The following is a 72,089-nucleotide window of genomic DNA, read 5'->3' as shown; positions in this document are numbered from 1 at the left end:
GGGGAAATGGCCTGGAGCACAGTTCCGGCACTCTTCCAACTTAAGAGGCAGAGCAGCAGGATTCTTCTGCTCCAGCCCTTCCCCTTCGGGCAGCCGGCAGGGAACAGGAGAGGAGGGGGTGAGCTGGAGGGGACAGAACAGCCACTCTGCTCCCTAAATCAACCCCTCCCCCTCCTGTTCTACAGGGAACAGGAGGGGAAGGGGCGATACTGAAGCAGAACCTGCAGAGCAAGAACAGACACAAAAAGGATTTGAATCAGTGGATGTTTGAAACGTACGAGCAATTGTGCTGGTCGTCAAGGCTTCGACCCTCTTCTTGACGACTGACACTACGGCTCACAAATTTCAGACTTGTGCTCTTCAGTCCCTTTCTTGCCTGTTACCCAGAGCTTAATTTCTGGTGTAACACTCCTGTCACACTGGGACGCAAGGAAACGGAGTAGAACTGGCGGTGTGAATCAGTTCCAACACCACTGCAGAAACGGAGCCGGCGGTGGCATGAATCATTACTGGCCCTCCAGGCCCCAGAGGAAGCAAAATGGTGGAGATGCTTATTCTGAGATGGAGCAGCCACATAGCCTTGACTTTTGTGCAGCTTCCTGGCACAGTTGAGGAGACCCTGACGGATAATGGCCGCCAGGATCAGGGAGTCATGAGGTGAATTCCTGTCAGCTCCTCTGCTCCTGCCGCTCCTGGGTGTGTCGTCCTCTCAGGCCTTGCTGCCTCTGCTGTTTGTGACCAAACAAGGAGAGGGGGAAGGGGCAAGAGAGAGAATGAGGGGAGGGTGGGGGCGGGCGGGAGAGGGAATAAGGAAATTGGGGGGGGGGGGACAAGAGTGAGTGAAGATATTTGAGAGAGGGGAGGACAAATGAGTGAGGGAACTGGCGAGGCTGTGGGTTATGTGCAAGGAGAGAGAGAGTGAGAGAGGGGGAAAAAAGTTGTGGGGTGTGAGTGAGGGGATCAGAGGGACTGAGGTATGCTTGAGATAAGACTGAGGGTCTGTCTGTAAATGGGGCGATGGGAAGGGGGCAAGGAAACAGCCCCGCTCAGCCCGTTTCCAACCCAGTCAGTCACTCTGGGTTTCATACCAAGGGTGCTCTACTTATTTGTAAGTCTCATGTATGGAACTGTGTCAAAGTTGTTATGAAATCCAAGTACACCTCGTCCAGTGCTAACCCTTCATCCAACTCTCTTGTCACCCAATTAAAGAAATGTATCAGATTTGTCTGACAAGATTTACCTCTAGTAAGAGCATGCTGCCTCGGATCTGGCGATCCACTGGAGTCCAAAACTTGCACTGTCCTCTGTTTTAGCAGCGATTCCATTAGTTTGCTCATCACAAAGGACATAAATTAACTGGTTTGTAGTTCTCAGCCTCTTCCTTACTTCCACTTTTATGAATTGGAACCACATCGGCCCAACTCCGGAACTATTCCCCACTCTAAAGAAGCACTGAAACAGTTCAGCCAGTGGACCTGCCAGGACTTCTCGACGTTCCTTCGGAATATCCCATCCAGCCCCATTGCCTTATCTACTATAAGTTTCATTAGCTCCTCATGAAGCCATTATTCTGAAAATCAGTTGCGTTTTACCTCACTTCTAATCTTATTTGTTTTCATTGTATGCGGTCCTGATCCAGGCCCTTCTATAGTGAACACTGAATAGAAATAGTTGTTAAGCAGTTCTGCTATTTCCTCATCAGCCTCTATATATTATATTCCTCCCCTTCGCCTGAGCCTCACAAGGCCACTTTTTCACTTCCTTCTATCACTAACATATCTAACATAAAAGTTTGGTTCTCCCTCCACCCCATTTTTTTGTATTTGCTGTTTTTTCTTCCATTTTAAATTTTTGCATTCCTGACTACTTCCCCTGCTTCTCTTAGCTTTTCCAGATATTGTCGCCTGTCTTTCTCTTTCTGTGGTCTCTTGTCGTTTATCAATGCTATCCTTTCCTCCCTTACCTTTTCAGCTACTTCTTTAGAAAATCACAGTGGTCTCTTTTTCCTCTTACCTTTATTTGATCTACTAACAAAAAGGTTAGTTGCCCTTATGACATCTCCTTTTAGTTTTGTCACTGCTCTTCTACTTCCCCTAGATTTTCCCAACCAGCTAACGACTCCTTGAGGTACTCTTCCATTTTAAGATAAATCAGTTTTTCAAGGACCCTTGCTTTTGAATAAATCTTGATCTCTTGTGCTCTAATACTGAACCACTCTATCTGGTGATCACTGGATCCCAGATGATCATCAACTACAACAACGGAGATATTATCCCTGTTGGTAAGCACCAGGTCCAGTATCACCCCTTCCCGGGTGGATTCCATTACCAGTTGACAAAACAATTCTTGCAGAGAATCCAAGATCCCCTTTCCCTTGCTTCTAGAAGATTCTGCAGCTGGGATGTCCCAATCAATATCTGGCAGATTGAAATCCCTTAACAAGCACCTCCCCTTTCATAGCAATTTTGTCAATATCTTCCATTACATTTCTATCCATCTCCTCTGTCTGTGATGAAGATCTGTATATTACACCAGTATAAATAGATGTCCAATTCCCCTTTCCAAATTAACCCAAAGTGTTTCCTCCTTACTTCATAAGCCCTGTAATTCTGTTGCTTTAATATTATTTTTTATATATAATGCTGTACCTCCTTCCTTTCTTTCTACCCAATCCTTCCTAAATAGATTGTAACCCAGTATAACTACATGTTAGTCATGATTTTTTGTGTACCAAGACTCCGTGATAGCTGCTACATCTAAATCAGCTTATTTTAATGACTGCTTCTAGATCTGGGACTTTTTTCCCCATACCATGAGCATTAGTGTACAGAGGTTTCCAGATGTTGCTCTTTTTTCCCCACTTCTATCCAAGTATTTAATGCTTTACTTACCTCAGATGATTCTAGTTTAAAGCACTCCTTCCAATCTGTATTGAAAGACACTGTGCCCCTTTTTTTGACAGGTGAACCCCATCTGTACTCGGCAGTCCTTGAAACATCATCCCATGATCCAGGAAGCCAGAACGCTTCATTGCACCATCTACACAGCCAATCATTTATTTCTAAAATGCAAGCTTCCCCGCCTGGGCCTTTATCCTTGTTTGGAAAGATGGAGGAGAATCCCACCTGTCCACCTATCTGCTTTACCCTCTCTCCCAAAGCCATGAAGTCACTTTTGATACAATCTGTGTGGTAACTGGTGCTATCATTCATGCCAATATGATTGAGAACATCGGATAGTAATCAGTAGGCTTGAGAATTTTTGGCAATCTCTCCGTAACATCTTGGATTTTGGCACCAGCAGACAGCACACTTCCCGGGACGATGCTCCTTTCCTGCAGGTGGATGCCATCACCAAACTAAGATGAAGGAACAGGAAAAGAGCTCCGATGGTTCAAGCAGGCCCTTGGTAGTCTTGCTCTATTTACCTTGTTAGAGAAACTTACGTATAGATGAGGAACATTGGTGCTTACTTGGCAAATACTGGCACCATCATGTACACTAGAAAAAAAAAGCCCAAGAATAACCCCCCTTCCCCACCCTCAGTAATCTCAGGGTGAGCAAATCTCAAAGATTCCCAGACATATGTATGCCTGTTCTTATGGTCTAAGTGCATTGCCATTTATTTGTTCACATTATGGGCAGGTTAATTTTCCAAAGGTTTTTATGTTGGTAAACACATACTGTATGTATCCGCGTTCAAAGGACTTTTGAAAATTGCTCAGTTAAATTGCTCAGCGTACATACTTTTCACTGGGAGGGGGGAGTTAAAATACACATGGAAATCAGTTTTTCAAATCTCTATGCGTACTTTGTCCTCAGAGCTTACATATATAGAACCAGATGTAAAGTCCACAGAGCCTTTCGTATTCATGGGCATTGCAGATTTGATTTTTAAAGGGAAACTCTGTGGAGAGTTTCCCTTTGAAAATGAGCTTGCAACCTTGAAAGCTCCACAGTGATTGTGTAATTGTCCCCATAATGTGTGAAAAAGAGTTAACCTAGTAGTTCTGTAGAGGTGGTGATAGATGCATCAAGTTAATAAACATTTTAAAATGCAGACTTTTGGGACCACTAATGGTTTCTTCCTTGGGCAATGGAAGGATGCTAAATGAAGGTTTTTAGGTTTCTCCTCTACCAATCTCAGGCAACCTGACAACTCACTACTGGAAACAATGTAAAAGATGTTATCTGTATGTGAAAAGAAAAAAAATACTTTAGATAAGATTTCAAAAATTGATTTCTTAACCATAAAATAAGTACGTGCTTGCGAATCTTGAAGGTAGACTCCATTTTTAACACATTTATGTCAAATATTGTATGTTTGATGAGTCTTTTAACAAGTAGTAGAGACTATGCAGAAAGCACGACTGTCGAGGAGATATATTGCTGTGAATTGTTACCAATTGTTCCTGAAGAGACCGGATTCTTCTAATGTCAGCTAAAAGTCTCAGTCTCTGTATTCTTTACAAAACTACTGTGATAAGTATTGAAGAAGGATATTGATTGATGCAGACACTACTGCACAACTTGTTAGAGGTTTGCACAGGAAATATTGTATCCGTTTCATTTTCTTTTCTTTTTCTTGCTTTTTTTTTTTTTTTTTGTTGCATTTTTATACATTTCATTTTGTTTCCTTTTATTTAGTTACTTATTCATGCCAAATACGTTTTTATGTGCACACGCTTTATTCTTCACTCGTTTGCGTACGTGTGTAGAATCAATTTTAATGCTATTAAATACGATTTTACTCACATAGGAAATGAATGCACAGAAAGTACCAAAACTAATAAATGAATGCACATCCCTCCAATAAACAATAAATAACACGAGAGCTTTGGCATCCTAAAAATATCTATAGATTAAATTTGGGATCATGTGACCTTAGATGAACCTGCAAGCAGTCATGCTGTGAATGGACAGTTCTATAAATGGTGTGCACTTCTTCCTAATAGAAACAAGAATTTGGAAAGATAATTCTCTGTATATATGTCTGTAAGGGCTTGTTAGCTGGGGTGTGTTTTTAAGTGAGGGATTCTGGCTTTTATTTGGTACACATGCTAACACTAATCCTTTGCTCTGTCCTGTGGAAGAATAGAAATTGTCGCTTAAGAATCCAGACCTTCTCAGAATAGCAAACTGCTTTTGAATGGAAGATTGATTAAATGCGATTTTGTATCAGAAATCCATAGCCCACCCCATCAGTCCCCCAGCATTCTTTTGCTTGCGACAGCTGCAGAATTTGAACATGCCGCCAAAGCTATAAGATCGTCAGGTGGCATCCATGTGGCAATCAGTTACTGGAGTAACAGCTGGGAAACTTTTGCTTGGGGTTTTCTTGAGGTTCCAGGTACAAGTTCTGAACACAGTCTGACAGTTCCGTTGCATTTAATGCACTCCCAGAAACTCTGACAAACAGAAGGGGCGACATTCTGCCTAGCCTCAGTTCTAATGCCAAATGCATGTCTTATGGCAAACTTCCCGACTTTGCCCCTCCTGTACTCCCCCTCCCAAAAAAAAGCACTGAAAAGCTTTAATGTCCCTCCAAAGAACTAGCACCAAACCAAGGGGTGTATTTACTAAGTGATATTAGGTGTTTATTTTGTGGTAAACAGCATTTACCATGCGATAAACACCTTAATGCAGCAATAATGAACAGTATTTTCAATACTACATGCTACTCTACCCCAAGTATCACGAGCATGGTAAAAAGCTGCAATGCTATGCAAATGTATGCAAAGCAGCTCATTACTAGTAAGTTTTATGTAAATAAAATAATGCAGCTTGCCTGAAAAATCGCAAGCCACGTTATTTTCCGGAAAGTTAGCTACAACTCAGGACTCCTCTGAGTCTGGAGTTGTAGCTAACTTTCCCCAGAAGCAGTGGGGATGCTAACATGCATTTCAGTGCTCCAGGACAGTTTCCTAAAGGGCCATATTGACCTGATTGATGCTGCCCCCACCCTCCCAAGTGTGTAACCCACCCCTCCCCTGCGGATCTTCCATGAAGAATGGGGTTGGGTAGAGGAGAAGGGCATTCACCACAAGAACTTAATTTTTTAATATTAAGGCTGCTTCTAGAGGTGAGTGGGAGTTGGTGAGGGTCTCACATGACCCCCAGGGGAGGCTTACCCATGGGGGGGGGGTAATAGAAGCTGATTTGACCTTTTAACAAGATTGTGGCCGGCTTTTGAGGCCTTTACCCTGTAGTTTTTTCCCTCCTGTATTATACCTAGGAGGAAAAGACCGAGGTAGTTTACTAAGCTTTGGTACTCAGCACCACAGCTTAATAAACCCCCATGGTATTTTTCCCCTCTGGGGGAAAATACTATAGCTTAGTAAATGATCCTCCATGTTTGATTGAGCTAGGTACAGCCAGTCAAATTTATAAGGGAAGACACTCAAAGACGGAAACTGCAACACCCAGGGATATCGGTCCAGTCTGTCTTCATATTGAGCCAAGGCTAAAAACTTTCTGCATAGTGTTTTTTATCCTCTTCACCATAAGATTTCTAGGACCTGAGGCTCCTAGTCAAGGGAAAGGCATTATATTTTGGTTACCCAAGAAATAGCTGCAGTAATCTAAGGTGCACATATAACCATGCCAGAAAATCTTCTTGATTCACAAGATAGGAAGATGGCAAAAAAACTTTGATTTTATTTATTAAAGGTTTTTGCATCATCCTATCCTGTGCATCAAGAATTGTTTGCATGGTTAGATGTGTGCCTGATACAGCTATTTCTGGGGAGGTAACCAGGGGAATGCCCGTGCCTTGAGTCAGGGTACCTCCATTCACAAAGGACAATTTCATTTATTGCAAAAAGCAAAGTAAATGCAGCAGACCACGTGATGCAATGAGCAGGTAGGATGTGAGTCTATCTCACTCTGGGTGCCCCTCCTGCAAAGGACTATTTTTAGCCTTCAGCAAGTGGTGAGCAAAACCAGAGTTTCTTCCCTGCAAACAGCTAATTGTTTATGGATGACTTCGTGGTGAAGAGCGGCGGCAATATGTCCTCAAAAACACACACAAAAAAAGAGGAAACTGCGGGGAGGCAAGCCGAGCTCAGAATGGCAGATGGGCCTTCTGCCCCTTGAACTGTAGTGATGATGGAGTCCTTAGTGAGCGAGGTAACAGCGGCAGCCGTCACAGCTTTGAAAGAAAAACTGGAAGACATTTTAAAGCAAATTGCATCGGGAAATGAAATGCTGGTGGAAATTAAGAAGCAAGCAGAAGAGACGCCGAAGCGGGCGGCAGATTTTGAAGCCAAAACGCAAACACTGACAACAACATAAGGAAAATTAACTGCACAGATCGTACAGCTTGAAGATAAAATAGACGATCTGGAAAATAGATCATGTAGAAACAGCTTAAGGTTTGTGGGGTTCCCTGAGTCTCTAACTGATCGTGAGATACGTGCATTATTGGAGAGCTGGCTATTAAAAGAGTCGGGCATCGGCAATCTCGAGGGTAAAATCCACTTGCAATGTGTTCATAGACTGGGACCTCAGGCTGGTGCATCGATAAGGACAAGAATAGCAACTGCAAAACTATTTCATTTTACAAATAGATTGGAGATTTTGCAGGCCTACCGGAAGCACGGCGATTTGAAATATGAAGGAGCCCGCCTCCTTGTTTTTCAGGATTATTCCAACAATGTTTCGCAAAAAAGGAAAGGATTTGCCCCTATCTGTTCTGAATTGTTTAAAAAGCAGATAACATTTTCTCTGCAATACCCAGCTCGCATCTGAGTGGAGTCTAATGGAGCCTGGGGCACTTTTGATTCTGCTAAAAAAAAGTGCATTTTCTTTTATTACGTCATTCAAACCTAATTGATCATTATATGAATGGTAGTAAGATGGATAGTGCCAGCTCGCTTTTCTCCGTTAGCTAAAGAATGTTCCCTAAAGTCTGTCTTTATAAAACATGGGCTTATACTCTTTATTATATGTTTCATGGGATCTTTGATACTGCAGGAAGTTAAGTTATCTCCTGATTCCAATTTGAGGCTTAGATGCAGATCATTGTTTATGTGGGTTGGGGAGATAAAAGGGAGGGTTGGGGGGGGAAGGGAGTTAGGGGTATTTGAAACAGAGTTTATGTAATACTGTTGTGGCAACTACAGAACAGGAAGTCTTTGCAGTTCCCAAATGGGTGTTGCTGGGAGCCAAGGCTGGGGTGCCCTCCAGGAGAGCTCTGAATTCCGGGTTCCTCTACTGAGAAATGTACAATGTTCTTTACATATTGGATCAAATATGGCTGAGCAACTAAGATATGCCTTTTGGAATGTAGATGGACTGGATCACCTATTAAGTGGAAAAAAAATGTCACAATCTGTTACGAGTGTGGATGGATGGTGATTGACTGTGGGGAACCACAGTGGATGTCACCGCCGGGAGGCGGCGCTGAGGAGAAGGCCCTGGAAGACTTCACCCTTGGAAGCTCGCAGTCCCCCTGGGAGGAGCCCGTGAGAACCCGAGCTGCTGGGACTTAGGCGAGATCCACTGCGACCAAGGACCTGAGGAGTCAGGCCTGGGAAGCAGCCGGCACCAGGTCGATGAAAACTTCACCCTTGGAAGCCTGCAGTCCCCCCGGGAGGAGCCCATGAGGACCTGAGCTGCTGAGACTTAGGCGAGGCCTCCTGGTGGGTGAAGACCTGGATTCCTGAGGATGAAGAGAAGCCAGAAGCCGGAGTCCAGACAGGGGCAGAAGCTGGAGCCAGAAGTTGGTGGATGAGCCAAGGTCGGAAGCCAGGAGTCAGAAGCCGAAGACAACGCCAAGGACAGAAGCTGAAGTCGGAGTCGGTGGACAAGCCAAGGTCGGAAGCCAGTAGTCAGAAGTCGAAGACAAAGCCAGGGATGAAAACTGAAGCCGGAGTCAATGGACGGAGCTGGAATCAAAAACCAGAAGACTGAGACCGAAGAGAAGATCAGGGATCCAGATGCAGCAACTACTAACTCTGAGGAAGAGTGAACCTTATTGCAAGGTGAGGTTTAGGCCAAGCTGCAGGGTTTAAATACCCTGCAGCGTCTGACGTCAACCAAGGGCTGTCCTCCCTTTTCCCGCGCTGGCCTCTTTAAATGTTCGAGCCCCTGCTCGTGCGCCTAGGGGGTGGGGCCAAGTGTGTCGGATCGGCAGCGTCTCCCTCGCGAAGGGAGAGCCGTGGCAGGAGCCAGGTCGGGCCTAGGTGTCTGAAGAGGAGTTCCTGCGGCCCGGGCCAGCCCCAAGGTAGTTGGAGGGACCGCGGAACTATAACACAATCTTTATGAAGGCATAAAACACAAATAGCTTTCATACAAGAAGCACATTTGACAGTGGAAGAAAGGAAAAAAACTTGCTAGAGAGTGGGCAAGCCATTGTTTCTTTTCCTCAGCTTCTAACCGGAAGGGTAGAATAAGAATATTGGCTGATAAAAGAATTAACTTTGAACACATTCACACTCATAAAGATATGGAAGGTCGATTTAATGTAATCGTGGGAAACTTATATGGCAAAGAAATCTCTTTAGGGAACATATATGCACCAAACAACTACTCTCAAGTTTTCTTTGTTAACCTCATGACTGATCTTCTTACCCATAAGAAAGATTCCTCTCTCTCCCCCCCCCCCCCCCCCCCCCCTCATTTGGGCTGGTGATTTCAACTGTGTAAGTGGTCCCATATAGATAGGACATCCCAGGCACAATTTGACGGACTGAGTAGAAAAAAAAGGAATACCTTACTTATGTAAATCTCTGCAGCTTGTTGATCCTGGGCGGCATCTGCATGCAACAGAGAAAGACTACACACACATTTCTAGAGCTCACCACCAGTCACTGTCCAGGATAGATTATATATTGACTTCTGACCCGTTGCTTCAGTATGTAGTTAAAGCAGAAACTGGCCACCCAGAAATATCAGATCACTCTTTAATATGGATGGACTTAAAACTCCCTGAGATTCAGAAAGGAATGTGCATAAATGGTGTTTTCCAGGTCATCTTTTGGAAGATATTGAATTTCATAAATACCTGAAACAAAAGCGGGCAGAATATGAACCCTTAAATGAGCAGCGTAAAACAGATCCAACTGTATTCCAGGAAATAAGTAAGGCGGTTATGAGGGCTGAGATCACCACTTATGTAATTAGGAGAGTCAAAGAATTAAATAAAACCATTCTGCAGCTAGAGGGGAAATTAAAGATCACCAAAGCTAGATTAATATCCAATCCCAGATGAATATAGAGCTTTACTGTATATGTTTAATTCGTATATACATCAAAGAAATCAAAGGACGTTACTACCATCTTCCCATAAATTGTTCAGATATGGAAATAAGGCCAGGAAATTAATGGCAAATTTAGTATGAACTTAGAAAGGGAAAATGTACATTGAACGTTTGATGCACAAAAGGGGAAAAAGTAGCTCTGATGTCAAAGAAATGTATAATATTATTTAAAGAATTCTATAAATCATTATATACAGCTGAACTACTGGGAGATGAGAAATTGGAGAATGAGTTTTTTCAAGGCGTATTATTGCCCAAATTAAAGGAGAAACAGATAGGGGATCTTAATAAATTCATTCAGTTACAAGAAATCTTGGATTGTGTGAAGACAAGTTCTTTGCACAAGACCCCAGGTCCCGACGGCCTAAATGCAGATTATTATAAGATATTATTACAACAAATAATATCACCTTTGGAGAGTTTTTTTGAAGAAGCTTTACAAAGAGGGGAGTTTCCAGAGAATTCAGTGAAGGCCCATATCATTAAGTCAGGTGAAAATCCATGCCTCCCCGCCTCCAATAGACCAATATCACTTTTGTATTTTGACCTGAAAATCTTTGCAAAAATTAAAGCGAATAGAATTAACTTGGTACTACCAGACTTAATATTTCTTAACCAAGATGGTTTTGTGAAAGGTACATCGGTGGGTTGGCATATTGTGAGGCTTCTAACGATCATAACTCATTGTAATTTTTTGAACATTCCCTCTATAGTAGTAGGCTTCAATGCAGAAAAAGTGTTTGACTGTGTTTCTTGGTCTTATTTATTTTCAGTTCTCCCCAAATATGGATTTACAGGTAAAATATTGCAATTATATATATCCATCTTATATAAAACCCCTAGATTGGCTATAATGGTTAATGGTCACCTACCTGAGGAATTTCAGCTGCAGATAGGAATAAGGGAGTGTTGTCATCTGTCACCATTATTATATATTTTAAGTATGGATCCTTTGAAAAGAAAAGTGGAAACAAACTCTAACATAACAGGTTATGAAGTGCACAAGTGTAGTTTTAAAATTGCGGCCTTTGCTGATGATGTTTTAGTATTTTTGACACATCCCATATCCTCTCTCCATAATATTATGCAACTTCAACATATATTTGGAAATTTTTCAAATCTAAAGATAAATTTAGACAAATCCAAAGCTCTGGATGTATTAGGTAATCTTAAACTTAACTGCGGAAAAGATTTTTCATTAAAATGGGTCAGTAAAGAAATGAAGTATTTAGGGATATATACTACCCTAGAAATAAATTATATTTATATATATATATATATATATACAAAAAAAACCCCAACAAAGAAAATTTTGGGAGAAAAACAAGCACTCTTGTTGCTCAATAAACCATTTAAAAAATGTGATGTTTCTTAAAATTGTTACTCTTTTATTGAAAATTTAACAACATTAACTTATCAACACTTCATGAAATAAATGTTTAATATATCATTGATTACTTCAAAAATTAATATTATGTCCACGTAGTTATGGCCCTCAACCTTCTCCTATTTCTTATCTCAATCTTACCCTAACTGGACTTTATATTCCCTAACCACATTGATGTTGTAATAGGTCTTTCATGTTGAATACACCATTTGTACTTAGAAAATCTTATTTAAATTACTCAAATTACAATCCTATATTCATTTATTAATGATGTATTAATGGTGTATTCCATTCAGCTGCTTCTGTCTTCTATCCCGACAAGGACCTCGTTTCGCCATTCTGGCTTCTTCAGGGGAATACTCTTAATAAGACCAAACATCAACAGAAAGTAATCACTTCCACCTCTTGTATCTGAACATAAAGGAGTGGATCAGAAAAGGCACATTCAATTCACTCCGGCTCAATAGCTCCTATTGAGGAGGAATAGCCTAGTGGTTAGAGCAGTGGACTATGAACCAGGAGACCAAGGTTCAAGTCCTGCTGTTGCCCCTTGTGACCTTGGGCAAGTCACTTTACCCTACATTGCCTCAGGTACAAAAACTTAGATTGTAAGCCCTCTGGGGATAGAGAAATACCTGCATGTAAACTGGTGTGATATCTCAATTGAGATGAATGTTGGTATAAAAAATTTAACAAAAAACTCCCAAATATGAGCATGCACCTCTCTGCAAAGTCAGAAGCCCGCCTCCACATGCAGTAACCATAAATTTTTCTCCCGTAGTCTCCAAATTCCTTTCCACCGCACCTTGTTTCAAGTTGAAACTTCCACCCTTTAAAATGGAGTCATGTATCAAATGCTCCAACCACATTTCAGTATTGTACTTTAATGAACCGCACGGAGAAAACTTTGTAACATTTTAGATTTGTTCAGAATTGATCCCGATTATCCTCTGCCACTTTCAATTTGTACAAATGCTTGTCCGTCTTGTAGCCATGCATCTCCCTCAATGCTGCTTCTCCCAAAAATTTTTTTGTTGGGGGTTTTTTTGTATACACATTAGTCATAGCACTGGTGGAGATAATACTGCCAAAATCTTTTTTGATATATATATATATATATATAGTAATATTACACCTTTATTTTCTTAAGTGATAAAAAACTGAAAGAATGGAGTGTACTGCCCTTATCATTAAGTGGTAAAATACACCAGTTCAAAATGATGGAACTCCCTAAATGATTATATACACTTCAACTATTGCTGATATGGCTGAGAAAGTCAGATTTATCAGAATATCAGTGTATTCATAAGCTATTCTTTTGGGGAACAAAAGACCATGAGTTGCTCTTAAAACACTGAAGTTATCTAATGTTAATGGAGGACTGGGCTGTCTTGGCTTACAATTATATAATTTAGTATGTACCGTATGTTACGATATATTAAAGATTGTTTATATGAAACTTCAGATTGGGCTCCTACGTTTTTCCTATAAGAATGGGGAGCCTTCTTAAATCTCTGTAACATCCTTCATATGCCATTGAATGTATTACCGGAGTATGTGGAATCGAATATGGTGGTTTTAGCTTGTAGACAAGCATGGAAAGTTTTCTGTTCTAAGATGAGTATGGATTCTACAATATCTCTCCCTATCTGTCTGTTTGGAGTAACCCGTACTTTTCACTGGGAATTAATAACCCCTTATTCACAAGATGGAAGAGCAAGGTTTACACCACTTCCATCAGTTTTTGCAAGAAGATGTCTTGACAATCAAGCAGTTTCAAGCCTTAGTAAAGGAATTTGACTTGGACAACAAAGTGTTTAATGCATACTTACAAGATAATAGTAAGTCTTTCTTCACTCAGAGGCACGTAGGCTTACAGTCTACACAAAGATATTGCTCCCAGCTACAGTGAAAAAGAACTCATGTGCAACATTTATTAAAACACTTTCCTCAATAAAGACGCTAGACTCATTTAAGGATTTATTGAAAAAAATGGTAACAAGAAGCTACAGACGTAATAAACATGGAAGACCTAAAAAATTGCCTCATCCAAATTCCACAGACAACAGAAAACATGACTTTGAGAGAAACTCAATATAAGTTCATATGACACATGTACATGCCCCAAGCCTGAGCTCATAGAGTTAAGTTGATCCAGTCTGATTTGTTTATAAAATGCATCATGGAAAAGGGCACATTTTGGCACATTTTTGGAGCTGTCCTCATATAAACAATTTCTGTTTGAAGATAATAGATTATGTGGGCAGTTAATATCATACAAATTGCCTCTCTCATCCCGACTTTGCTTGATACATATGATGATCTTCAACCTGGAATACAAACTAGACAACAATTATTTTTGTGTAAAGTTTTCTTAATAGCAAAAAAGACAATATTATCCAATTGGTTGTCTAAGGAAAGTCCAACCGTATTGCAATGGAAGCTCAGATTCCATAAATTATGGTATTTAAGCACATGACAGCCAAGCACACTTCTAATAAAAAACTTGATCTATTTTTAGACATATGGTATGAGTACATAATGACGATGAGCACAACAGCCCACAGTTTACTTTTAAAACAACATAAATTCAAGACCACTATGCCAGACTGTAAGAGTTATTTGGATTATTGGGAAATGAGCATCTATCGCTGATCCGGGAAGCTTGCTATAACATAAGACTGAGATAATTGGGAGTAGGAGGATGGGATTGTGATGTGAAGAGGGGAGAGGGAAGTAACTCTGACATGTTGTTTCATTAATATATCTTGTTCATAATGTAAGCTGTTGGTTAAAAATATGAAAATAAAGGTGGAAAGTAAATGCAGTTACAGATTTCCTTACAGCTGACAAGCAAGGAGTCCTCCATGTGCTCTTTTGACCATTCCCAAGACAAGGAAACATTACATCTTCCAGAAGTGAAATCTATATCTTCTGAAGAGAAGAGCTTGGATTCCTGTATCTTCTGAATTTAGTACGGAACTCCAACATAACCTTCAAGCTTCCATTAAGGAGGAGTGTGCATATATAAACTGAGTCAGGCTCAGAACCTGCATATGTTTGGTTTTCCTTTTTTCCTTTACCGTAACCAGGCTGTTGTCACTGGGCCTGAAGTTCCCTGTATTTTAATATCATTCAGGCACTAAATTCCAGAGAACAGGGAGCGGTCATTCACCTGGGGGAAAGAATTGTGAGCAGGTGACACATTGCTGACTGATGGAATTACCTCACCCTCTTTATCAATCTTAGGCCTAGATTTTTCATTCCGCTATAAATGTAGCAGAATGAAGAACCGTGGCCAGAAAAAGGGGCAGGGAGAGTGATAGTGAGCACCCGGCCACATCACGGCAGGGCGTTTTTGCCCGTGTGTTACATTGACTTCCAGAAAGACAGAGAATGGTAAATATGTTTATAAGGATGACTCTTTCTTTTGCCCCGACAAGACCAACAAGTCCTACTTCTGCCCCGATGTGACCAACGAGTGATCACCATAGTTACTGAAACAGAACAAGCCAAGACTGAAACGTGTAACTATTCTCTGGGTGTCTGGCCCATGCCCTGGGATAGAACACTAGAACATTCTTTTGGCAACTGCACTGTTACAAACATTATCGCTCACAGTGTAACCGGGCCCAAAATTTTTTAAATCCTACCTAAGCCCTGCCCAAACCCCCACCCCCCCTTTCCCTCATTTAAATTTTATCACTGCGATGTGGTTGTTATCCCGTGCATTACAACATTATTGCACGCGATAAGGCCCTAACGCATGCGATAATGGCCCATCGCGTTTTGAAAAATGACCCTGTATGTTTCTAATGACTATTTAAAGCCATTTACATGGATAAATAGCAATTTGCCCCGGCAAGCTGACAATCTGAACATTGTCCTTCCTCAGTCCAGCTAAAAGGACATGTATACTTTTAGCTGCGTTTAGAGGAGGTGTCTTAGGGGTCATGTTTCGAGCAGGATCACACAGTAATACATGTAGATTGTTGGGTGATTTTCAAAAGCATTTTTATGTGCAGAAGTGGCCTTTGATAAAATTGCTTGCTCAATACGAGAATACATTTCCACGCATATGTCATGCTTGCATGGATGGCGTGGAGACGTTCCTGAGGGTGGAGTTAAGGAGGGATTCAGCAGTCCGCACGAAACATTTCAGAAAAAATTTGTGCACAGCATAGAAGGTGTAACTTGTGTGGAACAGTTTTGCTGGAATCATTTTCAAAGCGTAAGTCCACTTTGAAAATTAGTAAAACTCAAGCAAGTTATTGCCAGCTTTTTTATGCAGGCTGTGAAAATCACCCTTCCTCTTTTCAAATCTATATGTATTATTTGCCAGAAAAATTCTACCCACACAAAAAGCAGCTGCAGAAGACTGTAGGAAAGGGGAAGCATGCGCATACTTTGCTTTGGAAAAACTGGTGCAAAATTCTAAAGAACCTGCAGACTTTGCATCAAAGCAAACAGTTTGGAAATTGCCCAAGTGATAGTTGTCATTTGCATTTGAGTCTGACGGCCAAATATTTGCATGAAAGAAAAGGAAAAGGAAACCGATAGGTTTCTCCAAAGAGGTGGCAGAAACTACAGAGGCAAAAAGAGCAGAATTCAAAAAGCAGAAAGGATCTCAAAAAAGAGGCACCCAAGGAAGAACATCTGGGAAAGCTGAGAGAGATGAGGAAAGAAATAAGGATAGCAAAAGATCGAGTGAAAGAAAGGATCACCAAAGAGGTGAAACTCTGTGGCAAAACATTTTTCAGACATATCAGAGAAAGGAGGAAGGCACAGGTGGAGTTATAAGATTGAAAGGAGACAAGGAGCAATGTGAGGAGAACGATGAAAAAATAGCAGAGATTTTAAATACTTCAGTGTTCAATAAGGAAGATCTTGGAGGAGAACCTTTGCTGGTTGACAAGAGTATGGCTGGGAGTGGAGTAAATAACCACCCCAATTAAAGAACGGAGTGTTTGTGTGGAACTAGCAAACCTGAAAGTGGACAAGGCCACAGAGCCAAATGAGGTACATCCCAGGATGCTAAGGAAGGTCAGAGAGATCTTGAGGCGTCCACTGAAGGATCTGTTCAATACACCCTTGGAAATGGGCATGATGCCACATGGTTGAAGAAGGGCTATTATGGTCCTATTTCACAAAAGCGGAAGCAGAGAGGAGGTTGGCAACTCTAGGCCAGTTAGCCTTACCTTAGTGGTGGGAAAAATAATGAAGGAAAGGATAATAAACTATCTTCATCCAGTGGGTTGCAGGATCCAAGGCAACATGGTTTTACCAAAGGAAAGTCATGTCAAACAAATCTGATTGATTTTTTTTTTTTGATTGGATGTCGAGAGAAATAGATCAAGGAAGAGCACTTGATGTGGTGTACTTGGATTTCAGCAAAACAATTGATACGATCCTGCATAGGCAGCTCATGAATAAAATGAGAAACCTGGGAATGGATCCCTAAGTGGTGAATGGATTACAGATTGGCTGACTGACAGTTGACAGTAAGCAGTGGTAAACGGAACCTACTCTGAGGAAAGAACAGTGATAAGTGGAGTGGCTCAGGATCAGTTCTGGGACCAATTCTTTTCAATATCTTTGTCAGCAATATTGTAGAGGGCTTTTCATATAAAGTTTGTCTTTTTGCGGATGACACTAAGATCTATAGCAGAGAAGAGACACTGAAGGAGTGGAAAGAATAAGAGGCAATCTAGGAAAGTTTGAGAAATGGTTAAAGGCTTGGCAGCTAAGATTCAATGCCAAGAAGGGTAGAGTCATGCATTTGGAGTGCAGTATAATCAAAGGATCTAATTTCCGACGAGGGGGGCGAAAGACTGATGTGCACAGACCAGGAGAGGGACCTCGGGGTGATAATGTCTGATGATCTGAAGGTATTGAAGCAATATGACAAGGCAATGGCTAAGGCCAAAGGCTGCTGGGCTGTATAGAGAGAGGCATAACCAGCAGAAAAAAAGGAAGTGATAATGCCCTGTACAGGTCTTTGGTGAGGCCTCGCCTGGAGTACTGTGTTCCATTCTGGAGACCGTATCTCAATAAGGATAGAGGCAGGATGAAAGGAGTTCAGAGAAAGACAACCACAATGATGTGGGATCTTCATCCAAAAAATTATGAAATGAGACTGTAGAACCTAAATATTATACCCTGGAACAGTGGTTCTCAACCTTTTTTTGGCCGGGACACACCTGACAGATGGTTCTCACATACGTGACACACTGAACATGTGACCATCATGGGGCTAAATGTAAACATGCACTCTGCATCCACAGGAATCCCCTCAACCCCCAGCAATGAGTACAGAGCAGATCTAGGGCATTACTCTGTACAACTCGCCATACAAAAAGGATATTCTGGTTCTGATGACATCCCACTAAAAGCAAAACAAACTCCCTTTACTACCAGGCACAATAGCCTTCCTTATGAAAAGACAGTAATTTACCACTAATGCATATCCTATTGAGAAAACACAACAAAAAAGATTGATACAAATGCCTACATGCTAGTTAAATACCTCACCTCGGTCACACATCCTTCACTAAGTACAGAAAAATCACAAATTATAAATATGGAGACAGAAACTGGAATGGAAAACCAAAAAAGCCACTCTGCATGCAGTGCGAACCTGGAGAAATGGATAGAGAAATATAGCACCTAACAGACTCTCAGGATTTGCAATAATGCACACAAACTAACCCGTACAAAGTTACACCTGTATTATGGAACACACTCAAACAGTAACAACCCTATCTACGAAATACAACTATTAAACCAGGCCCTAAACACTAATACATTTCCTGTTGGGAAAACAGAATAAGCCAAGCTGCTATAGATCCCCACACAGAAATAACTGTAAAGCTATACTAAAAATGTTACAAAACAGCTGCTGAACAGAATAATATCCAACAATTTAAAAACTCATAAAAATTATTAAAACATGTCCAAATATCAATAAAATATTTCAAAACAGCAGACATCACATAATACCCAATAATTAAAATGGCAGTCAATCAAGAAAAATAAATTTAAAAAGTCACCTTTACTTACCCTCTCCAGCAACTCTCCTACTCCTTTCCCTTCCAGGCCAATAGCATACACCAGAAGCAGCAAGAGCTGCTGAAGCTCTGTTCTCACAGTCCTCTTCCTCAGCGCCCACAACCAGTCACTCACACACACACACACACCCAATTAGAATCTATGACCAGTCTCGGTCTCTCTCACACCAGTCATCTTCCTGACCAGTCTCTCTCTCACATACGCACACTAGTCATCTTCCTGACCAGTCTCTCTCTCTCACACAGAAACACATCACCTTCCTGACCAGTCTCTCTCTCTCAATCACACTCATGGTCTCTTATATACAAGCTCTCAATCACACACAAATGCTCTCGCATCCATTCACACCAGCTCTCACCCAGGCACCAATTCACACCCACAAGCTCTCACCCAGGCTTCCATTCACACACACACACACACACACACAAGCTCTCACCCAAGCACCCATTCACACCCACAAGCTCTCACCCAGGCACACACACACACACACAAGCTCTCACCCATTCACACCCATGCATCCATTCACACCCACACACAGAAGCTCTCACCCATACATGCATTCCCACCCTCAGATACAAGCTCTCACCCAGGCACTCATTCACACCCATACACACAAACTCTCAATAAAAACCTCTTCTTCCTTCACTGTAGGGATGGGCTCCAGTTTCACCACAGCTTTTCTCCAGTGGGCCTTCTTTTTTCGCTGCCACGGGGATGGGCTCCCATGGCGGCCTTGCTTGGTTGGGATCGGGTTTTCCTCTTCACCTCCGTGGCCTTGGTTCGTCGGAGTTCGACACTACCATTCCTCCCACCCCACCCCTGGGCTATGCGATGCCTGCTTCACCGGCCATTCAAAGGCTTCATCCTTTCTTCCTACTCCCATTGGCAGGTAGAAGGGAAGAGGCTTCCGATTGGCCTGCACAGGGGCAGGCAGAATGAAGGAGGCTTTCCATTGGGCAGTGGGGGTAGGAAGCAAGGAGGCTTCCAATTGGCCCATGGGGGCTGGAAAAAGGGAGAAGGAAAGTACAATGGGGCAGTGGGACACCGAGAGACCTGACACACCTGCCGGTATATGGCGACACACTGGTGTGTTGCGACACACGGTTGAGAATCGCTGCCCTTGAGGATAGAAGAGATGGGAAATATGATATGGACTTTTAAATACCTGAAAGGTATTAATTATGCATAAAAATCAAACCTTTTTTGATGGAAAGCAAGTTGTAGAACTAGGGATTATGATATGATCAAGAGAGTTGATTTAGGAATAATGTCAGACAATATTTCTTCATGAAAAGGAAGTGCCCGACCGGAAGAGGTAGTGAAGATAAGAACAGTAATGGGATTCAAAGGGCATGGGATAAACACAGAGGATCCTTACAGGCTAGAAGATGGAAATGAAGAAATGGGATAAACTATGTTAACTTTAGTGTAACGCTACTACATGGGGGTAACCTGCAGGGAGCAGCAGTTACTACCCTAAACAACTTGCTAGGCAGACTGCATGGACCAGTTCAGTCTTTAGCTGCTGTAATTTACTATGTTATTATATTTCCAGTTATTTTACCCATTTTTGACACCTCCAACCCTGAAGATGCTTTAACCGCGGCTAGGGGCACATAGAAGAGTCCTGATGCTGAGGGTTTCTGATCTGGCACCCAGTCTGTGGGTTCAAAAAGCAGTTGGGTAAGTTGTTGGATTCAACCAGGCTCAGATGGTAATGGGGCGCATGTTTTCAGCAGGACAGGGAAAAGGAAACCTTTCACCCTTTCACACTCTGTGACCATCTAACTTACCATTATTATTCAGTTGCTTCTTGTTTATTGAACCCATAGTCTTGGGATTCACAAAAGAAGTCTCACATCATATTGTTAAGGCTCCAACTTGTAGACTTTAGTTTATCTTCTGGGGTACCAGCAGCAAAACCGGGACCGACCGGAGGGCTGTATCAACCCTGCACCAGGCCAAGAGTCCACGACGTGTGCAACAATCCACTTAAAGAAACAGTCAAATAAGTGCTACCATCCAGCTAATATAAATAATGGTAGAGGTCAAGCAATAAAAGCTAACTACAAAAAAATTTAGATCAGGGCTTCAATGGTAATATAGAAACAAGAATCGGAATGGTATCTGTGGTTGATTTGGATTACAGCAGGAGTGGCCAACTCCAGTCCTCAAAAGCCAAAAACTGGTCAAGTTTTCAGGATATCCACAATGAATGTGCACGAGATAGATTTGCATGCACAATCTCCATTGATGCAAATGTATCTCATGCATATTTATTGTGGAAAATTTGTGCAGAATTCAACCTCACTTTCATGGACTCTTTCATCTATTTCCAGTGACAAGACAAAGGTGAGATGAATCAGGCCATACTCGAATGACTTGCCTTTACAGATGACCTAAATATTACTTATTACTACCATATAATATATATCACCACAACCCATACATTTGGAAGCAACAGAGTTGAACTTAATCCTCTATTTGACAGTATTGCAAAACATGCAATAAATAATTTTAACAAACATGTATTTGTAATTGAAGACAATCCACATGAACTTTAGAACATGATTACAGTGGTAACCATAATGTTCTAGCTTCACAGAACTTTGTGTTGCCAGGAACTCAAAGTCTATGATAGCGTGTAGCAGAAACTAAAGGGAGCACCAAAATACTGGTTCTGCAGATCAACATATCAGTACTACTTTCTGGAAAAGCACTCCAGAGGCACAGAAGCAAACATGAGCCTACACTGCTACAGTGTACCAGTAATGTTAAAACCAGGCATGACTACAGCACCAGCCATGACAGCAGGAAGAAATGCTACTGTGCTGACAAACCAGACAGGCTGGCAAAAACCAGGAACTGTCAAGCGTGTTTCTACACAGTCCTGAACAGCACGAAATGCAGTGCTGCTGAGTTGAAGCACAGCCACAGCCTGCCAGCACGATCAAGCAAGGGGGAGTTGCAGAAACAGCACAATATTCAGCCTGCTCAAACAACCCGCCTCTGATGGCGAGGCACTCCAGCTGACTGTGCCACTAGCCCCAACACTGTGGCACTTTGCTGAACTGTTTTCCCAATCAGAGCACAAATGCAAGGAAGCAATGCTTGCACCATGCTCCAGCCTGCTGCAGGGCTCAACAAGTACAGCTGAATAACTACTCCTTCTGGCTTCAGGCAACCCGCAAGCACAAGAAGAGAGGCAGAGGTTGTAGACAAGCAGATATATATATATATATATATATATATATATATATATATATATACACATAGAGAAGAGAGCGGGTCCTACTCCTGCCTCTGCCCAGTTTTTGTTCTGACTCCATCTGCCGATGCGGTACAAACCCCAGTGTCAGGTCTACTGGAAGTAGAAAGCGGTTTGCGCTGTTACAGTTAAGACCCTCAGCTGGAGCAAAGAGGACTGGAAAAAAAGAGATTGAAAACAGAGAAGCTAAGGGAGGATTCTCATGGCATAAACAGAAGAGGCTGAGCTCAATTTTACACCTCCTATTTACAAAAGAAGGTTCAGTTGTTCAGCACTTAGAAACTCTTCTGTCTACAGCAAAAAAAAAAAAAAAAGTTCCTGGAAGTGTAAGAATAATGTACCAGGGAGGTGGAGCCACGTCTCAGGATGCCCATGATAATGCGGGCACCGGGCCTGGCTCCCCCTGTGCGGGACAGCTGAGTGTTTCAGGGTCGGTTAGAGCCGTTGGGCATGGGGCCCTTGTTGCACTGGGGATTCAAACTATGCAGTGGCTGCTTTGTTGCCCTGGTTGGTTGTTTACCCCCAGTGCATCAAGGGAAATGAGGTGGTCCCTTGGGGCTGGCTAAGGGGGGCAGGGTACAGGAGTGTAACCCACCTTGTGCCTAACAGCATTGGCTCTGCGTGTATCTCCCGCCCGCCCTTTAGGGAGTTCTTTGTTACTGTTTGTCACAGCTTGGGAGGGGGGTGTGCAGATTTACCCCTAGCCTTGTTGGGTTATGGATACGGTTGAAGGATCTGCCTGGTGGCCCAACTCATCGACATTGAGTACTCTGAGTGATCTGGATGTGATCGGTTCAGTCACGTCGGGTGGGACTCCTCGCTGGGCCTGTGGTGCTGGTCTCGTTGGGAGCGGCTGTGGGGCCGCTGGTGCCTGCAGGCCGAGTGGCCCGGGAGTGGCGGATCTTGCTGGGGTGAGGCAGATGACCACCGGAGCAGATGTAATGTGTTAGGTTCAGCTGGGGTGTAATTGCCGTTGGGCTAATGAAGTTGCGGCCTTTGATAATTCCGATGTGTTGTCTTGTGTTGTTGTTGTTATTATTATTGCCTGTGAGCAACTTGTAAAGGGGGCCTGGACGGGGGAGGCCTAGAGTCCTGGTTGCCCATATTATAAAAAAAAAAAAAAAGAAAGAAAGAAACAATTTGATCTTTAAACATAATTACATTGCTTCTACATTCAGCTTATACTTTGTTAAGGTAACATTGATGTGCCTTGAGAGAAAAAGCTTTGGCCTCTGTTCTCTAACAAAAGTTCTGCCTGGGTTCTGTTCTTGACTCGTGTGCATTTGGTGCAGGAAGCAGAAAAGGCAGCAGAAAAAGACGACTTGGTTCATCCAGTCTGCCCATTCGTGCTGGCCGACTCTGCTAGCACAGGTCTTACTTGGCCTGTGCTCCTCCGTCTCTCTCCGCCATTAAGGTCCCCCTTTGTATTTATCCTAGACTTGCCTGAATCCTGCCACTGTTTTGGCTCCTGCTGGAAGTCTCTTCCCAAGGAAGATATATTTTCTCATATTCTTTTTTTTTTTTTTAGTTTCCCTCCCTTCAGTTTCATATAATAGCCCCCTTTGTCCTGGAACTTTTTATTCTATGGGAAATGCTTCCTTCTCTGTACCTTATTCAGACCTGCAAGATATTTGACTGACTGTATGCTTATCTGTCTCTTCCCTTCTTTCTTACGGACAGTACATCTTTATCTCCTTCATTGTCTTTCTGTACGGCCGTGCTCCATATTTGGTGGCCCTCCCTTAAATTGCCTCTACCTTCTCCATGACCTGTTGAAGAAGTGGCTTCCAGAGCCGAAATCAGCTCTCAAGATGCGGCCTCGCCAGAGGCAATGTGTTTTCCAGAAACTCATTTTCAGAAACGCGCATTTTCTTTTTTAAGCCATGAGTTTGTTCAGCAGAGTGCCCAGGAGGTTTGGGAGAGGGATGGATATCAGCAGCACATCATCTCAAACTTGGAAAGGGACTAACCAGCTGCTAACATTTTAGCAGTAGCTGCTCACTGCGAATATTGTTCACAAGTGTGTGCAAGACATAGTTATGGCTACAGCGCTAAGTCAATTAAAAAGGCCACTGGACAAGCTTTTAGTGGAAAAATATAGTAGTAGCTATGATGTTATAGCTGCACACTAAGGAAAAGTGCTACCCCAGCTCGGCTGAGCTGATCGTCATTTTTAGGGTCAGGAAGTCATTTGTTTTCACTGTCTTGGAAGCTGCTTACAGATAACAGTGTTCTTTCCACCTTGACCTGTATTATCATGGTGGGAGGCTGACCCAGTCCCTGCTTTACCCCACTGCATGCAGGGACTTGTAGTTCTGATGGATTTAGGGAAATAGGAATTACAAGTTCATGCATTCAGTGGGGTAAAGCCAGGAATGAATAGGCCTGTCTGGAAAAACTGGAGCTAGGTGCTCACCCTGATCTTACTGATCCAATAAAAGTGTCCCTAAATATTTTCCAAAAATCGGATTTCCTCCAGAATCAGTATGGCGACCAAAACTTTGTGCTAGTCACACATAGAAAAATAAAAATAAACGTTAATACTCAACAATCACATCTTTTGTAGCTTAACTGGGATTGAATTAGTCTGGGTTCAAAGATTGTTTACTCTCTACCTAGGGAAAAATAAAAGCTAACTTTTTCAGCATAATTTGTGAGACAGAAGCCTATGAAAAGAAGAAAACTCTATGAATGTAAATCCTTCAGTTCAAGCCTTCTGCTGTCTGCTTCAGCTGTAGAGAGTTTCAAGAAAATTAACTTTCCCTTTATATCCTCATGGGATGCAGCAATTTCTTTTCTGTAAGAGATTTCCACTGCAGACACATAGTCCTCCTTTAATTTAAAGCAGATGTAGGAGTTCAGAATTGGTATATCCTCCTGTCAGTATGATTATATTTTTCTTATGGAATTTTGTATCAATTATCTAGCACGCCCAGAAGCCAAATTCTAAGAATCTAGGATGCCAAAGCTGTATTAGCCCTTTAGCCAGTTTTGTTAGCATTGCTGCATCAGTCTGCTTATATTTATCACATGCCTAAGGCATTAAACACAAGAGGAGCAGTACATCTAAGGCAAGCTGGGTGTGGGAAATGGATGAGCATCTTTCCTTATCTAACGGCTAAGCACTGGCTAACGTGTCTCTTGTATTCCAAACATCTGATGTTTTCTTCTCAGTCCTATCAGCAGCTAATAGCGTGCCACCTACTACTTCTTAAAAGCATCCCTCTGGCTATATACTTCACTCTGTAAAGAACAGAAGTCTTAGACTGCCTGTCTGTGACTGCTAATCTGTAGTCTACTCTTCTTGCTGACTAAAGCATCTTCTGTGAGCAGATGAAAAATTGTACACAATTGGTATGTTGGAAACACTAGCATCCAATCTAGCAGGTAGGGATGTGCATTCACTTAAAATGAATAAGGAATCTAAACCAAATCAGGTGGGTTCATTTCAGTTTGTACAAAATGAATATGCATAGACAGTGCCCCAAAGGTTAATGAAAAGTTTAATTTACATTTGTTTTCATTTCCCATTAAAGTCTATGGGGTAGATTTTTTTAAAAAGCGCGATCGCGTACTTTTGTTTGCGCAGCAGGCGCAAACAAAAGTACGCTGGATTTTATAAGATACGTGCATAGCCACGCGTATCCTCTAAAATCCTGGATCGGCGCGCGCAAGGCTGCCAATTTTGGGCAGCCTGCGCGCGCCGAGCCGTGCAGCCTGCCTCCGTTCCCTCCGAGGCCGCTCCGAAATCGGAGCGGCCTCGGAGGGAACTTTCTTTCGCCCTCCCCTCACCTTCCCCTCCCTTCCCCTACCTAACCCACCCCCTGGCCCTATCTAAACCCCCCCCCTTACCTTTGTCCCTAGATTTACGCCTGCGAGAAGCAGATGTAAATCTATGCGCGCCAGTGGACTGCTGGCGCGCCGTCTTCCGACCCGGGGGCTGGTCCGAAGGCCTGGACCATGCCCCCGGGCCGGCGCCACGCCCCCGGTCCCGCCCCCGAAACGCAGCGTCATCCGGTCCCGCCCCCAACACGCCCCCTTCAAAAAACCCCGGGACCTACGTGCGTCCTGGGGCTCTGCGCGCGCCGGCAGCCTATGCAAAATGGGGTAGTTTTTTTAAAAAGCGCGATCGCGTACTTTTGTTTGCGCAGCAGGCGCAAACAAAAGTATGCTGGATTTTATAAGATACGCGCATAGCCGCGCGTATCCTCTAAAATCCTGGATCGGCGCGCGCAAGGCTGCCGATTTTGGGCAGCCTGCGCGCACCGTTCCCTCCGAGGCCGCTCCGCATAGCCGCGCGTATCTTATAAAATCCAGGGTCAGCGCACGCAAGGGGGTGCACATTTGTGCAACCTGCGCGCGCCGAGCCCAGCGCGGCCTGCCTGTTCCCTCCGAGGCCGCTCCGATTTCGGAGCGGCCTCGGAGGGAACTTTTCTTCGCCCTCCCCCCACCTTCCCCTACCTAACCCACCCCCCCTACCTTTGTCAGCAAAGTTATGCCTGTCGGCCGGCAGCCCCGCTCCGTCCTCCGGTCTCGGGGGCTGGTCCGGAGGCCTCGACCACGCCCCCGGGCCGGCACGCCCCCGAAATGCCGCGTCATTTCGGGAACGCCCCGGACACGCCCCCTCCCTCCCCTTTTCGAAAGGCCCCGGGACTTACACGCGTCCCGGGGCTTTACGCGCGCCGGCGGCCTATGCAAAATAGGCGCGCCGGCGCGTGCGGGCCTTTTAAAATCCGCCCCATAGTGTTTAGTAAACTCTGATGTCATACTTGATCCTAGATTGACCAGAGCCAGGGCAGGAAGGAAGAGGGAATAAGCCAGAAAGTAGGACCAGTCAAGGTGAAACATTTTTATTATCAGCCTATCCTAGCTAGCAACTGTATAGATTAACAGCGACTTCCTCTTTTTTTGTATACTGAAAGTTAGATCAGGCAGGCAGCACCATTTTGAGCTCATTTGTCTCTGGGTGGGCAGAGAGAGGTAGTTGGATTTTCAGCACTTAAGAGCCAACGACAAACTGAGAAAAGACTTGTACAAAGAGAAGTGAAAAGTGAGATGGTCTCTAACTCTGCTGTGTCTTCTTGTCTGACAAATACTTTGTTGTATGTCTAATCTTTTATCTGTTTTACAGTAACTGTAACACTGCAAAAGGAAAAGGAAAACACAATGTGAGCTCTCTGAAGTAGGTGCAAGTCAGTGTATATCATACAGATTTTCAGGCCTAAGGTCAAGGTAACCTGCTTTCAAGATGTGGAAAGAAGTCTCTTGGAGTTTTGAGAGATTCCTGAGAGTTTGTGAAGATAAAAGTTAGTCTCAAGGAAGAAAGATGTTAGTCCCTGCTCCTTATCTATACAGGGAAAGTGCTTCAGAGATTTGGAGAAAAGAGGATTGTGGGAGTTAAGAGAGAAAACTGACCATCTGAGGAAAGTCCTGAAGAGTCGCTGCCTAAAAAGGAATCAGCCAGAGATTCATCCGATCATGAGAGGTGAGAGAAATTAAGAGAAAAAGAAAGAAAGCTGAATCCAAAAAACAGGTACCAGGGGAGATCACAGAAAAGATGATTCCTGCCCCAGAGAGCTTACCTGACAAGGGTGTGCAGCCTGTGATAATGTTAGAGACTGAGTTATTTTTCTTGTTATTGGTCCTTATTTCCTAAACCTTGGTGTGTTGCTGTGGATTTTATTTTCCTAACAACAAAATAATGTGCGGCAAATAATTGTACTGGGCAATAACAGTTAGACGAACAAAATAGTTTTTTTTATTATTCTGTTTGTACACACATCAATTGTGCACAAGTATTCAATACCAAAATTGTGCACAAGTATTCAATAGCACAATAAACCAATGCATAATAACCAATGAATAATAAAAAAAACTATTTTGTTCGTCTAATGTTATTGCCCAGTATAATTATTTGCGGCACATTCTTTTGTTGTTAATTACCTAAATGTGTGTGCTTTCTACTCCGCTCTTTCTTTGTGATTTTATTTCTCTGCCATCAGAAACCGGTAAAGAAGTTTGGAATCAATTTTCATCTGCTATCTGGCCAGCAAAGTTAGACAGATAAGCTTTGTCAGGATATTCAGCAGCGTGCCTGCAGTGCTAAATATACCTGGCTATCTTAAAGATATCTGGATACATTTATCTGGCTAACTTTAGAAGTGCTATTTGGCAGTCCTAAAATTATCTGGCTATCAGGGTCATTTATCAAAATGTTTTGTTGCTATAATGCACCTGATAGTTATCACAAGACATGGTGCAAATTGATGCTGGAAATAACGACACCTTTTTTCCTGGCATTAAGCTGTGCAATATGCCTGAAATGCAATTTGTGATATTTACCACAAATTCTGTTGAGAGAGAGAGAGAACCTCTTTATAAAAGTTTCATAGTAGTCAACTATATAGCTATAGGAGGGCCAGCTAGTAACTCGAGGTGAGGTTTTGGTGGTGGTCTAGGATTTGGGGGCCAGTTTTACATGCAGAGTGAGACATATGAACAGCACAGTAGACTTTGGTTAAGATTTGACGTGATTTGGAGTGAGGAAAGTCACACAAAGATGAGATTTCTACAATGTTCTCTCACCCTAGCTTGATAGTCTCTCTACCAGGGTACTATCAAGCTAGGGTGAGAGAACATTGAAGTAATTTCATCTTAGTCTGACTTTCCTCACTCCAAATGTATTTATTTATTTATTTAAAGGCTTTTATATACCGAGAGCTGTTTACATATCGCATCAGTTTACATGGAACAGGGTGATTAAATAATATAGAATAACGTTTACAGAGAACAGTTGGTAACATAATATAAGTTAAATTAAAGTAAATGTAATTATAAACATAAGAATAAATATAAAATAGGTAACGTGAAAGATATCAGGATTTCAATTGAGGAACGTAACAATTAACATGTGGAAAACTCAATGAGGTTTACAGTTAAAGAGGTTTATGGTTGTGAATCATGTCAAATCTTCACCGAGGTCTACTGTGCTGTTCATACGTCTCACTCTGCAGGTAAAACTGGCCCCAAAACCCTAGACCACCATCAAAACCTCACCTCAAGTTACTAAGTTACTACCTGGCCCTCCTATAGTGGTATAAAGAGTTGACTACTATGAAAGTCTTATAAAGAGGTTCTCTCTCTCTCTCTCTCCTTGAATTATCATAGCCGTACCCCTTTTTTTTATTGCAGGCATTATCCATGCAATAATTATTGCTTTTTGATTAATCTAGGCCTATGTTAGCCGGATAATGCTGAAAATCGGCTCCACTCCAGAATGCCCCACCCCATTCCAAACTAACCAGATAATTTGATAAATGCATCACTGTGGGATTTTGAAATTCCACCATTTATTTATTTTTTTATTATTTTTATTTAACTCTTTTCTATACCGACATTCATGATACATATCATTTCGTATCGGTTCACATGGAACAGGGGTGTTATAACATTAACATTAGAGAAGGAGATAAGTGACAATAAACAAGGGGTTATAGGAACTTGGGTAACTGAGAGTGCAGATGACAGAGATTTTAACGCTGTGAGCTTAACAAGGAAAAACCGGTTGTGCCATGGATCACATATAGCACACTCTATAACGATAGAACGTATATACAAAACCATAAGTGTGGCTACAATGCAATGTAGAAGCAATACTTTCAACAAAATCCTAAGGCATGGGACCTATACTGGCTCCTGATCCTCCTAGGGTACCCCTGTGCCCAGCCAGGAGTCACTGCAGGTGCTGCAAGAGGGATCATTTAGTGTCAGAGATATTTGGAGGGTCTGTTATCCCTTGAGAAAAGATTATACTTTGTTTTCCCCATGGTATAACCCTATAATAGGATTATTTTTCTTTGTGCCCCTGCAATCATGGCCATCACAAAATCCTTTTATATTTTAGTAAATTATATTTCCGAGCATCATACAGTGTCTATTATACTTAAAATTTACAATGCTGGAGATCATAAAGGTCCTGATGGCTGAATATCTCTATCTGGGGAAAAACAGAGTTTTGCAATCCTATTGAGAACTCAATCAAGGAGTTTGATATACATCTTCTCCTATTCATCATCATCATCATCATCATCATTAATCCTCATCATTGATTATTTCTTACACGCTCTTCCTTCCAGCGAGTGAGTTCAGCATGAGTTACAAAGCAGCAAAGGCTAGCAAAGACCATCCTACAGAAAAACAAAGGAGGGAATGCATAACACAGGAAGTACAGGAATAAAAAAACAAACAGTACCCATGGTTAAGAGGGAGTGTATTAAGAGAAAACAATCAGAGATTACAAGTGTAGGATGAGTATGAAGCAGAACTGAACAGTAACAATGGGCCTGCTCAGATAATCGAAAAAATACCAAGAGTCGAGGAATTACAAAGCATAGGGAGTACAGGCGAGAAAGAGAGAATAATAGCATTGACCCATCAATATGAATGTAGCTCAGCCTTCAGACGGAAAGCTTTCAAAGTATTGATAGGTAATATATATCATATTTATCTCTTCTCCAAAGGTCTTGAAAGGCACAATATATTTAATTAATAGGGAAAATTCAAGCTTTGAAAGAACAATATGAAAAGGCTGAATTATTCTGCCTTTCTAAACATAAGTTTAGCACATGACAAACATCATAGTTTACAAGCTGCTCAAATATAGAAGTCTATGTTCTACAGATGACAGAAGTATTACCATCATGGGAATAAAACTGTGGCTCTTTTAGCATGACCTTTTTTTAAAGATTGGCCATCTTAATTATTTGTGGAATTAAGGGAATTTGACAATGCCTCTCACTGAATATACTGTAAATGAAGTGGGATTGTTGGCAATTAAAAATTGTATACTCTGATCTAATTAGTTCACAGTAATAAGATCCAGGCTTTTTTTTTTTTTTCTCTGTCAGTTGGTTCTTCCCAGAATTGCTTCGGATTTTACTTGTCCCATGTCTCCACCCATCATGCAACCTGAAGTTATTAGCGCTGTACAATCTCTTCCACCTCAGAAAAGGTCCAGGTCCCCAACAGGGGTTAGAAGTTGCTATTCAAAGCATTTGTCCAGCAGACCTTTGAAGTTAGCTAGACAAGACACGGCATTTAATCATTTTCCCCCATTCACCAGCTAAATATTAGCTGCATACCGGTAAGTCATTACCAGGCTCAGGTTTTGCAGGATAAAAGGAGGTGATGTGGAAGGAATTCCGGGGGGGCCTGGCTCAAACCTCTTCAGCTAGTGGTGTTATTCAGGGCTGGATAAAGGTATCCGGCTATCTTTGGCCACTCTGAAGTACGCCGGATAACTAATTAATTAAAACAGGCGTGCCGAGTGGGTGCCAATCTCCCATCCTCCCTGATTCCCTACCTTAAAAAAGGTGTTGACAAATCCCCAGCCACTACAACCCCCCAAAAACGGGGCCCCTGGGCTGAATACTAAATACCATAGAGCGGAAGGTTCCAGGCACACATTGGCATTCATTTGTTCATTTCACGCCAGGGGAGAAGATCAGCGATTGGCCCCCTTCGATGACAGCTGTGAGTGAAGGGACCAATCGCCATGCAGAACTGAATAACTTTAACTGGCTGAAGTGATCTTGCTGGTGCCAACGAGTTAGCTTTCTTTTTGTTGGCTTTATGAAATGAAAGTCTTGACTCCTACCCCCATTGTTTTCAGGGCGCGGGGAGTTTTGTTTTGTTTATAAATGAAACAAAATGAACCCCAGATGTTTTATCGCATTTTTTCATTTTCCTTAAAAACAAATGCACATCCCTATTAGTCGCTGCTCTTCGAGAGCTTTTGAATTACTTGGTGTAGACTCCACAGCCTCCTCTGGCCAAGGCAGTCATCACCTTAATTCATAAAAAAAAAAAAGGCAGGGATGAGCTGGATTCCAGCTTGTATTGGCCAGTTTCCCTGAGATTTTAGCTGATTTCTTTAGATTAGATTAGAAAAGGTGATACCTTTTTTGATAGATCTGGTCTAGTCTGGTTTTACATTTATTGGAATTTATGAATCATTTAACACTAAAAAAAAATCAGTCTAAGCAATGAACAAGAATACGGTCATAAAAAATACAAAAGCCATGCCTTGGAAGACTATTTAATAGGCATGTGCATTCATTTGAGATAACATGTTGAAATATGAATGGTATTTCTTGGGTCTTTTCGTTTCTAAAATGAAGAGAAACAAAAAAGACAGGAGTTTGATTTTGCTTTATGAAATAGCATGTGCTATTTACAGATAGCATGCACTAAATAGCACTGGGGTTATATATAGTTTTAGATAAATACATTTGAGCACACGCTATTTGCAAAGAAACAACATGAAAAAAAGAATCACCAAACGAAACTCAATGAAATTAAAAAAACGTAGCAGCACATCCCTACTGTTTCGCATCATGCACCTTGCCCAGATCCAGTCTGTCTTGGGGATTCGGACTTCACACTGTGCGGGAAAGGCTTTAAACCGTCCTTCTTCGCCTTGCTTGTTCGCTTTTCTGAGGAATTTGGTCTCCTGGAAGGCCTTTATTCCTTGAATCCAGTCTTTATGTTTGTAACCCCCGACCCCTTCACAAGGGACCATGCTTCAAAGACAACTGAGCTTTAACAGTTCCCTTGCAGTGTCTAGAAATTGGGTCTTGGCTATGGGGGACGGACGTAACTTGCAAGGCCCAGGGGACCATGTTTAATAAAAGATATAAACAGTCCATGCCAATGATTGTATTCCAGATAAAACTGGAATTAACATCTCAGGACAAAACAAATTAAATAAAAAAACACTTAGCTTAATAGTCCCACAGGGCTAAATGTTACTGAGAATTCTCAGCTAACTGGAGTGAAATTCCCCATTCCCCCTCCACGTCATAGGATGGCCTTCCTCTTGCTTCCCTTTGGTTTCTCCTTCTTTCAGTCCCAATTCGAAAACTAGAAAGTTTTCCTCTTGCTCCAAGAGTTACTTCGTATAGAGAAGCAAGAGAAACCATCATCCTCTCCCCTTGCTCTGGGGCATGAACTTTTTTTTTGTTTTGTTTAATATTCCGCCTTTCTGCCACTTCAGTGCAGATTACCTGCAGGTACTGTAGGTATCTGCGTCTCACCAAAGGCAGGGGTGAGAAAACCTCTCTCCTGATGAACCACGGAACCCATGGCACAGCACAGCAACTTAAGCTGTTCTCCTTGTTTCCTTCCAAGATGTTTCTCACAGGACTCCCCTTTGTGACTCATTGAATCATAAATACATAGACAGACAGACAGACAGATAGATAGGGCAGGGGTCCCTAAACTTGATCCCCGAGGGCTGCAATCCAGTCAGGTTTTTAGGATCTCCACAATGAATATGCATGAGATCTAGCTGCATGCAAAAAAAAAACCCTGAAGACAAGTGTCAGAAGGGATCCAGCTCTCTATCTGATGCCAATGCAAGTCTCGTAACATTGGTGTAATATAGCAGTGGACAGAAGATCTCCCAATCACTCACACAGCTGCTAAAAAAGTATTCTGCACTACCTGACAGACTTGGACCTCCATATTTAGCTGTGCATCAAACACCAACCCCTAGTTATTGTAAAATTCAGATTGAACCAAAATATGCTTTTCCGTTATGAAAACTGCACCCATTATAAACGAATGCATATCCCTCGTGTCTAGTTTCCATCAGGCTGATACAGTAAAGTGCGCTCCGGTAGAGCGCACTGATAGCCTGCGTTTGGCCGGCCAACCCCCTGAAACTAATAGCACCCACAGCATGCAAATGCACGTTGATGGGCCTATTAGTTATTCCCACGCAATACAGAAAGCAAAATGTGCAGCGAAGCCGCACATTTTAATTTCGGCCGGCACCGGGAAAGTGTACAGAAAAGAAGAAAAAAACTGCTTTTCTGTACACCCTCCGACTTAATATCATAGCGATATTAAGTTGGAGGCCCCAAAAAATTTAAAAAAATTAAAAATCTGCCCGCGGGTTGGAAGACGGACGCTCAATTTAGCCGGCGTCCGTTTTCCGAACCCGTGGCTGTCAGCGGGTTCGAGAACTGACGCCGGTAAAATTGAGCGTCGGCTGTCAAACCCACTGACAGCCGCCGCTTCTGTCAAAAAGGAGGCGCTAGGGATGTGCTAGTGTCCCTAGCGCCCCCTTTCACGCCGGCCCTCATCTGCATGCGGGCCGATACTCATTCGCGCGCCCAGGACACTGGCCTGTGCGCGCGTCGGGAGAGCGGGCGCTCGCCGGCTCTCTCGCGCTTCTTTCTGTATCGGCCCGCATGTGCCTTGTATTGTGGAAATCTTATGTCCAGGCATCCCCCTTACCTCAGTTCATTGTGTTTGATTTACAGGGTGAAGCAACCTTATTTGGACTTGATTATCGAAAGCATTTCCACACTTAAAACGGCTTTCAGAAAAATGCCTCCAGGTGTTGTGTGCACAGAAATGATTTCATGCAAACCTTTACATGCACTTGAAACAGGCATCCCTGGGGGTGGAGCTGGGGGGTGGAGGAGGGGGGTCGAACACATGTATGCTAGCTCCCAAGCAGATGCAAATGTGTGTGTGTGTGTGTGTGTGTGTGTGTGTGTGTGTGTGTGCGTGCGTATGCCGAAGAGGATGCCATATACACCCACATATTTTCAAAGCGGACCTACATGTGGATTTTGAATATTAGGGCAGACGTCCACGAGTTCTCGCCACATGTGGACTTCAGCCCCGCTGAAGTCCACAATGGCGCTCCAGAATTTGAGAATGAATCACCCGACTTTTAAGCCTGTCATGGAACCGTGCCCTTTGCCTTACCCTCACAAAGTTAAATCTATTGCTGAAAAGTACATTAAAGAAAGACAGATCCCCAGCCTTAGAAAAGAAAGCGCTGCAGAGCCTTCACGTCTTTCTGCCCCAGTGCGAGGACCACTGTGTGTTTGACATCACAGCAAATGCAAATGATTTACGCACTGCAATTTCGTTATGAAAACTGAGAAAAAGGTTCGCAGGCTGCCAACCCTTACAACTGGAAAGTTTATCTCATTAGAGATAAACAATAAACGTAAGGCATGATGTTCAGAGATTCTGGGAATCGTTTACATGTAAATATCTAAATGCAATTTTCCAGCAGTCCTGTATTATGCACCTGCCGTAGCCTTTAATCTCATTTTTTGATGAAATGCGAGAAGAACAGAGGTCACAGACACAAATAGAGATGCACACTTTTTTTTTTTTAATTAGTAGCAGCGCTGCAAGAATGTTATCACGTCAAATAAATATGGACTGCATTGTCCACTGAATTCCAAACAAACAAACAAAAAAATCAGTTTAATACTCCTTGTAACATGATTCCCCCACAATGAGAAAGATTTTACCTTGTGAGTAGCAGCAAAATATCACCATCTTGTTTCAGTTGTAATTTGTAGAATATCCCCCCACCGTAAACACACAAATGAACTACCCCTATCCTAGGGGCCATATCTTTGCTATCATTACTATAATAGTCATGTTTTTGTTCATAAAGCCCCATCAGTATGCCACAAAACAATTCACATGCTTATACTGTTCCCTGCTCCCAGCAGCTTATAGAAGAGGCTGAGATATTATGGTGCGCTGAACCTCACACATACTTTAATAAATCATGCATGGGACTGCCAGCAGAAAAATAGCACTTGCACTGCTTCTACAAAGGTTTTGCAAAATTGAAATTGCAAAGCTGCTTTGCATAATTTTTGCACTGCAGCGATTCATTAACTAATATGAATTAACACAACATTTGGTAAGAGAAAAAACTCTGAAATTTAGCTATTGGCAAAGCCAGTGGCATAGTTTTGCGCACTATGGGGTGAATTTTCAAAGGAGTTAGGCACGTGAAATTAGCATATACATGCATAAATAGCTTGTACTCACACATATGCTATTTTATAAATATCAGAAGTATGCACATACTTTCGGTTTTGGGCCAACATTCACTTGCATTAAAAAGGAACAGTCTGGGGCATTTAGGGGCAGAGCCAACAGGAATGTGCATAAGTTGCTATTTTATAAAAGACTTATGCAGTTACATTAGGTAACTTATTTGCACAATTTTTCACATACTAATTATTTAGAGCAATTAATATCAGTCTCATCTGTTGTCTGCTCTTGTTTGGGTGGGAGGTCTGGATTAACTGGGGGAGTTCATAGTGAAGAACTAGGAGAGCCTTGATAACCTAGAGAAGGACTGGAGAAATTGGTGGAGCTATTGGCAAGCTGGTGATGTCACTTATGCACACGTTTTAAAATATACCGACTTCTGTGTATGAATCAGACTTTTACATGAGCAAGTTATAGGGTTTTTTGGTGTGTAACATTTATTTATTTCTTTTAAAACATTTTTTTTTACCTACCCTTCCTATGTGCAGGGTGGGGTACAATATAACATTCATAGATAATTAAATGAACATCTAATAATAAATAAAATAAAAGATAAAATGCAAATAAGGTCACATAACAACTCATAAAAATATGATAGGGGGGGGGAGAGAGAGAGAGAGAGAGACTCCTTGTAAGACTTTCCTAGTAGTCAACTATGTATATCACTATAGGAGGGCCAGCTAATAACTTGAGGTGAGGTTTTGGTGGTGATTTAGGGTTTTGGGGCCAGTTTGACTTGCAGAGACATGCGAACAGCACAGAACACCTTGATGAAGATTTGACATCGTTTGGAGTGAGGAAAGTCTCCCAAAGATGAGATGTCTACAATGTTCTCTCACCCTAGCTTGATAGTACCCTGTTATAGAGTCCATCAAGCTAGGGCAAAATGACCCTGCTGCTAGGGGTTTGGGCCTGAGCCAAAAGTGATGGGGAACAAGCCCCCGAGGTCCAACTGTGGCTATGTCTTTGCATTATGTGACTCTAAGGAGCATTGTTTCTTACTAGTGGTGAGGTGCATCTTGTGAAAATGATTAGGAGTACTCTTCGGGCCATTCTGTTTTTGGCCCCTTTCCAGCTGAATTTCATTTCAAGTGGGTTTGAATTTTTTTGGATCATTCATTTTGGCAAATAGTACACACTATTTACAAAGAGTGCAAGCTATCTACTGAGAAAATGACCCCAAAATGTTTGAAATTGTGGATGTCACTGTTTTGGATGATGGAGGGATGACGGGAGGGGGAAAAAGAAAGGAGGATAGTAAAGGTATTGAGATTTATTCATCTTATAGGCAGTCTCTTTGTGGTGTTTCTTATAAAGTTCATAGTGGTATGGCACTGGTTGATGTTTATCACATCTTTCTCATTCAGATCATGCAAATGCATATCCCTGCTGGGTAATACAATTCCAGATCTATAAGCCCTAATAGCAAAGGTTGACTTGGATATTTTTGCTGTCACTGAGACATTGAGTCCCAAGAACGGGATGCAGCCATCTCAGTTTATAATCCGAATTGGAAAGACAGGGATGGCAGAAAAGGGGGAGTAACAACTCTTTATGTAAAAAAAACCAAACCAATTTCAAAGCGACTGAACTGCATGGGGTGTGGGGAAAAGGGGGAGGCACTGTGGGCCATTTTGGAAAGAGGAGATGGCACCACCAGTGTGGTCTATAGACCTCTGACTCAAGGGCAGGAACTGGATAACATCTTAAAAGTGATAGTGAAGGGGGAATAAGGTGACCAACTGCCCGCTTTCCAACCGGACAGCCCGGTTTTGCAGCCTGTTATACAACGTCTGGTTACAAGGCTAACCGTTTATGGTAATCAACCGGAGAGTTTTATCTATCCCCTATACTCAATAATGTATCTTACACAAAAATAGGGGAAACTATAATGTTTCAATCATCTCACTTAGTTTAACATCTCAATGTTTTATACGCATAACGTCTTTTATTCAAACATTTAGGCAAACAGTATCAAAACCTCAATTTTTCTAATAGATTTAAAACATATCAGTGAGGACACGTGTGACATATAAAGTCTTCCACATTGAATAACCACACTGAATCTGCAATATACACCCTCCGTTCCTCTTCAAAACACCGCCATCCTGCGACGCACTGCAGGCATGGCGTGCTGCAGGATGGCGGTGTTTTGAAGAGGAACGGAGGGTGTATATTGCAGATTCAATGGAATGAGGAAAGTTTTTGAGATCCGGTTGGAGGTATGTCGGCGTGGTAAAATCGCCATCTTGTAACAGAATTGGGAATCGGAAAGATACATGAAAGTCAAGACACAAGAAGATTGGTATAAATAATTATGCGAGGAGATACCAGTAGAGGACATTGTTGTGAATACATGTCAATAAGGAAGTGGAAACAGAACAATAACTGAGGCTGTTAAAGAGATTGATAAGGGGAAAGGGGAAAATCAAATGAAGAGAAGATTATATCCCCTGAGGAAGCCTTTAGGGGTGAAACAAGGGTCCTTGTAGGGATCACAGAAGAAACATCAATATTGGTTTAAAAAAATGTATGTAAAATCAATGTGATAAGGGGGTGCTATAGGCTGCTATGTTTTTAATGAATGTCCTTAGATGGACGGGAAGTGTGAGTGTGAAGTATGAATGATGAGTAGGTGTGCAATATTTTAGGGTTATTGTTAATGAATATGAATATGTAACAGCTTATTCAATTTGGAAGACTTTGTATATCACACGTGTCCTCATTGATATGTTTGAAATCTATTAGAAAAATTGAGGTTTTGATACTGTTTGCCTAAATGTTTGAATAAAAGAAGTAATGTGTATAAAACATTGAGATGTTAAACTAAGTGGGATGATTGAAACATTATAGTTTCCCCTATATTTGTATATGTTACAAGGGTAACCAGACACTGTAAAACCCAGTCAGACAAGGCTAGGGGCCAATCAGTGGTGGCAGCCTAGCAGTGCTCCAATCACCTGCCTGTTTTCGGGGCTCAGTTCGACTCTCCTCCTCCTCTGCCTCTCCAAAAGCTATGCCGCACTTTTGCTATTTCAGGCTGTCCTCCTGGGAGTCACAGAGGGCCTCCCGGACCCCAAGTATCCGGTCCTGCTCCATTGGAAGAGTTGGCAACCCTAAGGGGGAAGTTGTGTTGGCAGATTTTAACCTACCGGATGTGGCTTGGAGTATCCCGTCTGTAGACTCAGTTAAAAGTAGAGAAATCTTGGGGAGTCTCCTCAGGGGCTCTCCTCAAATGGTGAACGAATGTACGAGGGAAGGGGAGATATTGGACCTGGTACATATGAATAGAGAAAGCATCTCATAATGTTCAGGTAGGTGCCAATTTGAACATCAGTGATTATCATACCTGGGAACTTTTGACTTCCAGTCACCCTGAGATTACTATGGATTAGCAGGGGGGGGGGGGCAACTGCACCAGTGGGACTGGATGCTTACAAATTTGCTCTCATAAACACTCTTACATGTTCACACTTACTTTCACTGCTCATTCTCTCACATGTCCATTTACATCTTTACTTCTCCCATTCTCCCACCAACACACACACACTCACTCACTCACGTCTCTCCCTCTTCCATACACACATGCCCACTCACTTTCACACAACTCTCTCAGATCTCTTCTTCCTAAACAAATACTCTCTCACTCACTCTCACAGACATGCTCATTCATTCTCTCTCCCCCTCCTTTCAAAACACACTAGCAACAGTAGACTCTAGCTTGGGCTCCTGGAGCAGCAGCAGCCTCTTCCTTCTCCTCCTGTGCTGCGGAAGTGGACGCTGCCTGTTTCTTACTCCTCGTTTGATGTACGGGCAGGAAATCGCAATGTCAATTGGCCAAGGCAAACAGGATGGGGCGGGCAAGTGGCTGGATACAGGAACAGGCTGTGCAGGAGCAGGTGGTGTCACGAGGAAGCGAAGTTAAGAGTTAAAAAGGTCCGGAGATGTTAGAAATCACTGTTGAGTTCCTCCTTTTTCAGCCGCGCAAGACCAGTGACGTTCCTTTCTTCTTTCCGGGTCCAAGCAGATCGGTTTTGCTGCAGGACCCGGAGATTTCCGGTATTGGCCCAGAGACCCAGCAATTCTTTTAGAATTCCGGAGCCTCCGGGCCAAATCCGGAGAGTTCCCAGGTATGGTGATTATCAGACAGTATAGTTTGATATAACAGCCAAAAGAGAGAGGAGTCACACAAAGATCAACGTCCTGGACTTACAAATACTGACTTTAGTAAAATGGGGAAGGACCTTAAAGAGGTGCTGGCAGGATGGGAGGAGGTAAGTGAATTGAAAGAAAGTGGGCTAAACTAAAAGGTCTCTGGACCATATTACAGAATCGGGCTTGGGTCCCAGTGTCGGGCCTGGATCTGGGCCGAGACCCTGGCAGCAGAACCCAATCTCCAGACTGGGTTATGGCGTCGGGCCTGGCCCAGGCCCAGGCCCAGATCCAAGCGTTAAAGCCTGGGCCTTGCATAGAGCATAGGCTGAGGTTGCAACTTTAGCCTGGGCCTAGGCGTCGGGACCATCCCAATGCTTAAGCCCAGGCTGAAGCCTTGGCCTTGCGTAGGCCTAGGCCGCAGTAGGTCTCCGAGATCTCAGCCTATGCCCTACACAAAGCCCAGGCTTTGACTTGGGCCTTTGCCTTAGATCCTCCCAGACCGAATAAGTGGGGGCTGGGGAGGATCCTGGCCCCAGCATTTGTTTTCGGGTGGGGGCTTTGGATGCCCTGGGAGGCCCTGTTTGTTTGTTTTTGGGGGGGTTTTTTTAAATGTTATTTTGGGGTTTTTTTAACTAAATAAACAAAGTAAACATTTGACAAAATTAAATTCATGGTAAATCAAACCCCCAAAACAAAATGAAACAAATATTTTTCTTCTTCCCACCCCTAAGATTTAACAAACCCTGTTGTACAAGTGAGGTTCATTCCTGCTATGGTATGCCCAAAATTAACCCGTTTGGAAACATTACGCCCAGATAGTGTTTGTGTGGGACTAGCAAAATTGAAAGTGAACAAAGCCATGGACCTGGATCAGATGCATCCTGGGATATAAAGGGAGCTCGGAGAGGTTCTGGCAGCTCTGCTGAAGGATCCGCTCAATCGATCACTGAAGACAGGAGCAGTCTTCCCGGACTGGAGAAGGGTGGACGTGATCCCACTTCATAAAAGTGATAACAGAAAAGACAGTTAGCCTGACCTCGGAGATGAGAAAATTAATTCAAACTCTACTGAAGGAAAGGATAGTGAAGTATCTACAATCAACTGGGATGCAAGATCCAAGGCAGTATGGATTTACCAAAGGGAGATTGTGTCAAATGAATCTAATTGATTTCTTTGATTGGGTGACTGACAAATGAGATCGAGGGCTTGGATTTCAGCAAAGCTTTTAATTCCATCCTGCAAAGGGATGCCTGAGCTGCCAGGAGGTAGATTCCAAGGTGGTAGGTTAGATTCGAAATTGGTTGGGTGACAGCTGCAGCATTGAAGCACAACGGTAAGTGGAAAAGTGATGGATACAGGTTGCTGCTGCAGCCCTGTTGGTACTGTCACACATACCCCCTCCCTGCACAGGGATCAGAGAGGCTTTTCTTTGCTTCTGCTCTGTCTGCTCCAGCCTCACCTCATCTCACCTCTCCCTGCACGCTACCTGGGAGGGGAGGGGCTGGAGCGGGGAAAGCTTAAAGAGATTCAGTGCAGCTGGATGTAATAAATCTCAGCCAGCCGGCTGCCCTAGTCACAGGCAGAGGGATGCCAAGTGGCAAATCTAGGCCTGGGACCTGGCACAGAGGGGGCAGCTCCTTCCGAGCTAAGGTCCTGCCGCAAGGGAAGTGGCTTTTTTTTGCCAGAGCTGGCTGCAGCAGAAACAGCTCTTCTCCTTGCCTGAGCCCAACCGCAGCGAAAGGGGCTCTTTTCCCAGGCAAGCACAGCAGCAGAGGCAGCTCCTTGCATGCCCCTGCCCATCACCAAGCATCAAATGTTTGGGCAGGTGGGTAATCTGGCGCCCGGACATTTTCCAGCCTGTAGATATATCAATATCGAAGGCTACATCTAGGATCTACTTAGCTGCTGATGGCATTCGTCTTTAAAAAAAAAAAAAAAAGGAGACAGAGCAGCTTTTAAACTAGAACATGGGGGAAAGCCGACAGTCGCTCAGCAGCGCGTGGTTCAGTGGGTGGTGACTTCGAAAGACGCGAACAAAACAGGGAAGATAGAGCAACCCCCCAGAAAAGTCCCAATAAAGGCAAGAGTTGCCGCAGATGCCCTTAGGTAACGAGCAGATGGAGTTAAAAGATTCCAGATCGTCTCTATTAGCCGGAAGCAAGGCTGTATTCTACAAACAAAAACCATACCTTGAAATGTCTGCATGCAAATGGAAGCGGCGTAAAAGATAAAACGAGGGAGGTAGAATGTAAAGCACTGAATGAAGAGTTAGGCATGACTGGCATCTCAGAGACGTGGTGGAGTGAGCATAACCAATGGAACAGTGTGGTACCAGGGTGCACATTATATCACAGTGATAGGGTGGATAAAATCGGTGGGCGGTGGCACCATATGTTTATTAACCCTTGTAGCAGACTGATGAGGGAAAACTTAAATTCACGCTGGCTGTTTCCCATTAAACCAGGTCTATCTATAGGGGAGGAAGCAGCCTGAGGCGCTGCAAGGCCGCCATCCTCCTCCTTCTCTTTCAGAGCATGGAGGCTGAATGAGGGGGATCAGGGGTGCAGGAAAGAAATAATTGAGCCACCCCCTCTGCCGCCAATGAGACTTCTCCACCAGAGATGTGGGAGGAATGAGGCATTCCACTACCGTCAATGCTCTAGCTGGGCCCGGCCCCTGGTCTCTCACAGCAATTCGCCCGTGACCGGCCAATTCCATGGCAAAGGCCAAATTTTGCAAACCCTTCGCCGCCGTGAGAGATGGAGGGGGGGCCTGGCTGCTGCTCCTTATTTAAGCTTGCTCATGGCGGAAGTCACATCTTTAAGATATAACTTCCTCTACGAGTAAAACTTCATGGGAGGGGGAGGATCCCAGCACTTGGCAATCATGCAGCAGAATGAGGTTGAGGAAGTGGGAAGGAGGTGCTGTGGCCCGAACAACGCAGGTTAGAAATGGTGCTTACCAGCAAAAATCGGTGGGGCCATGGCCCCTGCAGCTCACCCCATTCCTACGCCTATAGGTCTCCCTTCTAAAAGAACTCTTCTGACGACTCTCCCAATTTTCGTCCCATAGAAACTCACACCTTATTGGGCAGCAATAAATATGTTTTCTATGATCCTTGTCAACTTGAAGATTTCATAGTAAATCGAGAAGCACCTGTATCTGTTAGTGAAGATCTATGATAGTTTAAGGTTTGTTAGCTATAAAATATAATTAACTGGGCTCATCTATCTGAGTTTTGCTTTCAAATTGGTTGCCTATAATCCCACCTTTGATTGTGGTCTGAGGTTCAGATATATTTTTCCTTTGAATTTGTTTCAAATGTATATTTTTCCTGTCTTGTGGAAATTTTCTCTTTGATTTTTCTGATATGTAATTTTTAAACTTTAATAAATATAGAGTTAAAAATAAACTCATACCTGTAGACAAAACAGGGACTCATTCCAAAAATATAATGAAACAACTTTTATTTTCTCCGATTAGTCTTAAATATGCTACTTGCTAACTTCATGGAAGATCACTTCATGATTTAAAACACCTCTATCATATCCCCCCTCAGCTGTCTCTTCTCCAAGTCCTAACCTCTTTAGCCTTTCCTCATAGGGGAGCTGTTCCATCCCCTTTATCATTTTGGTCTCCCTTCTCCATCGCAACTATATTTTTTTTTGAGATGCGGTGACCAGAATTGTTCACAGTATTCAAGGTGCGGTCTCACCATGGAACAATACAGAGGCATTATGTCGTTTCCTGTTTTATTAACCATTCCCTGTTGGTGTTTGAGGTAATTGTGGGTGGATCCTTGGGCCGGTGGCAGATGACCACGCCCCCGGGGGAAGATCCCGAGAGGGACCACTGGTCAGGCTCAGAGTTTGGAGACAGACACACGCTAGTTCTTTTATTAAACAGTATATTGAACCACCAGAGGTGGCAGTAGTGAGCTGGAAGTGCCCGGCAAGGCTGTAGTCCCTCAGATACTGGAACAGCGATCCTGGATAACTGAGCTGTAGAGAAACTGAGTATAGTGAGTAGGCAGAGTATGCAGAGTTCAGGAACAGAACCTTGATGGTAACACTCACACAATAGTCTCTAGAAGTAGTCCAGGTGTTGGAATGAGTTAGGCACTTGAGGAGCGAGTACCTGGTTCCAGGGAAAGCTCTGAGAGAGAGAGAGAGAGAGTAACTCACTGGTGTAGTAGGCAGCGATGACTTCCAGGCAGAATAAGTATTCAGCAACCACTCCGGGAGCATGGGCCCTCGAGGAGCGAGTGCCGGTTCCTGACTGTGACCTGAAAAACAAAGAGAGAGCGAGGCCCCAGAGGAGAGGGTACCCCTGGTAATTCCAAGGAGGCAGAGCAGCTTAGAACGATTCCTTTGCTAACTCGCTTAGTTAGCGATTTCTAAGACCTTATATATCCGGTACTGCTGATGTCATCTCAGGGGGCCGCCCCTGAGGTTCGCGCCATTGCTGGTACATCAGTCGGGGCCGCGCGCGTGCCCTTAGGCCCTTGTAAAACATAGCGGATTGCAGCGTCGAGACGCCGGAGGAAGACGGCGTAATGACGCCACAGCAGCCAACTTTCCACTTGAGCAAGAGGGAGTTGCCAAAGAGGTGAGGAGGGCGGAGTGGAGACGTCGAGCAGTGACAGTCGCAACATTCCCTTCCTAATAATTACTAACATGCTATTTGCTTTTTTGACTGCAGCAGCACACTGAGCCGACGATTTTAAAGTATTATCCACTGTGATGCCTAGATCTTTTTCCTGGGTGGTAGCTCCTAATATGGAACCTAACATTGTGTAACTAAGGCAAGGGTTATTTTTTCCTATATGCATCACCCTGCACTTGTCCACATTTAAATTTCATCTGCCATTTGGATGCCCAATCTTCCAATCTTGCAAGGTCCTCCTGTAATGTATCATAATCCGCTTGTCATTTAACTACTCTGAATAATTTTGTATCATCTGCAAATTTGATAACCTCACTCATCGTATTTCTTTCCAGATCATTTATATATATACAAGCCGTTAAGCCCGTTAAAACGGGCAACCCTTCCCCCCCACTCTCCCTCCCTCCCCTCTCACCACTCCCTCCCCCTCTCCCTCCCCCCCCACTCTCCCTCCCTCCCCCTCTCACCCCTCCCCTCACTCTCCCTCTCCCCCTCACTCTCCCCCTCTCACCCCTCCCCTCACTCTCCCCCTCACCCCTCCCCTCCCCTCACTCTCCCTCTCACCCCTCCCCTCACTCTCCCTCCCTCCCTCCCCCTCTCACCCCTCCCCTCACTCTCCCTCCCCCTCTCACCCTTCCCCTCACTCTCACTCTCCCCTCCCTCTCTCCTCCCTCACCACCGGGTTCGCTGCTTCTCGCCGCCGCAGCTACTGCTCGCCGCCACCTCTTACTGCCCCTCGCCGATGCCGCCGCTGCTCCTCACCGATACCGCCGCCGCCACTGCACCTTGCCGTTGCCGCCGCCGCCGCTCCTCGCTGATGCTGCCGCCTCTACTGCCCCTCGCCAATGCCGATGCCGCCGCCGATGCCCCTTGCCGATGCCGCCGCTGCTGCAGCCGCCATGTTATCAAGCAGCTGACGCTCTGCTGTGACCGACGTGCTCGCACATGCGCAGTAGAGTTGCTCTCTACTGCGCATTTGCGGCATGTCGGTCAACCTTCATTTATTAGGTTGATTAAAAAGCACTGGTCCAAGTACAGATCCCTGCGCACTCCACTGTTTACCCTTTTCCACTGAGAAAATTGACCATTTAATCCTACTCTCTGTTTCCTGTTTTTAACCAGTTTGTAATCCACGAAAGGACATCACCTCCTATCCCATGACATTTTAGTTTTCTTAGAAGCCTCTCATGAGGGACTTTGTCAAACGCCTTCTGAAAATCCAAATACACTACATCTACCATCTCTGATCCAATGCCACGTGCCAATTTATTTATTCCCCGCTGCTAAATTTTACTTGATCGGGCTCTTTCCTCCCAGTTATTAGACTCGCCATTAACTATGGAATATGTTTACCATTAGTCTATTTGTTAATTGTTCTTAATTGGTTCTTAATTTATTCTTAATTGATATTTTTTATGTACACCTGAATTCTTATTGACTGTAAAGCTTGTTGCTGATTTATTGTTTATTGTAAACCGAGGTGATGTTATTAACGTGCCGCGGTATATAAAAAAAATCACGAAATAAATAAATAAATACCAGTTCACCTTTATCCACATGTTTATTAACCCCTTCAAAAAAATGAAGCAGATTTGTGAGAAAAGACTTCCCTTGGGTAAATCTGTGTTGACTGTGTTCCATTAATCATGTCTTTCTATATACTCTGGGGTAGATTTTATAAAACAGCGCGAGCGTGTACTTTTGTTGGCGCACCAGGCGCAAACAAAAGTACGCTGGATTTTAGTAGATACGCGCGTAGCCGCGGTATCTGCTAAAATCCTGGATCGGCGCGCGCAAGGCTGCCGATTTTGGGCAGCCGGCCCGCGCCGAGCCGCACAGCCTGTCTCCGTTCCCTCCGAGGCCGCTCCGAAATCGGAGCGGCCTCGGAGGGAACTCCCTTTCGCCCTCCCCTCACCTTCCCCTCCCTTCCTCTACCTAACCCCCCCCCCCCCCCGGCCCTATCTAAACCCCCCCTACCTTTATCCCTGGCGCGCGGAGACGCGATCCGGGGGCGGTTCCGGAGGGCGCAGCCACGCCCCCGGACCGCCCCAGCCCGAAATCACACCCCCGGGCCCGCCCCCGAAACGCCGCGTCCTGCCCTCAAAACGCCGTGCCGACCGGCCCCGCCCCCGACACACCCCCCTCGATAAACCCCGGGACTTACGCGAGTCCCGGGGCTCTGCGCGCGCCGGCGGGCCTATGGAAAATAGGCGTGCCGGCGCGCAAGGCCCTGCTCGCGTAAATCCAGGCAGATTTACGCGAGCAGGGCTTTTAAAATCCGCCCCTCTGTGATTTTGATCTTTAGAATAGTTTCTATTATTTTTCCAGGCATTGAAGTCAGGCTCACTGGTCTACAGTTTCCTGGATCACCCCTGGAGCCTTTTTTAAATATTGGGGTTACATCGGCTACCCTCCAGTCTTCAGGTACAATGGATGATTTTAATGATAGGTTACATATTTTAACTAATAGATCAGAAATTTCATTTTTTAGTTCCTTCAGAATCCTAGGATGCATACCATCTGGTCCAGGTGATTTGCTACTCTTTAGTTTGTCAATTTGGCCTACTACATCTTCCAGGTTCACAGTGATTTGGTTCAGTTCATTTGACTAATCACCCTTGAAAACCATCTCCAGAACTGGTATCTCCCCAACATCCTCATTAGTAAACACAGAAGCAAAGAATTAATTTAGTCTTTCTGCAACAGCCTTATCTTCTCTAAGAGCCCCTTTAACCCCTCGGTCATCTAACGGTCCAACCAACTCCCTCACAGGTTTCTTGCTTCAGATATATTTTGAAAAGTTTTTATTATGAGTTTTTGTCTCTACGGCCATCTTCATTTCAAATTCTCTTTTCATCTGTCTTATCAATGTTTTACACTTAACTTGACAATGCTTATGCTTTTTCCTATTTTCTTCAGATGGATCCTTCTTCCAATTTTTGAAGGATTTTTTTTTTGGCTAAAATAGCCTCTTTCACCTCACCTTTTAACTATGACGGTAATCGTTTTGCCTTCCTTCCACCTTTCTTAATGTGTGGAATACATCTGGACTGCGTGTCTAGGATTGTATTTTTAAACAATGTCCATGCCTGTTGAACACTTTTAACCTTTGCAGCTGCACCTTTCAGTTTTTTTCTAATTATTTTCCTCATTTTATCAAAGTTTCCCTTTGGAAAATGTAGTGTTAGTGGTAGATTTACTTATTGTCCCCCTTCCAGTTATTAGTTTAAATTTGATCATGTTATGATCACTATTGCCAAGTGGCCCCACCACCGTTACCTCTCTCACTAAATCCTGCGTTCCATTAAGAATTAAATCTAAAATAGCTCCCTCTCTCGTTGGTTCCTGAATCAATTGCTCCATGAAGCAGTCATTTATTACATCCAGGAACTTTATGTCTCTAGCAAATCCTGATGTTACATTTACCCACTCTGTCCCTCCCCATTCCACCAAAGATAATCATAAGGGACTCCTACCCCCATTTCTCCATCCCCTGAAACACACATGATAGCCTTTGGACCCTCCCCCTTCAAAATTCACACAATGGGCCTTCTCTCCTCCCCCCAAACATACAAGATGGCTTTTGGGCCTCTCCCACATGCACAAAATCACCTTCTGAGCCCCTGTACACCTAGCCCCACTCCACTTCCAAAGTCCAAAAGTGACTTCTGGGACCCCCATATCCCCTCTCACACCTCCAACAAGTCTGCAGATTCTTCACTGGCATGAGGGAGCCGTCTTCCTTCCTGCTGGCAGCGACACCAAATAAAAAATGGTAACCCTGACACTCTGACCGGCATGCCAAATCTTGCTTGAGGACTCGCACTCTGCTGGCTGGGCTAGATGGCGAGTGGGAGGTAGTTAGAAATGGCTGAAAGAGGATGGAATTATTAACTTGAATAGTTAAGCATTAAGGCTCATGGGCTCTGTTGAGCCAGTAAAGTTGTCTCCCAATTTTGAGCAGAAAGCACAAAGCAGCAGGAAAAAACTGCTGGATTAAACCCCTCCCCACCTGCCACTGTAGCTCAGCAATAGGATGGGACACATTTTCAGTACATTTACTGTAGCAGCCTAAAATGTTTACACATGTTACGGCCAGGGTTATCTGGTTTTCAAACATGTTGTTTGCAACCTATCTACTAGACCAAAAATAGGAGCACTTCATCACAAATCTCAAAATGCAGCACGGTTATATATAGTTCCATAGCTAATACTGAAGTAGCAGCAGGATCCTTGCTGGTATAAGACCCATCTGAAAAAAAAAAAAAGAATAAAAGCAATGATAGGGCTGTCTCGACCGCCTCACACTCTGAGTTTCAACAGAGGAACCTTCTAGTAAAGGGAGTTCCAAAGAGAAGGCGATCGCTTAGGAGTGACGGGAGGGTCCTACCCCCTAAAGTTAGATCATTAGGATGAGAGTGAAAAGGGTGACTCAGTGTGTCGTTAGGGGGAGTTCTTGAAGCAGGCGTTGGAAGGAGAGAGATCTTGTAGGGAGCTTGGAGAGAGGCAGCTTGACAGGCTGCTCTCTGTCTGGGGGGGGTTCCTTGGATTCGCAGGAGAGATGTAATCCTTCCCTGCATGTGATGAGTTGGCCAGAGAGCCAGGTTTAAGATTTTGGCACCCATAGGCAGAGCGCCGTGGCAGCAGCCATCGAAGCTGGACCTGCACATGGTCCTAAAGGAAGCAGGAGTAGGATTCTCTTTGGCCTGGGTATTTGGTGCCCTAGGCAAGTTGCCCTATGCCTGAGTCTGGGCCTAGGGTTAAGCCAAAAAGATCCAAACCTAAAACATCAAGGAAAGGATTGTTCTGTTCATTCCTGTTATCTGCAAGTACCTTTGGGAAGAAGACGAAGAGGCTCCAGTATGTCAGTGGGGTTTGAAGAGAATGAAGTCTTGTTGGGAAAATCAAGAAATTGCTGTGAGTTTTTTAAATTGACTTAAGCAGCAAAAGGAACGTATCTGCCTTTATGTGAGTTTGGAATTCAAAGGGCCATTTCCTTTTTTTCATGTTTATATATTCTGGACTGGCTCTGTTATGTACCTGCTGAAATGTTTATTCTTTTTCTAAAAGCGAATTTCTGTTTGGAACACAGCGCATACTGTGGACTATTTCATTTTTAAGAGTCGTGCAGGTTTATCCTGTCCCTATCACAGAATCCATGTCCCCAGTCTTGCAACGAGTGGATCTGTGCTCAGCACAGCTTGGAATTGTGACCCCTTTGTAAAATAGAGGGGGGGGGGGTTATACAATTATTAGCCAAATGTGTGAATTTCATTACTAGTATAATAGATTAGGAGAAGGAGGAAGAGAAGAAAAAGATGGAATAAGATGTCTTTTTCCACCCAGGTGAACTTTTCCCCCCAAGTTACATAATAACTGTGGAATCTATATCTATATCTGTATTTATCTATTTATTTATATCTATCTATATCTATGTATAGCAAATATGGCAATATTTGCTTTATTTATCTTTTAGGGATGTTGTATTCCTTTAAAACAAATGGCACATCTGAACTGAAAAAGGCGATTTTGGAATGAACCAAAAATACTTAGCCTTGCCAAAAATATCTCAAAATTTTCAGGTATTTTCATTTTGTTTTAAAAAAAAAAAAATTTTTTAATGGTCTTTCCGGGCTCCCTAGACCTCCATGCCACTTCCTGGGGTTGCCCCGCTCCCCTCTGTTCACCCACTCCCCATCCTCTTCCCAGCGGGGGCCCATGACGCCTCTTCGTTTGGCGTCTTCCCTTGCACTCTGCCTAGAGAGCAAACCCCCTTCTTCAAGCTGTCCGGCTAAAACGCTTGCTCCGGCTCAGTTCATCCTTGCCAGGCAATTTAATCACTGAGCTCTGGCTCGGCGGTGCCTGCTTTCTGAAATCCCTGGCCTTTGATTCATTTGTTTATTGGCTGCAAGGTAATTAGTTCCTTTCATGGGGTGGCGCAATATATTATTTATCCCTCCACAGGACAAAAAGACTTCAGCTTTCAAACGGTGCCTGTGCACGCGTTGTTATACTGACTGGGGAACCCCATGACAGAAGCGCCGCGAGTCCCAGGCCTCCTGATCGTTTCCGGCTAGCAGACCCACTACTACAGGGGATTCCGATTACTCTTCCAATGCCACTGGCTGGCTGAATGAGTGATTTAGTAGGCTTTTTTTTCTTCATGAAAAGCAGCATTGCTAAACTTGTAACCGTCTCTAAAAGTCAGAAAAGAGGTCCAGACAACTGATCCGCAAAGATAGACTTTTATTGCCAGCAAGATGCAGCTAAGACAATGGCTTAGTACAACTGCATGCCACTCCCCGGGAGGAGTGGACTTTTATACATTCTTTCAAGTAGGTGTAGCTTATAATCAGACCATTGTTTTCATCATTTAATTGACGTGATATGTTAGACATTTTATAGCAGCAATCGTATTAATACAATACAAATTATTATTACAAAATGGTAGTGCGTTTCACTGAATGTCAGTACGTAAGTACGTAATGCATGCCATTGCGTTTCAAATGTTAGTACATTCAATATGGCTGTGCGTTGCAATGCGTTTCATCGCTGGCGTTGTTACTAGACGTTTTCAGTTTTTCTCATTCAACGATGGGTCATAAGATTGAACTCCTTCAAACTCACACGGCATTTCACGAGGCCACCTTTGCTGCATATAATGATCAGGTCTGCTGTAACTGCACATGGCGGCTGCTGGTCTTTGAACCTGCTCAGCAGGTACCAGAAACCCACGAGGGGGAGGCTTGGCCAAGCAGATCCAACTGCCTCAATCCTACCCTGCCTGTACATCCTGATTTATGGCCTAGGCCGCAGGCCAGGCTCAGGCTGTGAAACGGAAAAGGCCCTTTCGAGCGATTTCTGTGGAAAAGGGCTGCTTTATAAACTTTCGTTTTTCCAAATTCTTCCGTTTAGCGTATTGCAAAGTGGCTACTGTGGTGAGATACATTAAGGGAGAGAAAAATGAGGAGTCTCTCAGCAGCCGTACACCAGAAACCCAAAACCTATCCTATGTACAAAGTAAGCGGAAGGAGGCTTGGAAAGATTGATTATTGGGAATGGAATGCAGGTCACTTATCCATTCATCTTCTTAGCACTCTCTGTTTCTGTTACTTGACCTCATAAAGCACTGTCCAGAAGCAAATGTTGTAGGGAAGTCCTGCCTATGCTTTTTTTTTTTTCACTACGATTATTAATTAGGTCTGAGAAAGGGAACCTCGTGCCAGTCCTGGCCTGAAGCCAATGTGACTGCTGAGGCTGGTGCTGCACCAGAAAATTTGCTGCTGCCCTGTGGCTGGGGGACAGAACAAACCCCATGCAGAACAGAATTACACCTGCTATTTGGTGCATGAACGTTTGATGAGAAAATGTATACCCATCCTTTTTAAAATCAAAAAGGATGCCCTCCAGCCTCTGGAATGCCTCTTCCCCGGGTGTGTAAAAGTGCACATCGATCAGGCAATTTGCTAAAGAGCCACTTCGGTGAGTAAACCACTACTTTACCCACAGAATTCCCTTTTGAAAATGATTCCCCCTGCACACAATTATTAAACCAAAAGCACGAAGAACCTCAGAGCAAAGAAGAATATACAACCACGTCCTCCTGCTGCACTGCTCTCCCTCCCTCCGCCGGTGGCAGCGGTGGGTCCTGCTCCAACTGAAATAGCTCCTCCCTCTCAGCACTGTGGGTTCTCCCGGATCCTGCACGGTCATTTTTGCCCCTCTGCGACCGGTCCTCTGATGTAGCTTTTCCCCCTCTCTTTCCAGACAGTCCTCCCCGAGAGCCTTTTTTCCCCCTCCCTTTGCAGCCGGTCCTCCCCCATATTCCCACAGCCTTTTTTTTTTTGGCCCTCTCTCTGCAGCCGATCCTCTTCCACACCCTCTCTGCAGCCAGTCCTCCCCCACAGCTCTTTACCCCCTTCTCTTTCCCTGCAGCTGGTGCTCCCTACAGCTTCCTTCCAAGTCCCATTTCAGCGGTAGTGAGTCCTTCGATGCAGGCTGTTCTGGTTTCCTCCTTGTGGCTTGGCAGGCGGCACTGCAGTGGCGGGCTGCTGCATGTGGTTCTCAAGTTGGCTTCAGGTAGCTCTGCACCTGCGTCGCTGACTCTGCAGCAGATCCACACAACTGGTACCAGCACTGGAGGGCAGGGGGAAAGGATCGAATCATAGCGAGACTGGAGGCCAAGGAACTATCACGCTTGATGGAGAGAATCAGGAAGGCAGGCTGGTACAGGATTACTGCGAGGCGACAGCCTCAAGCCAGGTACCTGAAGCTGCCCAGGCCTCTGGCAATTGTGATTCTAGATGGTGGGGCACAACACACCCCCTTTGTAAGCTGTGATGCCTATGCACCACTGTGCACTATGGATGGTGTGATAATTAATAATATTCCTCAGGGCTGGTAGAGAAATATATTTAAAAGTAAAACTGCTGCTGAGTTTAGTATGCATAGTTTAGTACTGCCTCTGGCTATGACAGAAATATTTGCTTCTGTTACATTTTTAACACAATACTTTAAGGGGCCTATGCAGTACACTGTGCAATAAACATGCACATTAAGACCCTCCTATGAATGTTAAACATAGTGTGCTGTGCGTTAAGGCATTGAGGTAACCCACATTGACTGGAGATTATAACTGTAAACAATAGTGTTGCAACAGCATCGGGCTTGCAATAAGTCTGGAGGGACCCTAGTTACACATGAAAGGTGCCTAGATGCTGGATTAAGTACTGGCCTTGTAAGAATCGAAGTTGAAGTTGAGAAGGCCCATGTCATGATAGCCACCAGTGGATGTGGTGGAGAACAATACTTTAAGCAGAATTCGGGCATGCTTGGGACGGATGTGTAGGGCCCGAATGGGAAAAGGTTTGAGATATCAGGTGAACGACAAGATGAGAGGCAGTGCTTGTATTCCGTTGCATATGGGAATTTCTTCGTGGAAGACTCTCAACTGGGCAGACTGGATGGGCCAGTTTGTTTTTTTTTATTCATCATCATCTACTATATTCATTTTATATGTATTTTATATATAATATCTACTATATTCATTTTATATATATTTTTTATTCATCATCATCTACTAGCTATACTGTTAATTGATGCTTGTTAATGTTACGTTACTCTATCTTTCCACTCTGCGCCTTGTTATCCGCCTCCCAGTTCACTCTCCCTGTTAACATGTAATTTCAAGCCTTCCTTGTTCAATTGTAAACCAGTATGATGTCTCCACTAATACCGGTATATAAAAGTTTCTAAATAAATAAATACTATGTTACTGTAAAGCCTTATCACGTACAATGTACATTATAGTGGTCTACAAAGACCTTAGCATGAGCACATTAAAATTAGCATATCCCTGCATGTAAATGCAGAAACATCATATGTAAATGAGGTAAGGGCAAGATGACATCTGGAAGGGAATGACAGATGGCAGATATTACGAGGGGGCCATCATTTTCCTGCAAAACCTTTTACTTTTCCCCTGCTTGGTATTATGGTGAAGCATCTTGTGTGTTTTCCTCTTCCCCAGCAACTTCTATTTTGGGCCCTTTTGATAAATTTACCATCCCTCGAGAAACTGCTGTTGGTGTTTGATGGTTCCTCATTATAGCACCTTTTAGTCTTCCTAGTTTCACTTTTGGGCTTTTGACGCTCCCGACGCAGCCCTTGTGGCGAAACATGGTCCGTGTCGGGGGGGGGGACCGAAAGATTTGCCTGTAAGCAATTGTTAAATAAATGAAGGATATGTTGATCTGATTAATTCTCAAGCCTCAGTCATTGAAACATTCAAGATAAAGTTCCATGAACTCTCATAGCGCTATACTATCTTTTGTGGTTTATACCTAACTGTATCCCGCTCATCGCCTCCACTTCCTGTTATCCAGGGGAAGATGCCGTTAGCGATGGATTCGGGCCACGTTGTGCCACCTCCCATTTCCCGGCGAGAGCACCTTGAGCTCCGTGGCTTGCACACCACCACTGCCTCCTTTTAGGACATCATCTCCCGGCAACTTGTCTCTAGCGGGAGCTGCCACGATGCAGCAGTCCCGGGCGAGGCAGCAGCAGAAAGACACCAGTGAGTTACCGGGAGCAGCACCAAGCAAGCTGAGTTTCAGCAACACTAGTGAAAAAAGGACAACGATCTTCTCTGGCCTCCCACCAAGAGCAAGGGCACTGATGCTTATTTATTTATCTTTAATAAATTATTAAATCATTCACATTCTTTGTTCGTGGAGGGGTACAGATGAGGTAGGCTTTTGGGCCGAAGTGGAGGAGTAGCCTAGTGGATAGAGCAGCAGGCTACAAGCCACCAAAACCAGCGTTCAAATCTCACTGCTGCTCCTTGTGATCTTGGGCAAGTCACTTTACCCTCTATTGCCTCAGATACAAAATTAGATTGTAAGGCCTCTGGGGATAGGGAAATGCCTATTGTACCTGAATGTAATCTATATTGAAGCATCAAAATATAAATAAATATTTTCATCTAAGAGGAAAGTCAAATTAGACTCAATGGGGTAGATTTTTAAACTTGCGCGAGCACGTCCATGTGTGCGCGCTACCTGGCGCGCACACATGGGCACGCGATAACATGCGCATGCAGGCGCGCACATGTTATAAACTCAGGGGTCGGCTCGCGCAAGGGGGTGCACAATCGTGCACCTTGCGCCCACTGAGCCCGCGCCGAGCCGCGCTGCCTTCTCCCGTTCCCTCTCCCCCCCCACCCCATCTTCCCTTCCCATACCTCCCCCAACCCTTTCCCCCCTTCCTTCTTCTTTTTTGGGGCTGAAGTAAGTTGCGCGCGCCGGCCATCAGCTGGCACGCGATCCCCAGCACAGTGGCAAATGGCTGTTGTGTTGGAGATGCGTCTAAGTCCCGGGGCTTTACATGCGTCGCCAGGCCTTTATAAAATAGGCCTGGCGCACATAAGGCACTCTACGCGCGTAAATCCACTGGATTTACGTGTGTAGAGCTTTTAAAATCCAGCCCAATATGCGGTGACAAAGAGATTTTCTTTCTTCCCATCCAACATCCTCAGGTGTCCGAGGTTGGTGTCCGAGGTCCCACCTCAGAGGTTAAATGTCCGAGGTCCCACCTCAGAGGTTAAATGAGGATATCTGGAAAGCTATTTTATGTTTGGTTTCACAAGACTCAAATCTAACAGCGTCTGTGGCAGACTTATCCCCTAAAATGTAGAGGATTCGCGGGCCCGGAGTGCTTGCCTGGATACATTGGAAAGGAGGATGGATCAATTTCAGAAAGATGAACAAGCTCGTGCTATTAGTAATCAAAGTATCTTTAAATAAAGACTCTAGTGGAGGAAGAATTTGTGTTGTTTTTTTAATTTTCCAAGAATTAATTTGCTTTCCGCTATGTTTAAAAAATATTTGCCAGAAACTCTTAAAAATACCCTCAGGGCTTTACTGCCAACATCCATTACTGGTCTTTGCCTAAAGAAGGAGTAAATGTGGGTAATCAGGAGAATCCAGCTCCCTTGTTATCATAGATTGTAATTAATTTTTCTGAAATATTGCGAAAATCCAACAGGAATTTGGCATCCAAAGGCACCATTAGGGAGATTTACCAAGCGATACTTTATAGCAGGAGGGACCAAATGTTGTGATACTGGACGTATCCCCGCGATATTAGGCCCCTCCCTGATAAACTGTCACGGCATTACCATAGCATGATTTTCTAACAGGGCACACATGCAAGATAAAAAAAATCATGCTGCGGACCGGGGCCTTCCTGCACGATTGTGGTCCAATTCGGCTGGGGCCACCATCACTTAAAAGGCTAGAAGCCCAAAAATCACATCCACCTCAAAGGCCACAAGTTGCTCCAGAGGTCTTCAGAGACCCCCACCTGCCTGGCAAAGGCCCCTTAAAATAAATTAAAAATGTGTCCAACCACGTGGCAATGGCCTGCTCTCTTTCCCACCACCTCCCCTTAATTCTAAAAAAAGTTCTCTTATTCTCAAGATTTTCTCCCCAATCCAAATAAAATACAATCCATGCTGTTTAGGATACCCTCTACCCAGGCCTGGCACCAACGGGTGTGCAAACCGTGCAATTGCACGGGGCGGCACACCCAGTGAGGCGACGTCGGAGCAGGGAGAGGCCCATGCTGCTGCCGGTGGACCCGATCCCACCGGCGGAAGAAGAAGGATGTCCGTGGTGCCGCTGGTGGACCCGATCCCACCAGTGGTGGAAGAGGAGGCCCGTGGTGCTACCGATGGACCCGATCCCATGGCGGTGGAAAGAGAGCATCCGTGGTGCCGCCAGTGGGACCCGATCTCACCGACAGCAGAAGAAGAGGAGACCCGTGGTGCCGCCAGTGGACACAATCCCACTGGTGGTGGAAGAAAGAGGTCCTTGCTGCCAAGAAAAAGCAGCATGGCCCGGCTGAAATCGACGGCGTGGTCAGCGCTGCCTTAGTAAGTGTTGAAGCAGCACGGCCCTGCCAGAATCAGCAGCGTTGCAGCAGGGCTGTGCTGCTTTTCCATTTACTAAGGCAGTGCCGTCAATTTCGGCGCTGTCAATTTTGGTGGGGCCACACTGCCGAGGAGGAAGAGGAGCGCGTCCTGCAGGAAGTAATCTGACGCACTGTGCCCGGAAGTCATTCCCTTGACCAGAAAAGCTATAGACATAACCGCATAAGCTCCTGATGCAGCCTATAATAGAGGTGAAACTTGGCCAGAGTCGGGCACTGTGGATTACCCGTATTGGTCATTTTGGTATTGAAATTATTGTTTCATCCGTGATCTCCCTAATAAATTTTTAATACTAAGAAAACTTGTCTACATCTTTTTCATGCTTCCTGGCTCTTATAGACCATCTCCCGTTTATCTTACTTACAGGGCCATTTATCTAAATGTGTTAGGACATTATCACGAAATGTGTATGCAAATTTAAAATTAGTATTCAAGTGGGAGGAGTTTGGACGGAGTAAGTGGAAATGAAGGTTGGTTAACATGGCATGCACCAGAAATAACTACCAGTATAACTTTTTTCTGTGCGTTACCGGTCGAAACAATTTTTATCACAAATGCCAGTTCAGGGAGGGGAGAGAGAGAGAGAGAGAGACTCTGTGGAGACTCACTTATGATTTAACTTTTTATAGCATTGTAAGAGGGGCCATTATGAGCTCAGGGTGAGGTTTGTGGGGTGAGGTGGGTTCTGGCGGGCAGTTTTACATGCACAGTCATACGTACGAACAGCACAGTTACCACCAGCGAAGATTTAATGTGATTTGGGGTGATGAAAGGCGAAAGAAGAGTAGACTTTTACCATGTTCTCTCTACCTAGCTTGATGCCCTCTCTACCTAGCTGCAATTATGCTGTTTGTACATATGACTGTACATTTAAAACTGCCCCCCAAAACCCACCCCACCCCACAAACCTCGCCCTGAATTACTAGTGCCCCCTCTTATAGTGGTATAAATAACTTTTTTGTGAGGTTATCTCTCTCTCTCTTTCTCTTTCTCTTGCCAGCAGCCCGAACCTCCATTCGCGATAAATACCTTTTCAGCTGGTAACGCGGCTGCGGTAGATTACTCAGTGTGCAATGTGAAAATAACATACGGTGTGATAAATGTATCGTGCAATGTGGTAAATACCTATGCAATGCGGTATCAGAAAAATTAGCCTAACCACAACCCTCTTTTGTCGCAGGCCCAATATTCACTATATTTATAGCAAAATGATGAATCTAGGTCTTAGATGGATAAGTAGCACTTTTCGCACGTATCCAAATAAGTGGCAGCAAAGATGCTACTTAGCTGGATAAGTTGGAACATAAGAACATAAGAAATTGCCATGCTGGGTCAGACCAAGGGTCCATCAAGCCCAGCATCCTGTTTCCAACAGAGGCCAAACCAGGGCACAAGAACCTGGCAACCCAGCTACACTAACTGCACTAACCACATCCTCTGGCAACAAATTCCAGAGCTTTATTGTACGCTGAGTGAAAAATAATTTTCTCCGATTAGTCTTAAATGTGTTACTTGCTAACTTCATGGAATGCCCCCTAATCCTTCTATTATTCGAAAGTGTAAATAACCGATTCACATCTACTCGTTCAAGACCTCTCATGATCTTAAAGACCTCTATCATATCCCATCTCAGCCGTCTCTTCTCCAAGCTGAACAGCCCCTAACCTCTTCAGCCTTTCCTCATAGGGGAGCTGTTCCACCCCCTTTACCATTTTGGTTGCCCTTCTTTGTACCTTCTCCATCGCAACTATATCTTTTTTGAGATGCGGCGACCAGAATTGTATACAGTATTCAAGGTGCGGTCTCACCATGGAGCGATATAGAGGCATTATGACATTTTCCGTTTTATTAACCATTCCCTTCCTAATAATTCCTAACATTTTGTTTGCTTTTTTGACTACTACAGCTCACTGAGCTGACGATTTTAAAGTATTATCCACTATGATGCCTAGATCTTTTTCCTGGGTGGTAGTTCCTAATATGGAACCTAACATTGTGTAACTACAGCAAGGGTTATTTTTCCCTATATGCAACATCTTCACTTGTCCACATTAAATTTCATCTGCCATTTGGATGCCCAATTTTCCAGTCTTGCAAGGTCCTCCTGTAATGTATCACAATCCGCTTGTGATTTAACTACTCTAAATAAGAACAAAAGAACATAAGAAAATGCCATACTGGGTCAGACCAAGGGTCCATCAAGCCCAGCATCCTGTTTCCAACAGTGGCCAATCCAGGCCATAAGAACCTGGCAAGTACCCAAAAACTAAGTCTATTCCATGTTACCATTGCTAATGGCAGTGGCTATTCTCTAAGTGAACTTAATAGCAGGTAATGGACTTCTCCTCCAAGAACTTATCCAATCCTTTTTTAAACACAGCTATACTAACTGCACTAACCACATCCTCTGGCAACAAATTCCACAGTTTAATTGTGCGTTGAGTAAAAAAGAACTTTCTCCAATTAGTTTTAAATGTGCCCCATGCTAACTTCATGGAGTGCCCCCTTGTCTTTCTACTATCCGAAAGAGTAAATAACCGATTCACATCTACCCGTTCTAGGCCTCTCATGATTTTAACACCTCTATCATATCCCCCCTCAGCCGTCTCTTCTCCAAGCTGAAAAGTCCTAACCTCTTTAGTCTTTCCTCATAGGGGAGCAGTTCCATTCCCCTTATCATTTTGGTATCCCTTCTCTGTACCTTCTCCATCGCAATTATATCTTTTTTGAGATGCGGCGACCAGAATTGTACACAGTAGTCAAGGTGCGGTCTCACCATGGAGCGAATCAGAGGCATTATGACATTTTCCGTTTTATTCACCATTCCCTTTCTAATAATTCCCAACATTCTGTTTGCTTTTTTGACTGCCGCATCACACTGAACCGACTATTTCAATGTGTTACCCACTATGACGCCTAGATCTCTTTCTTGGGTTGTAGCACCTAATATGGAAACTAACATTGTGTAACTATAGCATAGGTTATTTTTCCCCTTATGCATCACCTTGCACTTATCCACATTAAATTTCATCTCCCATTTTGATGTCCAATTTTCCAGTCTCACAAGGTCTTCCTGCAATTTATCACAATCTGCTTGTGATTTAACTACTCTGAACAATTTTGTATCATCTGCAAATTTGATTATCTCACTCGTCGTATTTCTTTCCAGATCATTTATAAATAAATTGAAAAGCACCGGTCCAAGTACAGATCCCTGAGGCACTCCACTGTTTACCCTTTTCCACTGAGAAAATTGGCCATTTAATCCTACTCTCTGTTTCTTGTCTTTTAACCAGTTTGTAATCCACGAAAGGACATCGCCTCCTATCCCATGACATTTTAGTTTTCTTAGAAGCCTCTCATGAGGGACTTTGTCAAATGCCTTCTGAAAATCCAAATACACTACATCTACTGGTTCACCTTTATCCACATGTTTATTACCCCCTTCAAAAAAATGAAGCAGATTTGTTAGGCAAGACTTCCCTTGGGTAAATCCATGTTGATTGTATTCCATTAAACCATGTCTTTCTACATGCTCTACGATTTTGATCTTGAGAATAGTTGAGAATAGAATTTTTCCCGGCACTGAAGTCAGGCTCACTGGTCTATTGTTACCCGGATCACCCCGGTGCCTTTTTTAAATATTGGGGTTACATTGGTCACCCTCCAGTCTTCAGGTACAATGGATGATTTTAATGATAGGTTACAAAATTTAACTAATAGATCAGAAATTTCATTTTTTAGTTACTTCAGTACCCTAGGATGCATACCACCTGGTCCAGGTGATTTCCCACTCTTTAGTTTGTCAATCTGGCCTATTACATCTTCCAGGTTCACAGTGATTTTGTTCAGTTCGTCTGACTCATCACCCCTGAAAACCATCTCAGGAACTGGTATCTCCCTAGCATCCTCTTTAGTAAACACGGAAGCTAAGAATTAATTTAGTCTTTCTGCAATGGCCTTATCTTCCCTAAGAGCCCCTTTAACCCCTCGGTCATCTAATGGTCCAACCGACTCCCTTACAGATTTCTTGCTTCGGACATATTTTAAAAAGTTATTATTATGAGTTTTTGCCTCTATGGCCAACTTCATTTCAAATTCTCTCTTTGCCTGTCTTATCAATGTTTTACACTTAACTTGGCAATGCTTATGTTTTTTCCTATTTTCTTCAGATGGATCCTTCTTCCAATTTTGAAGAATGTTTTTTTGGCTAAAATTGCCTTTTTCACCTCACCTTTTAACCATGACGGGGACGCTGCCAGAGATCAGGCTGGTGGTGGCCAAAGAATGGAGAGAGGCCCCATGTGAGAGAGAGGCAGCTTGCTTGTGTGTGTGTGTGTGTGTGCTTGGGTGAGAGGCAGCTTATGTGTATGTGTGTGAATTTGAGATGTAGCTTGTGTGTGTGTGTGTGTGAGTTTCAGAGGCAGCTTGTATGTATGTGCGTGAGTGTGAGGCAACTTGCTTGTGTGTGTGTGTGAGTGGCGGCTTGTGTGTGTGTGGTGCGTGCGTGTGTATGTTTGAGAGAGATTGCAAGCCTGGTGTTAGGGTTTTGAGGTGTTTGGGTGGATTCTTAGGTACTGTGGCAGATGACCATGCCCACAGGGAAGAGCCCCGTGGGGAGCCACAGTACTAGGCTAGACTCAGGATGCACAAACACTGAATTGTCTTTTATTATACAGCAGATGTAAGCCACCAGAGGTGGCAGTAGTGAGCAGGTTCTGAAGTAGCAGTCCAGGGACCCTCGGCAGAGGGACCCTTCTCACCAAGTTGGTATAGAGAGGTTCCGGTGTAAGGTTCCCAGCACAGGAAAGCTGAAGATGAGATAGACTGAGAATTAAATTACTCACTAGATGGTAGCTGTGATGTAGAAGGTTTCCACCAGGCAGAAGTAGATGGTTCCAGGCACCGAGGCAGGGAGAGCAGGCCCTCGAGGAGCGAGTACCTGAGCCCAGTAAGGCACCTGAAAGAAGAAGAAGGGCCCCCGAGGAGCGGGTACCCAGGTTAGTAGTTACCCCGAAGGGCAGAGAAAGAGCTTCTAGCGGCTGCATGGAAGCGGCAGAGCAGCGTAGACCAGAGGAATCCAATCCGAAATCCAGTCCTTGCTAACTCAATTAGCTAGCAAATGCGGGCAAGCTAAATACCTGGATGTTGTGATGTCACTCGAGGGAGACGCCCCTGAGGTTCACACCATAGTCAGAATAAAGATATGGGTAACGTGCGCGCGCACCCTAGTAGGCCCTTGGGAGGAACATGGTGGGAAGCAATGCCATAGCCGTTCCGGGGATGCCGGAGAGGGCGGCTTGCAGACGCCATTTTCCCAAGGTAAGTGGGAGGAGCCGAGAACAAGTTGAGGCATATGGGGCGAAGCCGTCTGAGACTGACGGACGCAACACCTGGGGGGTGAGAGAGCATGTTTGAGGATGCTTGGGGGGGTGTGAGAGAGAACATGTGTGAGGGTGCTATCGTGTGGGTGCCAGAGAGAGGGAGCCTATGGAGGAGTAGAGGGGCATGGGGGGGGGGGGGGGGGGGGCGCCATCTCATCCTTCGCCTCAGGCAGCAGATTGCCTTGAGCCGCCCCTGGTGACTGGGTATGTGTGTATGTATGAGAGAGAGGAGAAAGATTGTGAGCAACAACCCCTCTCCTCTCCCCTGCTAATCCAAAAACTCTCAGGGCATCTGGAAATCAAAAGATCCCAGGTACAGACAGCAGGGAATTTTTTTTCAAATCCTTTTAAAGTTTTAAATATTGGGTGGTGTTTATATCTGCTGTTTTGAAGTATTTTATTGGTCTTTGGAAAATGTATATGAGTTTTAAATTATTGAATGCTTTTCTTTTTGTGAGCTTTTTGAAATATTCTTTGTATTGGTATGGTTTTATTTCTATTGATGTTTTTTATTTCTTGTTTTTATTGTTTGATATTTATGAGAAATTGTAATGCTTCTGTTTTCCATTGTTGCACTACATATAATAGTCTGGTTTGTTGTGGTTTACAATTCAGGTTTTTTTCTGCAATTTTTTATTACTAATTTATAGTCAATTCATTTTGCATTTGGTAAGGGTCTATTTCTATTTTGCATGTGTGACTGAGTTGATCCTGCTAGTGTGCAGGATCTGTGTAGGGATCTATAGCGTCTTGGCTTTTTCGGTTTTCCTAATAGTAGGTGTATTGGTGTTTTAGAACTCAGTGTAATAATCGCACTGTTGCCTTTTCATAAGTAGGGTTGTTAGTGTTTGAGTGCTGGCAGTTAGTGCTGTTTTAGAATGGGAGATTTACTATTTTGTAATTGTAATTCATTTTACTCATATAGACAAAAAATGAATGAAAACTGCAACATGGCAAATTCTGCACATAATGCAAGAATGGAAAAAAAAGAAACATCATCATTCTTCAGAAAACATCAAACAATAAACAAGAACTATAAATCATAATAGTGAAACCATACTAATAGAATATTTCAAAACATTTGATGAATAGAATAACATCCTATAATTTTTGCGCTTGTGGAACCGTGGGCTGAGGGGGAATTGGTGCTACCTGCAGGGATGAACTCCATAGGTTCCCATCGTCGGCAGGTGGAGTTGGCAGAAGCAGAGGCCCAACTGGAGCTTTGCCAATATCAGCTCACGTTCCTCTTAGGTTAAGCCCTCGGGTGCTGGGGCCGGCTGGTCTTAGGTGGGGGCCTCTGCGGTGATGGAAGTCCAGCCGGGCGGGAAGCACCATAGGCCAGCACGCTGAGAGACCAATGGAAGAACAGACCAGGGTCAAGTTGAGATTAAAGCAAGATGAGCACATCAACGTCGGTGTCTAAGCAGTGGTCGGAGGCAGGCGGAGAGAAACAAGGTCGGTGCCCAAGCAGTGACTGGGGCAGGCGGAGTACATGCAGTGTTAGAGTCCAGTCCAGGATGACAAAGAGGAGGAAGATGAGGACCACAGGGACATGAAGAGATGCTGAAGGCAAACGAGAGGAAGTGACCAGAGACGAGGAAATCCAAGGGCAACCAGATGATGAGAACCATAGACAGAAGACACGGAGACAGGAACCTCAGCAAGGCAGGAACCAGGAACCGAAGACAGGAACACAGGCAATACACTACTCCCTGAGGAATCGATCCATTGCCAAGGCAGGGACTTGAGGCTGAAGCTGGGCTTAAGAAGATCCAGTTGGTGAAGTCATCAGTGGACGCTGGGCTGCCGTTCCTGCCACTGGCCCTTTAAGAAGGGTAGGATCGGGCGCATGTGTGCCTAGGCGAGAGAGGAGGATTGGGCCTGGGGAGATCGCGGCAGCCTGCTGCGTGAGCAGGGGAGAGGCTGCGTCGGCACTCCTGCTCTGTGGGAGGAGGAGACTGCACTGTATCCCCAGCGGGCGGTCTTCCTTGGTGTCGGGGAACTGGACCCATATTAAAATTTTTAAAAATGTAACAAACACCAAGAAAATATTTCAAAACAGCAGACACATCAAATAAAGTCCAATAATTAAAACAAAGAAGGACCAAAAAAATACTTGGGAACTTTGGATTTCCGGTCTCTCTGAGATTGTCATGGCTTAGTGGGGGAGAGTGAAGGTGTACACTTTATCCTCTCTCTCTCTCTCATATACATGAACTCCCTAACACACACATATTCATTCTCTCAGTCACACACAAACACTCAGGCTCTTTTACACTCCATGGCTATCTCACTCATAGGCTCTCTCTCTCTCTCCCTCACACACATAGGAGCTCTCTCGTCACTGGCTCATTCTCTCTCCCTCCCTTACACACACACACGCACACACATAAACACTCTCGCTCTTTCATACACACACACACACACACACACACACAGGCTCTCTCACTGGCTTTCTCTCCCTCTCTCTGTCACACTCACTGGCTCTCCCTCTCTCACATACGCAAAGGCTCTCACCCTCACTAATCCTCCCTCCTTCCTTACACAGACACACAGATGCTCTCTTATAGGCTCTCTCATCCTCACTGGCTCTCGCTCCCTCATACTCACATGCTCTCTCACATTCACTGTGTGTCTCTCTCTCTCACACAGACACACAGGCTCTCTAACATTCACTGGCTCTTTCTCTTACACATGCAGGCTCTCTCACATTTACTAACTCCATTTCACATACACTCGCACAAACAGGATCTCTCACCCCCACTAGCTCTCTCTCCCCCCTCACACAGACACACAAAGGCTCTCTCTCCCTCCATCATATACACATACACAGGATCTCTCACCCTCACTGGCTCTCTCCCTCTCGCACACATATGCAGGCTCTCTCACATTATTGGTTCTCTCCCCCTTATACACAGGCTGTCTCATACACATATGCAGGCTCTCTCATACTCACTGGGCACTGGTTCTCTTCCCTCACACACAGACACACATAGGCTATCTCACATTCATTGAGTTTCTCACCCTTCCTAGCTGTCCTGTATTCACAGTCTCTCTCACCCTCCTTTACATTATGTAGCACTCTCTCCTTCACACTCATAAGCTCTCTCCCTCACATATGACTCTCTCACAATCAATGGCTCTTTCTCCCTCACACATACACAGTCTCTCACACTCATTGGCTCTCTCTCTCCCTCATATACACACTCAGGCTCTCTCTTATGTCCCTGGCTCTTCCACACCTACATACACGCTCTCTTCACACTTATTGTCTATCACACATACACACACTCCAGGCCTCTGTTTCAGCAGCCAAAGATGTTGAAGGCCTGGTTAGGCCTCTTGCTGTTGCACTGCAGATGGGTGGGGAGATGCAGACACCCCGCACCCTCCAGGCCTCTTTCTATTGCACCGCAGGCAAGAGTGGCAGTGGGACAGCACATGATTTTCTTAATGCTGCTCGCCCCCCACGGTGATGACGACATTCAGGCACTGGCAACCAGGAGAGAGGAAGCAGCAGATCCTCAGGAGCAGGGAGGGTGAGTGAGGGGATCTCAGCAGCACCGTGGGAGTGAGCAGCATTAAGAAAATCAGGTGCCGTCCCACTGCCACCAATGAGGTTTCATCCTATTGCTGGCAGCCTCCCATTCTTGCGCCTATGATTGGAATAGCAGAGCAGCCCTGCCAGAATCACCAGCATGGCAGCATGGCTGGCGGGCCACGCAGCTTTTACACTTACTGAGGCCCCACATGACGGTGCCTATGGCCGTGGACATATTGGCCTTAGGCACGCTGTGGGTGGCTCTGAAATATCCGGACCATTTCCGGATATTTCAGCCCTCCATCTGTCTTTCATACATTGCCTTTAAATTCTGTCCTGTCCGGAGACAATCCGGACATTTGGCAACCCTACATGGAGCTGGTCTAACTTAGCCGGGAAACTTAACCGCCTAAGAATGAGTGGCACTACTTAGCCGGATAACTACCAATTCTGCTAAGTGGCGCCACCCCGTTATGCTTATTGCCCGCCCCTGAGTTAGCTGACTGAATATCCAGTGGCCGCCCTATACATTATCTTCCCATGTCAGGGGAATTGCATAACCACATACAACTCTTTGTCAATAAATTGCTTAACTGTACCAGTCCCCTTTTCTTCTTCTAATTAACCCAGTTTTTCAGAGATTTCAACCTTAAGAGGATCACCATGCTATAATTATGAGCCCTTTATTTCCCGAGAAAAGGTTGGTTCTCCTGTTTGATGGCTTAGGTGCTAGGCCAAGTCATCATTCAGCTAAGATTTGTTTCAGAAAACCACATAAAAATAATGCATGCTTGGAAATCGAAGCCTAAGCTTTATTTCATCTTTACGATCCACTACATAAATAATAGCAAAATAATATGGTAATGAAATAACAAAGCACTGCTAAAATTAATTTACTGCTGATTTATACAGATTTGCTGGGGCAATTGTAAGAGTGCACTGAGTCGGAGGTAGGAAAAGTGACTTGTCTAATTTTACCCAGAAACTCAAGGCAAATCAGAGAATTCACAAGAAATAGGACTCACTATAAGGGCTAGATGTACTAACCATTTTCCCCCTCTGATACAAAAAGGAAATAAATCCTTTAGAACACCTGGCCTTTAAAATGATGGTGTCTCCTTTCCAAAAGAACAAATCAATAAACAATTTAGGTCACAATATTCAAAACGCATTTAGTACTACTTAAGCCAGAAAAGTAGGACTTATCCCGCTAAGTGGCAGCTGCTGAATATCCGAGTATGTTCAGCGGTCACCACACTTAGCTGGATAAGAGACTTATTCAGCTAGCCGGACAGGCAGTGTGTAGGGAGTGGGGCGTAACTGTGTGGTGCTAATTAGGGGGGTCATTTACTAAAGCTTTTCTCCCATTCTATGGTTTTGAGAAAAGTGCTTAGTAAATCAGGCCCTTAGGCGTATAACTGGTGATGGTCAGGTTTATCTGGTTAAATTAACTGGATAAGTTAGACCTGCTCCATAGCAGGTCTAAAGTTAGCCAGGTAAGATGTATCCAGCTAAGTAGCAGCAAATACATATTGGGATATTTAGCAGCATAGCCGTGCTGCTGAATATCCCGTGCAAGTCAGCTGGAGAAGTCTTATCCAGCTAACTTACTTCAGCCGGCTGTGTTTGAATGTTGACCTCCAAATGATGCCAACAAACCAAGGATAGAGAAGTCCAGTCCTCAATGGCCAAAATGTAAGTCTGATTTTCCAGATAACCAAACCATGCAAATCAAGCGGGTTCTCGGAGCAAAGGTACACAAGTTTACTGCAGGCAGTGCCGTCTGAATTGCATGAACCATCTGGTGACTTGAAATCTGTAGATAAAAGGGAGCATTTACTCTGTACTTTATTATCCTGGGGGTACATTTATTTATTTTATTTATTTTCAGTGATTTATAACCCGCCCAATTACAAGGTTCTAGGTGGCTTACATCATCACATGCAACATAGAACAAATAAACAAACATCCATAAAATAACATTAAAACAAACAAAGCTACATAAAAAGTTATCCAAAAGCCTCGCAAAACAGTTGCGCCTTTACCTGCTTATGAAAGGTGCTATAATCCATTCCACACACGTTGTGCTACTCATAAAAAGCCCTATTCCTAGTCTCTTGAAGTCCCACTATTGCCGTGCCTGGAACTGATAACAAAGGCATTCTGTGAACGTAAGGGACGTTCATTATATTGGAAGCTCCAGAGGAACTGGGGCTCAGAAAACTTGGAATGTACTCTACATCTGATAAATATTCATTGTAGGAAACCTGAAAACAAACCAGTCTGCAGTGCAGCTCTCAGTGATTCAAATTGTCCACCTCTGTACTAAATAGTGCTATCACATTTCAAGCGCATTATATACTGTAATTAAAAAATGTGAATGATACTGCAATCCAGCATTCCTCAACCCTCTGCTGGAGGCACCCTAGCCAGCTTAGTTTTCAGGATAGTCATCATGAATATGCAGGAGATAAATCTGCATGCGCTGGGTCTCTCCATTGCTTGCAAATCTGCCTCATGCCTATGCATTTTGGTTATCCAAAAAACCAGACTAGTCAGGCATGGCCGCAGCAGAGGGCTGGGGAACTGCAAATCAGCGATGACCGCGGTCTATCAGCCCTTTCATTCTCATGCTTTCTTTCCTGACTGAAACACAAGTAGCAGCAATGCAGCAAGCCTTAGATGGAAACGCTGCACAGTGAGTTTTATAGAGAGAGCTGTCTAAAGTTCACTATTATTATTCACATTTATATTTTTAGGAAATGACACAAACCTTGTTGGTTCTGTGCACTCTCGGCCATATAAAGCAAGCCTGGTCTAGTGGAAACCCCTTTGGGCCTGCTGTGGATCGTTGCCTTTTCCAAATACGTCGAAAATGCCAACTGGAGGCTGGATTCAGGATTGCTGAGGTCAGGGTTATTCTGATGCAGGCGAGCTATGCACTGTTGATAGGAGAGGATTAATGGGCCAGGCGGCTCATCCAATGCAATTAGAAAGAACACTAAAACTATTTTGGTGCTATTCCTACACAGAAAGCTGGAGCTGCTTATCAGACCTGCCTCTTGTAGATCTCTGTGTAATCAAAGTCACCCTTAAATATAGGATAATAAACCAGTGGCAGCAGTAGATGATCTTTTCTTTCAGAGCTAAACTTGCCACATAATGTTTGCTTCCATTTGAATAGCACTAAAAGCAGGATTACCATGATCTCTGTAGCAGTTTAAGTAAAAAGGGTTTGCATTTATTTAACTCTTTATTTATTTAACTCTTTTCTATACCGACCTTCATGACAAATGTCACATCAATTCGGTTTACACAGAACAAGGGGTAAAACAACTTTAAAACAAAACCATTTTACGAGAAGCAAAGTTACATTAAACAAGGGGGTAGAACTTGGGAGGCTGAGGTAGCCAGAAAACAAAGGATAGACAAGCTAAATAGCAATTAGACTGGCAGCGGGTGCCGGACTGTTTGAGTATGACTGGGTATAGCTAGGTATGGCTACGTGGCATTTTGAGGTTTCTGAGGTTATGGGAATGCTTGAAGGAATAGCCAAGTCTTGAGTTTTTTTCCGAAATGTTGGGAGGCAGGGTTCTAGTCTGAGGTCCGAGGGCATGGCATTCCATATCGCAGGTCCCGCTGTTGAGAATGCCCGTTCTTTAGTGGCTGCGTGAAGTGTGGCTTTTGTTGGGGGGACTTGCAGGGTTCCTTTGTATGCTTCTCTGAAGGGTCTAGTGGAGGTGTGAAGCTTGAGAGGGGTCTGAAGGTCGAGCTAGAGCTGTTTATGGATGGATTTATGGATAATGGTGAGAGACTTGTGTAGAATTCTGAAGTTTATTGGAAGCCAGTGTAGGTTCCTGAGGATGGGAGTGATATGAGCTACTCGGCTAGAGTTGGTCAGTATTCTGGCTGCCGAGTTCTGGAGCATCTGTAATGGTCTGGTGGTGGAGGAGGGAAGACCCAGGAGGAGAGCATTGCAATAGTCTATCTTGGCAAAAAGTGTGGTTTGGAGGACCGTCCTGAAGTCATGGAAGTGGAGGAGGGGTTTGTAGGGATGTGAATCGGGCTTCGGACGATTGAAAATATCGTCGGTATTTTCAAAATCGTCAGAAATTGGGGGCTCTCCCAAAATGATAGGAAAACTTCACGATATTGATCGTGGGGCTTCCCTTATCGTTTTGGGGGAGGGCAGGAAAAACGGCACACAAAAATAACCCCTAAACCCACCCCAACTCTTTAAAAGTAACCCCTTAGCTTCCCCCACCCTCCCGACCCCCCAAAACCTTTTTACAGGTACCTGGTGGTCCAGTGGGGGTCCTGGGAGCGATCTTCCGCTCTGGGCCATCCTCCGGCTACCGGGCCGTCCTTTGCCCTTACCTTGTGACAGGGTATCCGTGCCATTGGCCGGATCCTGTCACATGGTAGGAGCACTGGATGGCCGGCGCCATCTTGTGCTCCTACCATGTGACAGGGGCTGACCAATGGCACCGGTAGCCCCTGTGACATAGTAAGGGCAAGGCTATCGGCACCATTTTGGTTCCTGGCACCCGACGGCACGAGTGCAGGAGATCGCTCCCGGACCCCCGCTGGACCCCCAGGGACTTTTGGCCAGCTTGGGGGGGGGCCTCCTGACCCCCACAAGACTTGCCAAAAGTCCAGCGGGGGTCCGGGAGCGACCTCCTGCACTCGGGCCGTATTGCCAGTATTCAAAATGGCGCCGGCGCTAGCCTTTGCCCACATAGTGAGAGCAAAGCTAGCCTTTGCCCTCATATGTCACATAGTGAGGGCAAAGCTAGCCTTTGCCCTCATATGTCACGTAGTGAGGACAAAGGTAGCGCCGGCGCCATTTTGAATACTGGCAATACGGCCTGAGTGCAGGAGGTCACTCCCGGACCCCCGCTGGACTTTTGGCAAGTCTTGTGGGGGTCAGGAGGCCCCCCCAAACTGGCCAAAAGTCCCTGGGGGTCCAGCGGGGGTCCGGGAGCGATCTTCTGCACTCGTGCCGTCGGGTGCCAGGAACCAAAATGGCGCCGATAGCTTTGCCCTTACTATGTCACAGGGGCTACCGGTGCCATTGGTCAGCCCCTGTCACATGTTAGGAGCACAAGATGGCGCCGGCCATCCAGTGCTCCTACCATGTGACAGGATCCGGCCAATGGCACGGATACCCTGTCACAAGGTAAGGGTAAAGGACGGCCCGGTAGCCGGACGGCCCAGAGCGGGAGATCGCTTCCGGGACCCCCACTGGACCACCAGGTACCTGTAAAAAGGTATTGGGGGGGTCAGGAGGGTGGGGGAAGCTAAGGGGTTACTTTTAAAGGGTCGGGTGGGTTTTTTGTTTATTGGCTGGGCAGCCGATAAACAAAACGCGAACGGGCCTGATGGGAAAAAACCCACATGTGAATCTGAACCGGAATCCAAACCGATTCCGGTTCCGATTCACATCTCTAGGGGTTTGAGTCTTTTCAGAACTTGTAGTTTATAAAAACAGACTTTGGTTGTGTTGTTAATGGATTTCTTAAGATTCAGACAGTGGTCGAGGATTATTCCGAGGTCTCTTACATGGGTGATCAGGGTGTAGGGGGGGGGGGGGGGTCAATGGTAGTGGGTCAGAGTGGTTGGGAGAGATGAGGAGGAGTTCAGTCTTGGAAGCATTAAGGACCAGGTTCAGACTGGTAAGGAGACGGGTGATGGATTGGAGGCAGTTTTCCCAGAAAATGAGTGTTTTTGAGAGGGATTCTGTGATTGGGATCAGAATCTGAACATCGTCTGCGTAGAGATAGTGTGTTAATTTTAGGTTAGTTAGCAGTTGGCAGAGAGGAAGAAGGTAAATATTGAAGAGGGTAGGTGACAGAGAGGAGCCTTGGGGTACACCTAACGAAGAATTGATGCTGGGAGATTCTTTATTGTTAATTTTGACCTTGAAGCTTCTGTTGCTGAGGAAGGATTCAAACCATCTGTGAGCTGTTCCTGAAAGGCCGATGTC

At 44.3% G+C, this 72,089-nt stretch overlaps 1 long non-coding RNA gene across 1 annotated transcript; it reads right to left on the bottom strand.

The window, feature by feature from the left end:
* Positions 1 to 13,611: 13,611 nt before the first annotated feature.
* On the bottom strand, positions 13,612 to 68,957 carry LOC115088488. The gene is made up of 2 exons (XR_003855789.1): positions 68,877 to 68,957; positions 13,612 to 13,990 (listed from the first exon to the last, which is right to left on the bottom strand). It is a non-coding gene; the product is annotated as an uncharacterized LOC115088488 (long non-coding RNA).
* Between the last annotated feature and the right edge of the window lie 3,132 nt (positions 68,958 to 72,089).

This window comes from Rhinatrema bivittatum, chromosome 3 (genome assembly GCF_901001135.1).
Source record: "Rhinatrema bivittatum chromosome 3, aRhiBiv1.1, whole genome shotgun sequence".
In the NCBI taxonomy this organism is placed as follows: Eukaryota; Metazoa; Chordata; class Amphibia; order Gymnophiona; family Rhinatrematidae; genus Rhinatrema; species Rhinatrema bivittatum.
This window is presented reverse-complemented; position numbering and strand designations above follow the sequence as displayed.